Source organism: Armigeres subalbatus, chromosome 3 (genome assembly GCF_024139115.2).
Source record: "Armigeres subalbatus isolate Guangzhou_Male chromosome 3, GZ_Asu_2, whole genome shotgun sequence".
Classification (NCBI taxonomy): domain Eukaryota; kingdom Metazoa; phylum Arthropoda; class Insecta; order Diptera; family Culicidae; genus Armigeres; species Armigeres subalbatus.
Genome location: NC_085141.1, coordinates 422,774,867 through 422,829,594, shown reverse-complemented (window position 1 = coordinate 422,829,594; position 54,728 = coordinate 422,774,867). Strand labels below are relative to the sequence as shown.

The window sequence follows — 54,728 nt, the reverse complement described above, 5'->3', positions numbered from 1 at the left end:
CATCGCTAAGTTATAAATTATCATTATAGCCTTCAATCGTATGTTATCCAATACTACTAGATCACTGACTGAAATGTTAGTGTCCGAGAAGACTGGACAAGCTTTTGCGTATGTAGATAATCATCATTAAATTGCAACAGTTAGAAAGCAGTCAGTCAGGTCCAAGCTAGTAAAAGTTTTACCTTTCTAATAGGCTCGAATAAACCTTTTGCACGTTCACGTCGCGTCGGTCGATCTCACTCGGGTCTGCATTTAATTTCATGTAACTACACCCGGTTCTTTTTTTACACGGGTGGGCTTTTGTTGATTACGACCTTCAGCGTTGATGAAACTATGAGTTAATCCCATGAAAAAATTCACAAAAAATCAAAGAAAATTCAGGTGGTATTTAAAAAGCTGTGAAAAATCAGGCTAACCGGGAAATTAAAGAATACCAACCGTGTAAAAAAAATATTGGGTGTACTGAGTTGTAGTATTGTGAAAATTGAAGTTTAAGGAGAATATAACTCATTTCCAATCGTATAAGTCGCGTTTAAACTAAAGTGCGTTATCCGACAAATAGAATCAGTGCAATTAAGTTTGTAAATAACAAAATAACACATGCCGGGTACATTCGAGGTGCTCGAGGAATACGAAGGCGCATCATCTGTAGATGTTGGACCTACCACATGTAAATATCATGCACAAAATGGTCAGAAAACCGGTGATCCTCTACGGACATGAAAAATGGACCATGCTCTAGAAGGACTTGCAAGCACTCGGGGTATTGAGAGGACACGTGCTTATGACCAACCACCTTTGACAGTGTGCTAGAGAACGGTTTGTGCCGTTGTTGAAGGATCAACCACTAACTTGCCCAACTCTTCGGCGAGGTCGGTTTGCAGAAGGTGGCAAAAGCTGGAATGATACGAGTGTGGAGCTTAGAGAGCAAGGTAGATGGAACAGGTACAAAATGTATTGGTGGGTGTGAGGTGCAACCGAGAAATCTCTCCATTCTCGTGGCCTCGAACTTTGTATTTTGGCGTTATATTGTTAATTTAGGGTTATCTGCTTAAATGTAAGCTGAATAAATGAAATGAAATGCTGCAAAACAAGAGACGAGTATATTTTCTCCCAAGATACTTGTAGTTTGATATATTCTTTCCTCACGCAAAGAAAGCAAGTGCTATGCTATTTTTACCGCAAGGATCACACGGATAAGGAAGGCCCAATCTATTTCATCTTGTATTTTCTGTGTTATCGTGACACAAATTCGTATGAATCATTAAATGATTTTTACAAAAGTATAAACAGATGCTCTGAAGTTTGGGCTATGACTCACTTTCGTGATTCCAATGTGAAGTGAGATATTATTTATGCTCAAAAATTCTTTGCGAATAAAAACATTATTTGAAACAAATCAAGATGAAAAACTGCATGAGCTCAAATTCAGTCTCTCAGTGGGTAGAATGAATTATGGTTGACCAATCGATTACAAATTTTATGTTGGAATTTGTACAAATACAATAGGAATAGGAAGCATTCATACTTATTTCACTGAGAAGATGAATTATAGTGAAATTGTAATAATGAAGAGAGATAGTGGAAAAATTTTAGTTTCGGTTGTTTTTATCTTCAATATCTGTAACTGCATCTTAAATTCAAAAGATTCTAAAATAATTATGAAATTATACACCTGAAGTAACGAGTGGAATAGTCGGTGCTAACGGTCGATTCAGCTCTGTACTAGCCGGCCGGCTCACATTTTATCACGAATTACCTTTTCGAATCATTCGCATTTCAAGCTTGCTTGGAAACAGACTTGCCCCAACGCTGCGTCTTGTCGCGGTCGCGTATTTTGTGGACAAAGAAAAAACTGGGAAGTGAATCTCAAGTGTATTTATTTGACGATACCCACCGACGATAGTTGCTATAAAGAACAAGATGTCACCTAAGGCACCGACTGTCAAGCTAAACAATGGCCTAGAAATGCCAGTACTAGGCCTTGGTACATGGTTGGTAAGTACCCGCGATAATCGATTTAGTTTATACAAGCTTTACAGGGAGCAATAAATTCTATATCATCAAGCTTGGCTTCCCTCGTCTCTTCGCACACACTCGCTGCTCGTGGAATCTAAATACAGGGTGCTGCTTTCCACAAATACACAGTTTGCGAGAGCAGTGTTAGTGGGTGCGTTTAGTGAGTTGAAGCATAAGTACTTAGGTATCTACTGTTTAGTGCAATACTCGTAAGCATGATTTTTATTCTCATTTTCTGATTAACAGTCCAAGGAAGGAGAAGGTGTTGAAGCTATCAAGGCAGCAATCGACGCGGGCTTTCGTCACATCGATACGGCCTACTTTTACCAAAATGAGAACGAAGTTGGTGAAGCGATTCGCGCGAAAATCGAAGAAGGCGTCGTACGCCGAGAGGATTTATTCGTGACGACAAAGGTAACGACTGTATCTATTCGGTTCCTTCAATGCTTGGTAATTTCATGTTTGTACTTTTTAGCTGTGGAACACCTATCATCACCCGGAGCACGTTGAACAAGCGTTCCAAAAATCTTTGGAGAACCTGGACATTGAGTATGTAGACTTGTATTTAATGCATTTGCCAATTGGTTACAAGTTCATTGATTGGGATACAAAGAACTTGATGCCGTACGATGCTGATGGGAAACTGCAATTCTCCGACGTCGATTACATTGACACGTGGAAGGCCATGGAAAAGCTGTTGAAAACTGGGAAGGTTAAAAGCATTGGTGTTTCCAACTTCAACAGCGAACAGATCACTCGATTGCTTGCGGAATGCGAAATCAAACCTGTGACCAATCAGGTCGAGTGCAACCCAAGCCTCAACCAGCGCAAACTGACCGAATTCTGTAAGGATTTGGATATCACTTTGACCGCCTACAGTCCACTGGGCCGTCCAAACTATTACGAGAAGGATCCGGATAGCATGCCGAAGCCAGCCTTGGATGATCCTAAGGTTGTCGAAATCGGTGAAAAGTATGGAAAAACTTCCGGCCAGGTTATACTCCGGTATCTGGTTGACATTGGCACTATTCCAATCCCGAAATCATCCAACGTCGAACGCATTAAGCAGAACATCGACATTTTTGATTTCAAACTGACGGAAGACGAAATAAAAATCATGGATGGATTCAACACCGGACAGCGCACGGTACCGTTCAATCTCTGTACCAGCCACAAGTATTTCCCTTTTAATGCCGAATTTTAAAATTAAATTATCTGTACATTTTAACCAGATGAAATAAAATCTAACATATTAGAATGTCATTAGAATTTGGGTGGATTTAATGAGAAAAGATATCCATTTAAAATGCAAGTCACCGAACGATAGAGATAGTCTGCTTATCGCGTATATTTGTCCGACTTGTTCAAACAGAAAATGAAACGAGTTTGCTATCTATGGACCCTGTTTGTAGTTATCACGAAGTCTTTTTCGAAACTTCCACTCGAAGTAAATATTGTGGTCTGCTTAGTTCCCACGCTGATGTCTATATGTCGAATGTATCGTTGTATTAAATGGGGAGTGTTATTATCGCTCCAGAACATGATTCGGAAGCTTTTAATGCATATGCGTTTCTTATGTTACGCTTGGCTGTTAGGGGTGACTACTGACCACTAATTATTATGCATTCTTGTCTTGTTGTGCTTGATGTAAAGCGAAGGGACGGGATATTTTTTTCTTATGTTTCTATAAATATATCATGCGAATATCATCATAAACGAACATTTAATGAAACTTTATGCCGCCTTAGTGACGTATGACGTACCAGTTTTCCATTTCTATGTAGTTATATACCTTGCAGTCTGGACCGGACGGCACACAACATTTGTAAAAAAAACGGGTTACTTCACTTCGCCAGATTGAGACAGTGTGGTAGCTATTTTTTCTAATAACTTGTTATTCTATATGGATAATTAAGCCATTTTTGAATTTTGAGAGAGTGAAAGTTTGTTTCTTATCCAGTCGTGTTTCTTCAGTAAGCGGATCAACCGGTCAACGAAATTTGGTTTTGCTTTTTGATTTCCAATATATTTCCTTCCCAACTAACATACTATTCCTTTCCAGTGCGCTCATGGAGATGCAGAGAATTCATCGGTCTCTTGTAGCCCTCTTATTCGGCTCTATTTGATGCCCTGATGCTCTGGACAAAATTTCAGCCAAATCGGTCAATGTTTGGGCGGTGCTAAACTCGTTGGAAGTTTATATGGAAAAATGTATGCAGAAACATCCAAAAACAGTGATTTGCACCTGTCATAAGACGAGTTTATACAATCCCATTGAATTTCACCACTTAATTGTATCTTGACAGATACGTATTTCGACCTCAACAGTAAGGCCGTCTTCAGTGTCTCGTACTTGACTCGACTACGAGTACGAGACACTGAAGCCGGCCTTACTGTTGAGGTCGAAATACGTATCTGTCAAGATACAATTAAGTGGTGGAATTCAATGGGATTGTATAAACTCGTCTTATGACAGGTGAAAACATTCCACTAAAAAGCTCAAAATAATTTTCTTATCAAAGTGATTTGCAGTTGGACACACAATTTATGATCAAGAAGCATGAATCTCATTCAGATCTTGAAGAATTTATTACAGAATGTTATGCAGAAAACCGCGAGAAGATTAGAGTTTGCCCGGCTAAGTTATTAGCATTTCTCTGAAGTGGGGTTTGAGCAAATTTCGTTTCTTTTACCTTTGAAAAGAAATAAATTCACCCCTAAAAATAAATAAAATACTAATATCTTTGTCTAATAAACTCTAATTTTCTCGCGGTTTTCAGCATAACATTCTGTATTTAATTCTACAAGAACTGAATGAGTATCGCTAAGTATTGCTAAGTCGAGTCAAGTACGAGACACTGAAGACGACCACACAGTTGTGGTCGAAATACGTATCTGCAAAGATATCGAAACAATTGGTGGAGTTAAATGGAGAGTACTAAACTCGTCTTAGACGGCCATATTTGATAGTTATTGATGTTGAATTACATCAATCTAATTTTTGTTAGCAAATTTATTGGTTTATCTATTAGCTGAGATACTAAAGCTGTAAATTTCCCATAATTATCAATTTTTTAAAATATTTCCTTTAGTATCTACTGATACCTCCACTATTGGTGCCATTACCCTATCGTTTTAATGTTAAGATAAATTGGTACGTAGTGGTATGATATTGATCTCTCAAAAAACATTATAGATTGCAGCAATAATATAAACATTTTATTTCGTCCTTTTAATCCAACTTTCAGCCAAATTACAACCCTTTTTTAAGCTGCCTCTCAGATGCGCTTTATAATTATGATTTCCCAAACCACAACCCATTTTTCATGTGTTCGCGTTTTCCAGATGCGCTTTGTTACAATACAAACCTTGTGTTTTTTAACCATCAAATATTTTAACACATTAGCACATTAACCACTTTATTCATAGAATTCAACTCACCTTTTAAAATTAGCGTTAGGATCCAAAACATAACCCGGCAGGATCGAAAAAATGTGAAGCCCTAAAACGGCCGTAGCGAAATGTGATGACAGCAGCTTTCCGCCGAGCCATGGCTTGCTGCTCACCGATTGACACTCACTCAAACCCCACAGTTTGAATCAGGCATTGCAATATCATCTGAGCACAGGATATTATCTTTGCTTGTGCAAAGATATTATCCCTTATCGAAGAGCACTCTGGAAAGATATTATTATTTGAGCGTTCGATGATGATCCGGATAGCCAGCGCGATTCGGGGTTTGTTTGCGTTGCGAAGGTGTTGCTACAACAAAAGCTGTGAAACAATGTTTCGCCATGACGAACATTGCACTTTTTTACTGAGGGGATAGATAGCTAAGATCGATATCCCATTATTTCATCAGAATCTTTGCTCGAAAGATCGAATGATGGGATGGTTTGCAATGCCTGGTTTGAATGATCGTTAAACGAATAAATTTCTTCAATAATGAGCATTTCTAGATTGCTTTGAGAATAGGTCGTATGTGCAAACGAGAGATTCTCTTTGATCACGCTCTCTTTCGCTAATATATCGGCTAGTTTTGCATGTTTTGCTACATTTCCACTTCAGCATAATATACAAAGCTATTGTCTTTGGATGTCTGCCAAGAAATTCGAAGTAAACTTATGTATATTTTTGTAATAATCGAAAGAGAATAGATTCAAAGAGAGACTCTCTTTTGCACATACGACCTATTTTCAAAGCACTCTAGATTTGTGGTTTTGAGGGAAAGTTGTCAGGTACATAATCCAATTTTCTACTCTTTCACTTTTATCCGACGATGGTAAAACAGACCCAAATAATAATAAAAAAACGGTGGAGATTGTCAAAAATGCTTTCTACAGACGTTTAAACAATCTTCGTTTTTTCAATCCTTCCCCCAGCGTGGACAATAGGGTGGCTCAAATTAGTATGGGAAAAACTTTATTTTTTTTATGGGCCGCCGTCTAATTCGGTTCTATTTGATGCCCTGATGCTCTGGACAAAATTTCAGCCAAATCGGTCAACGTTTGGGCGGTGCTAAACTCGTTGGAAATTTATATGGAAAAATGTATGCAGAAACATCCAAAAACAGTAAATTGTAGCTGGACTACACAACTTACGATGAAGAACTATGATCACCGACGAACCGACGTGTCACCCCATGGAAAATAATTCAAATTTGCTGCCCACGACGCCATGATGAAAAATCATCGAACACTACCGCCACCCGTAAAATGGCTCGCGAAGTTTTCGTAGCTCAGCCGCCAACCTACGTGTATTAACATTGCAGCGGAGTTGTGTCTTAGCTCATTTGACAGGAGCGATCGCCCGAAAAAGCGAATGACCGTTAAAAAGTGTGAGACAATCAGAGAGCGCCAGTGACACGTCGGTTCGTCGGTGCTATGATACTCATTCAGATCTTGGATAATTTAACACAGAATGTTATGCAGAAAACCGCGAGAAGATTCGAGTTTGCCCGGCTAAGTTATTAACATTTCTCTGCAGTGGGGTTTGAGCAAATTTCGTTTCTTTTACCTTTGAAAAGAAATAAATTCACCCCTACAACACTCCAGTAAAATGCTAATATCTTTGCGTAATAAACTCTAACCTTCTCGCGGTTTTCAGCATAACATTCTGTATTTTATTTTACAAGAACTGAATGAGTATCATAATTCTTGATCGTAAATTGTGCCGTCCAACTGCAAATCACTGTTTTTGGATGTTTCTGCATACATTTTTCCAAATAAACTTCCAACGAGTTAAGCACTGCCCAAACGTTGACCGATTTGGCTGAAATTTAGTCCAGAGCATCAGGGCATCAAATAGAACCGAATAAGAGGGCGGCCCATCAAAAAATTTGAAAAAGTGTTTTTTGAGCCACCCTAGTGGACAACCTCTCATATACATTTAAAAAAAATGAGGACATTTGCCATACACCCCTTCCCTCCTAAACTGTCCACGTAGTATGTGGACCTGGACAGCCCCTTACGAGATCTATAACTTGATATAAACGACAACTTTAACATCAAGATACTCAGTGTCATAAAACAAGTTTAGCACAATTCCATTTAATTCCACCACCTCGCGAGATGGTGGAGTTAAATGGAATTGTGCTAAACTCGTCTTATGACAGTGAAAACACTCCACTGAAAAAGAGCTAAATAATTTTTCTTGATCAAGATACTTCTCATCATAGTTTTATCCTGATAAAGCTTGTAGTCGGGATAGGCTCTCAAAATAGTGTTAGCTACATTCTCAATATTTTTAATACATGTACAGTGATTTTTTTTTCGAGATTTTGGTACACGTGTAGTATAAAAAGTAAACTATTTTAAGTTTCTATTCATTCAAAAAGGGATGGATTCAGACTTCTGATTGATTATCTGTATACAATTTAACTTCAAATAAGATTTTTTTTAACTAATTTTATTTGCTAATTTTCTAACACATGCATTCATCTCTTAGACTAGGTGTTCTGTATTTTCTTAACACTATAATCCTTATTTGCTATTTAAATTTTTAGTTATCATTAATACACTTCAATCGCCTCTGGCAGTTAGGATTTTTCCTCTGGTTAAATTGAACCATGTAGGAATTACAATGTTCTCAATTTAAACTAAACTCAACCTAATTTATACTAAGGGTACAAGGAGCTAATCGTTGCAATAGAAGATTGCAACGACTTTTGTCTAAAATTGGAAATTATTTTGTTGGACATTTGTTGCAATGTTAGAATAAGATTATTTTTAATTCTTTGCAATGAAAGTGCGATAGCATAATTCCGTAAATGAATATGTGATGACCCGATTTTTAGCATGTTCAAATTTTGTCTGCTCCTGATTTCGATTTCGATTATATGACAGTTTTGATATGATACAATTTTATACACGATACAATTTTGCCACATTTTTTGTACAGAAATTTATACTCTGAAAAAATACTGAAAATAACAAATGATTTTCATCGCCTGTTGCTTATAATGAATTATTTCGAGAGTTATTTCAGACTTACATGAGGAAGAATGAGAATTATTCCAAATGTTTAGGAAGTCTATATGACGGTCAAAAACCATTAATTGCAATACATTTGTGCAATTTTGACCTCTCTAAAGTACTTTTCTCGATACATTTTATAATTAGCGAGAAAGGCATCATCAACGCTAGGTGGATTAATCTGTTTTTTTTTTTACTATTTTACTATTAGTTTTACAAATTTATGAATATGCTGAATCATCTGTACTTATAAAAAAGGACAACATTGCTTTTCGATTTCCATCGAAATACCTTTTAACGTCTCTCCAGCCGTAAAAACTGACTTTATTTCGGTTCTATAGTCGCATAAAAACTTAAACAACAGTGCTAATAAGATCTAAATTATATTTTAGTGCTGCTCAAAAGCCGCTTTTGGCGAATTATTTGGCTGATATAGTGCTTGCCCCTACCAATTTTTCCACGCCTATGCCAAAATGTCAAAATTTTTAGACGAGTTGGAACGGGACGAAAAAAAAGAAATGAAAAATAATTGTTTGTGTTCTTTCTTTTTTCTTCCCATTGGGATTCGATGATTTTTTTGTTTATTATATTTAATTGCGGGATTGAACTATTGAACTGTGTTTGATCGTTTTGGTTCAGGTTTGCTGCTTTACCATCTGATCCATCACAGATTTGAATGGGTGTATTGCTGGGAAGGGATAAAAACACAAGGATTTTATCTGCCTTCGAATCAAAGGGCGAGAAACTTGGCGAGAAAGCATTGAACGAGGCATTGGAAATGGAAAATGAATCATATGTAATTAATTGGACAGGACTTTTTATTGTATTTAAGAATCCTATCTAAAGGTATCTTTTAGGTAAAGATTAATAAAAATATCGCCGTAGAACACATCCACAGCTCATACAGCATTTATCCGGCATGGTCCATGTAATGTGTTGTAGACTATGATTTACAAAAAAATGTTTCTAATGTGAGTGAAAAATTCTAATTCTAGGTGTGATTGTTATTGATTCTACCAAAACGTCATAGATAGTAGCTATTGGTAATAATAATTCCCTTATTCGGCTTGAATCCACAGGGATTATATCGAAGTATTATATACCGATATACGGCTTCTTTTAATGCTTGAAGTTTATACGGCTAATTAGCACTTGAAAATCATATATACAGCTTATAGGCACTGAAATGTTGTTATATGGTTTATATAAGGCTTATTAGAGTGCTTAATGGTTACCTGGGCAGATTAATCCACCTAGCGGTGATGGTGCCTTTCTCGGCCTTCGTAAAATGTGTGTGCTTGAAAATAGATGAGCTAGTAGTTAGGAGTAAAAAAGAGAAATTTCTTTGTCCGTTCTAAGAAAATCGGATTATTTCAAGCAAAGATATTGTAGATCTAGTTGAAAACGCGAGATCTCGGTTCGGTTTTCAACTTGATCTACAATATGCTATTTTCGACATTTTTTTTCCTTTTCCAATCTTTTTGACGTACATACCCCTGTTTTATTTTACCCAGTCATATATTTTAAGGATATTAGTTTTGGATGTTTGTTAAACTGAAGCTCCGACTACACAAAAAGAAAATGAAATGTCATTCCCATCAATCGAGCGGAGGGCAATATTTGTTATGATATAAATCTCATGCCAAACTCCCGTATGAAGAGGGAGGGAAGTATATCAGTTTGGAAGCATCCGATAGTTCGTTTTCGGAGAGAAATTATAGCCTTTCGGTACAACTTTGTAGCACAAGAAAGGCAAAAAGTATTTTGCCCATAATTTCTAAGGTAATAGTCCAAGCTGGCCAATTTTCAATAGAAAATAATAGAACACGCCACGTCCAATGCAATTTGTTGTGATTAAATCGATTGAGGGTAAGTGCATTAAAAGTGAGCTAAATTTTTCGCACTTTTGGTGTGCGTACACACTCAAAGACATCATCTCAGTTCGTCGAGCTGAGTCGATTGGTATATAACCCTATGGGTCTCCAGGCCTTCTGTAAAAGTTTGGTTTTGGAGCGAACATATAGCCTTTTCGTATACTTTGTAGGCAAAAGGCAAAAATGGTGTTTCGGACATGACTTCCGATCCCATATTTCGATCTGGCCAATGTTCTATTGGACACATTGGGACAGGATTCTGCGTCGAATGCAACTTGTTGCGTGTAAATCGATCAAGGTTAGGTGTCCTAAAAATAGGTGACATTTTTTTGTAATTATTCTATAAAAAACCCTGGTTAATCCACCTAGCGGTGATGGTGCCTTTCTCGTGCATTATAAAAATAGTATTTTGGCCATTACAATTGAGCCCATAGTCCAATCTGGCCAATTTTCAATAGGAAACAATGGTAGAGTATCCTGCGTCGAATGCAAATTATTGTGAGTAAATCGGTTAAGGATAAGTGCCTGAAAAATGAGTGACATATTTCACTCAATTTTTCTATAAAAAAGTGGTATTTTGGCCATAACTTCCGATCCCATAGTCCGATCTGATCAATTTTCAATAGTAAACAATGGTAGAGTATCCTGCGTCGAATGCAACTTATTGTGAGTAAATCGGTTAAGGATAAGTGCCTGAAAAATGAGTGACATTTGTTTTGGGTGGGTGCGCACAGACACACATACACACAGACATCACCTCAATTCGTCGAGCTGAGTCGATTGGTATATATCACTATGGGTCTCCGAGCCTTCTATAAAAAGTTTGGTTTTTGGAGCGATCATATAGCCTTTACGTATACTTAGTATACGAGAATGGCAAAAACGTTTGTGGACAAATGTTTGCAGCAATTTCCAGATATTTCAGTACATGTAAACATAAATTTTATGCTTACCAGAGAATCTGGGACGAAACCGTTTGGAATTTATAATTTTTAAACGGGATATACAGTCGCCTCTTCACATCTCGATATTGAAGGGACCATCGAGATAGGGAGAGATCGAGGAATGGAAGGAAAATTGAAATGGGCACTAGATCCAAAAAAGCTCGTTGCTATGAAAAACGACAACAAAACAAATGTCGTTTCCTATTGTTGATGTGTTTGTTATTGTCCAAAGATGGTCTAGTAGCCTAAAAATTTGACCATATCGACATAAGGAGAATGAATCTTGAACAAAATATGATCAGAACCCATCGAGATAGAGAGATTTCGAGATGGGGAGGTTATCGAGATGTAGAAAGCTCAAATGTATGTAGAATCATAGATTGATGGGACTGAGGAAACCATCGACATAGGGAAAGATATCGAGATACAGAACATCGAGATGTAGAGAGTCGACTGTACTTATTAGAAATAAGAAAATGGTGTGACGCATTCGCGAAACGTTTGAAGCTCGTGAAAAAGTTCCCAAAACGGATTTCAAAAGAAATGTTGTAAATGTTCCATGTACAATGAAAGCAAAACATAAAATGGACCCAGAAAAATAAATATTTCAAATCAACTTAGAGTGTTCATTAATTAACTGCAACTGTAACAGCTTATTATAGAAATTATATATTCCGAAACCTACTTGGTACAGCAATAAAATTTGATTTAAAAATGGATGAAGCTGTATTATTTACTAATAATATGCAATGGGAAAGTGTCTGGGATCGATCCCTTGATCTCCTGCTTATGCGGCAGAAGTAGTGACACAAGGCCACCAAAACCCTAATCAATCTTTCCCGTCAATGACATCAGAGTATTATCATGTACGGTCGTGTACAGTAGCTTTCTACCGACCATCATCGTCATGCGTCATAACTCGCCATTGCTGCATTATCAATTCAATTGTTTAACATCACATCTTTTTTTTCCGCCGGCATTACACCACATTTGGAAATTGCTCCTGCACTGTGCATTGATGTTTAGTATTTTTGCAGAACTTCATCTGCTAAATTTCTCAGATGAAAACTGAACTGACATCCGATTCGAATCGACCTGATCATGTAAACTATCAAACAAGAATGCTGTCGAATCAGGATGCACAGTGCGGCAAAGAATTTGAACCCGGTTCTTGCCATCACGATCCGTTTTGTAGTTAGTTGTGCATATTACCGCTGTAGTCTGGAAACCATCTCTTCTATAATCAGTTAATGAATTGCCTTTATGTATGCTTATCACCTTTTATATTAAACTTAGAGTCGGTGCATTCGTTTATCAGTCTGGATCTGATCGTTTGTTGTTTAATATCTAGCGGCAAAAATGGCTCCGGTTGCGCCCAAAGTGAAATTGAATAATGGTTATGAAATTCCAGTGCTGGGTCTTGGAACGTGGTTGGTATGTCCTTGAACATAATTTGTATGTCATTGTGAAGTACATGTAATGTATTCTTTTTTAAGTCCCGCGAAGGAGAAGGCATATCAGCGGTCAAAGCTGCCATCGATGCGGGTTACCGTCATATCGATACGGCCTTCTTGTACCGTAATGAGAAGGAAGTTGGACAAGCGATCCGCGAGAAAATTGCCGAAGGTGTGATCAAACGTGAAGATATTTTTGTTACTACCAAGGTATGTATAAATAAAAGTAGATCAAGGTATGTACGTACAATTGAACCTTTTTCAGCTGTGGAATGGATTCCATGATCCGGCTCACGTTGAGGAAGCGTTCAACCGTTCGTTCTCGAACCTGGACATTGGTTACGTCGATCTGTACTTGATGCATACGCCAATGAGTTATCAGTTTGTTGCGTGGGAGCCTGAAGACCCAGATGTACCTAGCGTACCTGAGTTTACTGAAGTGGACTATTTGGATACATGGCGTGCCATGGAGAAGCTCCTGGAAACTGGCAAAGTAAAGAGCCTCGGCGTGTCAAATTTCAATAGCGAACAAATTGCGCGCCTCGTGAAGGAATGCAAAGTGAAACCAGTGACCAATCAAGTTGAGTGCAATCCTGGGCTTAATCAACGCAAACTAACCGAGTTTTGCAATAATCACGATATCACACTGACGGCGTACAGTCCGCTTGGTCGTCCCAACTATTACGAAAAGGATCCGATCAATACTCCGAAACCTGCATTGGACGATCCTCGTGTTCTGGCAATAGGCAGCAAATACAATAAAACACCGGGGCAAGTTATTCTGCGCTACCTCGTTGACATTGGTACGATTCCGGTGCCAAAATCATCGAACCCAGAGCGCCTTCGCCAAAACATTGAAATCTTCGACTTCAAACTAACCGACGATGAAATCAAAATTTTGGACGACTTCAACACTGGTAAACGCACTGTTCCATTTGCACTGAGCACCAGTCACAAGTACTATCCATTCAATATTGAATTCTAAGCCAATAAACTGCTTATAGTGTGGCCTCAATAACTTTATAATTGCTATAAAAATCAATTTCGCGCTGACAATATCCCTGACACCATTTCTAAAGTAGCCTTATCTGATTCGCGTATCGAACATCCGAAAAACGAGCATACCAAAATCGATCTTCTTGCTTCTTAGAAAGCTACTTATTCGTCGGTACATAATCTACCGTGAAACTAAATTTTAACAGATTTACACCTTCTATTCATCCGAACAATGATTATGCATTCACTCTGCGCCCCAGCTGCCGATTTGCGACCCATCCATCGGTAAAAGCTAATACAATGCACCCACACCGTGCACTGCCGAAAGGACCATCTTCCGTAATTCGGCATGACCGTCCGTGATAATGTCTGCGAACCCTCATCAAGGAAGTGCAACAAAAAGAACAGAGCGGACCGTGGAAAATCGAATGATTAGCGTGACGCCATGTGCCGAGTTATAAGAAGCAGCAAGAATGAAGTAAGGACAAAATTTTCATGGGATCGATACAGCGCGTATAGAAAATGTTGTTTTATAATTTGCTTTGTCTTTTCGTTTGCTACTTGGCTTGATGGGATCCACTTGATTTAGTTTCATAAGGAATGCAAATATGTAATTAATCATTGTGTATAACAGCAATTTTTGATATTGAAAGTCACTGCTTTTTATATGCAATTAGCGAGGTCTGAGGTTTTTCTGGTCTTTTTAGTGCTAATAATTATTCAATTTAAAATTCAGAAAATAGGACGATTTGGTGAAGTAATCATAAAAAGAAAAAAATGCAAGGCTTCCATTATGTTGTACTTCTGTGATCTAGATACATGTAGAATAATAATGAACAACAGTTTCTTACTTTATAGTATCATAATACACTTGGCAGAATCTTCTAAGTGACCATATCTGATATACCGAGAAACGAGCATGTGCAAATGGATCTTTTTGCTTTCTTCAGGTATCAACTTATTGATCATAATAGAATCCACCGTGAAGCGAAGATTGTCACAGATTCACTTTAACTTTTGATTTGCTAGGCAGCTGTTGTTTTTTTCTCTAACTCTCCTTAATGCAGCGTGACCTGATGTGAGCAAACCGCAGGAAAAAGGTCTCGTTAAGGAACGAAAAGGACGAGGCGTGGAAAATTGCTTGATTGGCGTGACACAGAGTGTGCTTGGATTCAGGATGACGAGCAAAGACCTATGACAATAAATTAGAGTATTGATTGGTATAGTTTGAAGCTTCCCAGGTTTGAAGGAAGCGTAGGAAAGAATCACAAGACGGATGAGAAATTCCTTTTTGTTGCTATCTTTGGACATTTTTTGTAAAATTAATGCTCTTTGACTAGTACCGAATCTATTAAGCCAAGATTCTGTTTGATATGTACACTGGGGTCGCTGCTTACGTGGATCGATTTATTTAATCGATCTTAAGCGGATCAGTCCATTTGAGTTTCCACAACCTGATTTTTCTGGTAAAGCCTTAGTTGCAAAACTAGAGGAAGGACGCATTTTTTCCTTGCGTCAAAACTTAGAAAATTTCCAAAGGTTTAAAATTATATTCTAGATCACTCAAATACATATCCGCCGCTAAGGTGAAATTCCATGCATACGATGGACCATCCTGACAAAAAGATCGGATCGTAGCTGGATAGCATTTTCGCACAAAGGCGGCAAATTCATCTTCCATATGGCCGGGGCTCAGCGAAACCGCCTCAAGCGTCTTTTTGACTGATTTTAATTATTTTGTTCATAGAATGAAAACCAAAAGTAATTCAATCAACTCATTCAAATATATTATATTAACAATATGGTTCACTTCGAGTTTTCCCATATGAGGTGAACCGGTCTAGGGCCGAAAACCTCGTTAATAAAGACAATAAAAAAAAAAAAAAAGAGTTTTCCCATACAACGAAATGGCGAACAATTTGCCGGTGATAACAACATCATCTAGCGAGCAAAGAGGAATCTAAACATGTTTTTTTTCTAGCTTGTGCTGGAAAACCCTCCTGCCATCTTCCGGTGAGTAGTCATACAGTTGTTCGATAACATTTTACAGTGTGGGGATGTCCATACATTTTTCAATAAATCGATTACCGGAATATCGACTTTGTTAAATGCAAACACTACTGTAAATATTTCGATGAAGCAGTGCAAAGCAGATAAACTACACCTTTGCTTCAATCGTTTAAACTGTGAAAGCCGTTCCGCAAACATTAAAATGATTGTTCCACTGTGAACATTTCTATCATTTTCTTCAGCAAGAAATTGATTAATTGTTTCTGCATACTATCGATATTATTCCATTCTTCTTCCTCTTCGGTGTCCTAAATTCCTACTGGAACTTAACACCTGCATTTCAACTTATTATGAATTGAAAACTTTTTGCTGCCCACCATTGATTGAATGAATATGTATCTTGAGTGGAAAGCCATGAAGATGACACTCATCCGATTGCGTTTTGTTATGTTGCGCTTATCATAATGGGTATGATTATTTTGTTACATTTAGACATGGAAAGTGAATTGAACAAGTCGCTTGGATTAAACGCGTCCAAACACCTTCGCTTAACTCACTTGAACGGACAGTAAGTTGAACATGTTCAACTCTATTGCAAGTAAATTACAATCAACTAAGTTGTTCAATTCACTTGCCCTTTCAAAACGTAGAATTACGGTGAGATATTTCGGTTAAACTTAATCACGCCTATTTTATTGTGCTTTCTCGATTTCGTATCCAATATCAGATATTTTTTGGGATTTAATAGATTATTTTTCGATACTTTCGTAAGAAAAACTAGTTGAACGTACCCGACCTTGCTCGGGATTATACTACAGTCGCTCTCCACATCTCGATATTGAAGGGACCATCGAGATAGGGAGAGATCGAGGAATGGAAGGAAAATTTAAATGGGTACTAGATCCAAAACAGCTTGTTGCTATGAAAAACGACAACAAAACAGTTTTGGAGACGAGCCAGCCTAGGGCTGAAAGTCTCCTTAACAAAGACAAAAAAAAAACAACAAAACAAATATCATTACTTATTGTTGATCTGTATTGTTATCGTCCAAATATGGTCTAGTAGCCTAAAAATTTGAACATATCGACATAAGGAGAGTGAATCCAGAACAAAATACGATTACAACACATCGGGATAGAAAGATTTCGAGATAGGGAAGTTATCGAGATGTAGAAAGCCAAAATGTATGTAGATTGAAGGGACCGAGGAAACCATCGACATAGGGAGAGATATCGAGATATAGAACATCGAGATTTATAGAGTCGCCTATATTTTGCATTCTTACTGTCAATTGTTGAGTTCATTCAGCGCCGCATTCCAGATCATTTTTAGCACGATCGTATTGGGTTTCCTTACAACTATTTTCACAATTTCTCAACTTTCTCCTCAAAATTTAGTGATATTTTATAGCACAGCAGTCCTCAAGACGAATCGATTAATGAGAAACCCGTACAAATCGATCAACCCGTTCGTGAGTTATATTGCCTCAAAGGAAATGCAAACTCATTTTTATATAGAGAGATTGTACCACAAACGTTATTATGTTTGAATTGTATTTATATCAGACGCTCATATCGGGCAGTTTGTTCACAAAATTTCGTTTCTCTCTGTCAAATCATATTCAAAAATTGATAACAATTTGGGAATTCTCAAAAATGGGATTATGCATGCGAGCTTATTATTAGCATCGCTAATACTTTCACTACGTGAAAATATAGCTCTTATGGGCCAAACAAAATGAATACGTTTGCGTGCGTTTTGACAGTTTTCCCATGGGAAAACTGTCAAAACGAACGCAAACGTATCCATTGTGTTTGACCCTTTAAGCTTTCTTTTCATGGCTATTTGAAAAAAATCTACCCAGGGGTCCCAAACAACTTTTTTTCTCCCTTAAACGGAACCTTTCAGTTGTAAAACAGTCAATTATTTACCACGTTACTACTAAATGAGTTTCCTTGATTTTTTTCTTCCAATCATCATATAAAAAATTTAGGAGGAATCGATTATTACCAAGTTATAGTCTAAATAACTTGTTTATTGAAGCTCAAACGTTAAAGAGCATAACGAAGCCAAACTTGATAATTGTATGTAATCCTCTGAAAATAGCTGAGAAACGCTTGGATGGAGATTATGCACTGGTTCGATATCTTTTTTACACATATACCCAATTCTTTCTCAACACCTGCCAAAATTGAAACTTGTTATGCGAATGAATAAGTTTAACTGGTGTCATAAAATTATTCAAAACGATTGATCATGCTAAACAATAATCTACCATAGTAATATAAAAGCCTTCCTTAGCCATACAAGTTTTATTCCGTTCTAGGGATGGTTTTCAAGATCAATTTATAAGATCTAATAATAAAACCCAATATTACACGACATTAGGGGCCCTCCTTAGCCGTGCTGTAAGACGCGGCTACAAAGCAAGACCATGCTGAGGGTGGCTGGGTTCCATTCCCGGTGCCGGTCTAGACAATTTTCGGATTGGAAATTGACTCGACTTACCTGGGCATAAAAGTATCATCGTGTTAGCCTCATGATATACGAATGCAAAAATGGTAACTTGGCTTAGAAACCTCGCAGTTAATAACTGTGGAAGTGCTTAATGAATACTAAGCTGTGAGGCGGCTCTGTCCCAGTGTGGGGATGTAATGCCAATAAGAAGAAGAAATTACACGACAACTTCCCGATGACCACTATAAGTGTAAAATATGGCCAAGTGGCCCTCTCTAGATGACCACTATAAACCTATTTGTAAGAGTATTTAGGGAAAAAAAAGGGAATTTGGCTGCCGTAGCTGTGTAAAGTGTAAAGTGTAACAAAACATAAGTAAATTGATCAGGGTCACTTCCTTGCTGTTAAAAAATACCAGTGAGTTTAACCATTGCCTAGCGGTAATGTTTGCTAGTCAAATGTTGAATTCAATAAATTCGGCTCCGTAAGTGTGTGTGTATAACGATCGTCATATGTTGGGTAGTTTAATTATAACGTGTATCGAACTTTTTGGACGCGAGTTGGCGCCACATGTGGGGTCGCAGAATTTCGTGAGAGTGAATCATATTGTTAATATATTATGCATCTCGAGATAAAATAGAATACTGCGGCTTCCTGCTGGTTGCTTCTCAGGTAATCGCAACGGTCACTAAACACAACAGTGTCGATGAAAATCTCACCCACTGTATGCACTTGCCATGATAAATACTCTCCATGTACTCAGTGACTCCGGTTGCCTCTCACTAAAACAATCGAACACTGCTGTCATTTCGCGAAAAGCACGTGGTTTTGTTTTGAGCGAGAAAATTTTGCCTATCTTTTAACACGGCGGCTATCTTGACGTTTACCTTCGCAGTCGAGCCTGCGAGTGTAAGACCGCCGCAGCATTCTAGAAAAAGATTTGCGCGACAATAGTATATTTGATAAAAGTGTTGCAGTCAAATGAGCAAACAGCAACATGGTTTGCGAAACAGAGAGCGAGTAGGTACAATGCTAGAAGAATGTTAACTTCCACAGCAACCTCGTATAGCTCTCCAACTGCTTCAGCGTGCGTCAATTTCGATATGGTGCACCAGAATGGTCCCGCCGGATACAGTTCAACGAGCTATATCAAATTTATTATACATTTCCACAAACATATGCCTACCACACTTCTGCTACAACATTTGATTTTCCGTTTGCATTCGATTAAACATAATCGATTAAGTTTGCAAAAAAAACATCAAGCATCCCTATTTTTTTCATGATGACATTTTGAAGTGTGTGTAAAACGATAGTCATATTTTGGGTAGTTCGATTTACGTGTGTATCGATCCTTTTGGACGCGAGTTGGCGCCACATGTGGTGTCGCCAAAATTTCGTGAGAGTGAATCATATTGTTAATATAGTATATTTGACTCATTCGTACATTAAATTTGTTGTTGGGTATCCTCAATTATAGGGTAGAAGGATCGATACGATTTGTGATCAATTGGATCTGTTACACGAAAATTTGTACTAGAAAATGGGTATTTTTTCATTGACGCTTGGTGCGATTTGGCTGAACCCCGACCATATTTTGGTCCTATCAAAAACTGAAGCTCCAAGTGCAGTCTTACCGGTGTCAATGTCCTCGTCATCTGACTGCGCTGATTTTTCAAAGGAAGGATCTATTTTAACTTCCTTTACATTCCGCGCATATTGTATTCCTGTCTTACTTACTACAACCACTTTTGCACCTTCTCTAGACACAAATCTGAAGCACTACGGCAAAAAAATTGAATCCTTTTTGGAACGTTTCTGGCGAGGTATATGTTATGGTCACTCCTGATGGAATCCATGTTTCAAAGTGCTCGCGTTTTCGGGGGCACACCACTCGATACGGAAGCAACGCACAACTGCCATTTTTATTATTTCACGCATGCTGCGACGCAGCAAAGCTAAATCAACAAAAATGACAGTTGTGCGCCGCCTCCGTATCGAGTGGTGTGCCCCCGAAAACGCGAGCACTTTGAAACTTGGATTCCATCAGGAGTGACCTTAAAGTCCCTGGATAATGCACTGATAAAACACTGGAGCAGATCAAATAGATATGCAGATCAACCGCTTAACAACTTTTTACATCCGAAAAGTGCGTAAGCTTTTAATGGAATGTTCATTAAAGTCTAATTCTTTTTTGGAAGCAACCATTTATGTGAACTTACCGTAAATACTTAAATTAAATATTAAGAAAAATTTAACTTTTTTTTTAGCAAACTTCGCTATATTCAAATGAAAACAAGTCACGGTTGCGTGAGGATACGTGATAAGTTTTTTTGTGGGGCTTATTAAGGAAACTTCAATATTTCCAACTCTGACAATTTTGTTGCTTGATCGTGTTCGGAACCTAATCAAAAGTTTTATTTTGTAAATCATATTATTATAAAAAGGTAGAAAAAAGCTACCAATTAATATCATCATTAAGGATCACCTGAAAACAATTTTAGATCGAATCATGCTTGAAAACGTTTTACATACCCTCATTAATGGTACCTATGTTGACTTTCATCTTGAAAATCATTAAAAAACCAGAAAAACACGATAAAACGTAAACATTTTTTTTGGTTAAATATCTTGGCTGTGCATATGCACAGCATATGTTTCGAAATGGACAATTTGATATGAAATTTGCGAAAAAGAATCCACGTGTCTTGGAGGGACTCGAACCCTCAACCTCCTACTCTCTAGATAGGCGTGTTAACCCCTACACAACAAGACCACTTAAAGGTCACGTTTGCGGAAAAGCCATCAGAATCCGAGTACCAACCTCCACCGCGGTTAGCTCTCTTTTTTGCAAATTGAATATCTTTCGGATGCTTGATTTGCCCAATCTCCACATGTGCTTTACTGTTGTATATCCACAGTCAAGCGAGTGCACATTGTTTATTAAACAAGAGGATCGCACTCCATGCCCCCCAGTAACGAACTGGGCAGGACGGTATAGAATGCGAATTCAATCGCACTCTGTTGTGCCAAAGGCTTGCTTGGCTAAAGCATTTGATGAGTTTGATTGCCTTTACGTAAGCGGTCGCGTGTACTCAGACGACTAATGACGGTGAAAGACCGACACTTGATTACAATTAATTGCATATTATTCGGCAACTCGGCCGTACGAAAACCATTTTTTTGTTAAATATCTTGGCTGTGCATATGCACAGCATATGTTTCGAAATGGACAAATTGATATGAAATTTGCGAAAAAGAAGACACGTGGATGGTGGAGGTTGGTACTCGGATTCTGATGGCTTTTCCGCAAACGTGACCTTTAAGTGGTCTTGTTGTGTAGGGGTTATCACGCCTATCTAGAGAGTAGGAGGTTGAGGGTTCGAGTCCCTCCAAGACACGTGGATTCTTTTTCGCAAATTTCATATCAATTTGTCCATTTCGAAACATATGCTGTGCATATGCACAGCCAAGATATTTAACAAAAAAATGGTTTTCGTACGGCCTAGTTGCCGAATAATATGCAATTAATTTTTTTTTGGACAATTGCGATAAAATTAGCATGTGAATTATGGTGAAGTTTTAGCAACCACCATTGCTTACAATTAATCTAGATTGTTCCAAAATTTCCATGGCAAGTTAGTATTACTATTTGAGAGTACAAAAACAAAAAATAATATGGGAATATCTAAAAAATTGTTTTTGACTTTTGGCCAGGATTGTGCTGAAATACTCCTCAGTGCGGCGGCGGCGTGGATGGAAGTCCAAATTTGTTATTGTGTTCGATTGTTTGATTGTTTTTCAGGAGTTGATTTTTTTCAGGAAAACCTTTTCTAGTTCTAGTTTTTTTTCTTAATTTCCACGGAAATATTTTCGGAATCTCCAACGAAAATTATTCAAAATTTCCGCGAGTAATTCTTTGGACATTAACAGGAAATTCTAAGGAATGTTCGTGAAAAATTCTTCGTTATTTTTACCGGAAATACTTCGGAAGTTTAACGGCAATTTCTTCGGGATTGCTAATGGAATTTCTTTGGAATTATCAATGGAAAACCTTCGGAATTCCTGAAGAAACTGTTGGAAGTTTCTTCGGGAAATTATTCGAATTTCCCATATTCTTCGAGTCTCCATAAAAAAATCCTCGCAATTTCCGTTTGTAGTTTTCATAAAAATTTATCCGAAATTTTCACTGAAAATTATTTAGATTCATCACGGAAAATTATTCGCAAATTTTTGAAAATGTCCGTAGGAACCTCTTTGTATTTTCCATAGAAAAATGCTTTAAATTTGTAAGTTTTTTTTTCAAAATTTCGGAAAAAATCTACGATAGTATACTAAGGAAAAGAGGGTTTGAAAATGTGAAAATTTGGTCTACGTGGTTCGTCTACGGTCTACTGGGGCGATTTGACCAATGACACAAATTTTACACAATCTTACTCGGTCACTAAGTAAATGGAAGCCAGACAGGATCGCCAAAATGTGTCACTCCAAATAGTAGAAGCATAAGTAATAGAACGTTAATGGTGCTGTAGTCATTTATAATGTTTTCCCAAATTAGATTTCAATAAGCTGAATTTGGCTATGTATTATGCATAATGTTGTAGGGAATGTTTTGTTTGTAGATGCGTACCCGAACGCCACAGAGATCTGGCAAGAAGGGGGTCGAGTCATGGCTTGCGATTCATCGATTTTCTCGCTGATGTGTGAACCTATAAAAACACGTTGGGGGAAACTGACTTAAACCCCACAGTAATCAGGAATAAATAAAATTATTTCTACAGAATTGTACCATCCGTTACATACTTTTTCTCCTTCCTGGCATTGCATCCCCCACTGGGACATTTCCGCCTCACATGTATTGAATAATATCCTGACTTTTCAGTCAGTCAGAGTTGTTTATTGTTCATTGCTTGTGTCCGTTTCAGGAGGAAGTGTCCAGGGTTTCAGTAAGGGTCCCTCCGATCCCCGAGTAACGGTTTACACCTATGATAATAGCCTCATGCTAATTTGAAAAAGGTCTCTACTGTTATTGTAATCAAACGTGGATACTTCGTTGAGCAAATTGAAACATTTTTCCAATGGATTTGTCCAAATACAGTGCGATGTCGATTTATATAGTATACGGAAAGTTGACAGGAACGACGTGCAGGGACATAAATAGAAATTCGACGACATTGAAATTCCTAAATGTGAAATTAAATTCAACTCCATTATTATTGACGACGATCTTCAGCTTGTCCCGTCTTAAAAATGTGAGGCGAAGGCAATACCAAAGAACTCGCGATCCCGTCTTGAAAGTTATTTGGCGTGATTTGCAAAATGAAATTCGCTATTCTACGAAATATCAACTTTGAGAATAATGTCTCAAAATTGGATCCCAGTTCGAAACCCTTTTGGAAATTAACGAAAATTCCTAAAAAACCTCAAAAGCCAATTACTGCGCTTAAAGAGGGAAATAAAATGTTATTAACAAATGGCGAAAAGGCCTAAAAATCTTGCTCATCAGTTCGAGAGTGCCCATAATTTTAGTCTAGGTCTCACTAGTCCAGTTGAAGATCAGGTCACACGGAGCTTCGAAGATATTCTCAATCAAGAGAATGTTTTTGACCCTTCGTTGGGAACTAATTTGGATGAAGTGAGATTTATCACTAGAAAATTAAAAAATATGAAAGCACCGGGTGATGATGATATTTCCTACATACTTATCAAAAAACTTCCTGAGAGCTCTTTATCCTTTTTGGTTAATTTATTTAACAAATGTTTTCAATTGGCATACTTCCCAGATAAATGGAAAAACGCCAAAGTTGTTCCAATTTTAAAGCCGGACAAAAATCCAGCTGAGGCTTTTAGTTATCGCCCAATCAGTTTGCTTTCCTCGATAAACAAACTGTTTGAAAAGATTATTTTAAATAGAATGATGGTTCATATTAATGACAATTCTATTTTTGCTGATGAGCAATTCGGTTTTCGCCATGGGCATTCAACCACTCATCAGTTATTAAGAGTTACGAAATTCATTCGGCTCAACAAATCTGAAGGATATTCGACTGGAGTTGCTCTTCTTGATATAGAGAAAGCATTTGACAGTGTTTGGCATGAAGGTTTGATTGTAAAATTGATGAATTTTAATTTTCCTCTGTACATTATTAAGCTGATCCAAAATTATTTATCAGATCGCTCAGATCAGGTAAACTATCCGAATTCTAAATCTGATAGATTACCTGTAAGAGCTGGTGTTCCCCAAGGCAGCATACTGGGGCCCATATTGTATAACATTTTTACTTCTGATTTACCTGATTTACCACCAGGGTGTCAAAAATCTTTGTTTGCAGATGACACTGGTCTCTCAGCCAAAGGGCGAAGCCTTCGTGTCATTTGTAGTAGATTGCAAAAAAGTTTGGATATTTTCTCCACTTATTTGCAAAAATGGAAAATTTCCCCGAATGCTTCCAAAACTCAGCTTATGATTTTCCCACATAAGCCGAGAGCTTCTTATTTGAAACCTTCTATCAGACATATTGTCACTATGAATGGGGTTCCAATTAATTGGTAAAGCTAAATATTTAGGTCTTCTGCTAGATCAAAAATAAACTTTTAAAAATCACATTGAAGGCATTCAAGCCATATGTAACAAATATATGAACCGGTGCCACCGTAAGTGGTACATGTTACATTGAGTAAATTTTACAGGAGACACATTTTTCCATAACTTTGAAAATAAAATTCAAATTAGCAATTTTGTGCATCTCAACTGTACCAACGTGTTATGACTGATGTGCCTAAAGGTAGTAAAGATAAATATACGAGCTTTCTTGACAAATTTAAATTTTTTGGAACAAAATGCACATGTACCACTATTAATGGGAACAAAATTCAACAGGAACCAAAAATCGTCTCCAGTAAAAGTGGTACATGAACATTTATAAAATTATTTCAAACGGCAGTAAACCATATTGAAATTCAAAATAGGGCGAAAATATCCACGTTGTCAAATTTTCTTATCAATACGCTGATTTTAGTGAGTAGAACTGTACTTGAACCACTTTTCCTGGCAACGAAATTGCCATTGTGATATATACCAGAAATTAAAAATTGCATATCTCCAGATTTAGTTGTCAAAAATCACTTTTTCTTGATTTACACTTACTAGATCTTTGCTAACAGAAGCCGTTGGTGTAAAAAACGCAAAATCGACAAAAATGGTTTATGTACCACTTTCGCTGGCACCGGTTCAATATTAAGTGTCTATATCCACTTATAAACAGAACATCAAAACTTTGTCTTAAGATTTACAAACAAATTTTTAGACCTGCCATGTTGTATGCCGTGCCAATATGGACTAGTTGCTGCAATACCAGAATGAAGGCACTCCAGAGGATTCAAAATAAAATTTTGAAAATGATTCTGAAGTTGCCTCCGTGGTATAGTACCAATGAACTTCATAGATTTTCTAATATTGAGACAATGCAACAAATGTCCAACAAAATAAATTCCAATTTTAGCCAAAAATCGTTGCAATCTTCTATTGCAACGATTAACTCCTTGTACCCTTAGTATAAAAATGTTAAGTTTAGTTTAAGTTGAAAACATTGTAATTGAAAAACATTGACCAGAAAATCCCTAAAAAATGATAAATTTATGTTCAAAAATAATAATTCCTATAACTCCAGCGCAGCCTTAAAATAAAATGGCCGAGAAATGAATGAATTCCAACCGCGTAAAAAAGCTGGGTGTATACAAACACCCAGCTTTTTTTACGCGGTTGTAATTCATTCATATTTTGGTTAATCTGAACGTTTATAGCTATTTAAATACCACCTTAATTTTCTTTGAAAATCTTAAAATATTGTTTTATTGGCGCTAAAGTAAATCATAAATAAACATCGATTAGGCGACGTAAAAACGAAGGCTCGACATTGCCATTGACGCGTTTCAGAGCACCTTGCTGTGAATTTAAAATGCCTCTGTTTCACCTCCGATTCCAATCTCTGGAGTTTTAACAACTCTAGTGCTTGGTATAACTATACGCATAATGAATTTGATGTGACTGTTGATGATCAATTTGAAGAAACTAATTAAAAATGTGTTGACATAAAGATCTTTTTTGATTCCAAAACCTAACACTATGAGAATGTGAACAAGATAATATACCATATGTAACCCAAAAAAAATAGTAAGAACTTGAAGAAAGTTCAAAAAGTTCCAGTAATTATAAGCAAACCAGGTTTGCTTATAATTACTGGAACAGTTGTTTGAAATATAAATAGTTGAAATTGAACATAAATTGAACTAAGTTCACGATAGTTTCACGGAGCCGATTTAGTAAAGACAACAGTAAAGATGTCTCTGATGATCTATCGATGATGAGACAAATGATCGTGCTCGTGAGATTAAATTAACAAGCCAAAATTTGACAACAAAATATAACAATGTTATGAAGAAAATTTGTCGAGTAGTATGGAATTTTAAGCCGATTGAAAATTGATTTGACTATTGCTTGTTGTGCAAATAAATCATCTTTTGCCGGCTAGACTTGAATGCCCAACAAACACAAGAATCCCCATTTTTTATAACTTTAGCCCAGTTAGCGAACTGTTGCTGTATAGCATCATCAATAGTAGTCAGAAGCTTCTTTTCTCCCCAACAATATTCACAAGGACACCTGGAGGTCACCTAATTCTATATACATAAAAATGAATTACTGTCTGTCTGAGCCTTATAGACTCGGAAACTACTGAACTGGCGTGAAAATTTGTATGTATAGAGGTTTTGGGGCCGGGGAAGGTTTTTAAGATGGTCTGAGACCCCTCCCCGCTTTGAAAAGGGGGGCTCCCATACAAATGAAACACCAATTTCTTCATAACTCGAGATCTAATCAGAGAATAAATCAATTTTAGGCGAAACGAAGTTCGGCGGGTCTGCTAGTAAGAAATAAAAAACAAATCGACACAAAACGCGTCGAGGCCAAACACTGCGGTTCAATATCGAGCGTGTGGGGTTTGAGTAAGATTGAGCGTGTGTTCATAGATTCACACCTCAGCGTGTCAATCCGCGAGCAGCAAGCCATGACTCTTCTTGACAGATCTCCGTGGCGTATAGGTACACGCATCCACGGAGAGCCACTGCCATATTATTTCGTTCCGGCCATTTTGGGTCACACTGGACTGGGTCACTCCAAGATGACTGACTACGCGCAAAGCTGGAAGTGGCACTCCCGACAGGAGAGCAGCTAGCCACGGCTTCTTTTGAAGATGGCTGGAGAGATATTCGATCTGCCATTGGTTGGCACCGTAGCTACTGCACTAGGCACGGCGGCCTCAGATCAGAGAAACGTTAGCAAATGGTAACAATTAGAGGTACTTAAAATCGAAGAAAATGTGTAATTCCTGAAATTTTGGGTAAATATTGTATTTCATTGTAAGACACAAGTACTCTTTGTGCTATGAAAGTGCTCGCTTGTCAATTCTCCTGTGCCTCAGGAATATGAACATTAGAATGTTATAAATAAGCACTATATTTTAACTTGTCTATCTCAGAATATTCACATTCATGATTTAGAAAGATATGTTTTCGAATTTTGGCCATTTATTTTTTTTTACAATTAATTTTATGCTTAAAAACATGCCAATAAAATTTCGGAAAATATTTAGTTCTTTTTTACATGATACTTTAGACATATGTAATAAGTTGATAAGAACTGTTTGTATGTATATTTATTTTGATGCTGTATCGATCCTCTTGTTTAGTTATTCCTCCTTTTCGAATGGATGATGTGGATGTCCGAATGCACCAAACTCCGGACAGATCCGTTCATTACGTTCCAGCGCAGCTAGATTTTTAATATCGTCCCCGTCCAGTGTGAAGTTGAACACCTCAAAGTTCGAGGCGATCCTAGACTTGGTAACCGATTTAGGAATCACTACGTGACCAAGCTCAATCTGGTAGCGTATAAGAATCTGGGCCGGCTCTTTGCCATGCTTATCGGCAATTTTTTTCAGGGTTGGATCATCCAGCAGTACGATGTCATCCTTTTTCACCCACGGTCTAGCCGGGGATCCTAAGGGACTGTAGGCTGTTACAATAATTTCTTTTTCAGTACAGAATGTTGTTAACTTGGACTGGTGCAGATATGCATGGACCTCAATCTGATTACACGCTGGTTTGATGCGAGCAACATCCAATACCCGTTGAATCTGCTTTGAGTTGAAATTCGATAAGCCAATATTTTTTACCAGCCCTGCGTCGACCAACTTTTCCATTTCTTTCCAAGTATCCACATAGTCGGCATCGGAAAAGATAAAAGTTTTGCCATCAGGTCCCAATGGGAACAGACTATCGCCTTCCTTGTACGCTACAGGCCAATGGATCAGATATAGATCCAGATAAGCAAGTTTAAGGTTCTTTAAAGTGACCTTCAAGGCACCTTCCACCAAATCTGGACGATGGAATGTATTCCACAGTTTGCTTGTAACAAATACGTCCTCGCTGAAAATAGCATTTAGTTAACATTCACCTTATCTGAGCATGAACTTCGGTACCGTTTGATTGTTCCATCCTTAATTTTGGCAGCTATTCCATCCCCAACTTCGTCTTCATTTTGATACACATGAGCACAATCAATATGCCGGTAGCCGATATCAATTGCATCTTTGACTGCTTGCGCTACCACACCAGGAGGAGACTGTCGAATCAAATTTTGATAAATTTATGAGTTGTTAAATCGCATTATATTATTGTCAGTCAATTTAGAAACATACATTCCATGTCCCGAGGCCAATCATCGGAATGCTGTTTCCATTGCTGAAAATTGCATTGGGAACTTTGGCTGCCATGTTGACTAGTTGACTAGAATGAACGAAAGAAATTGCAAAAAAATAATCAAAAGTACGAGTTTACAAGAAAACAAGTTCAGTTTCAACCGCTGCCCAAAATAAACTGATCGGGATACGGTGAAGGGTGCTTCAGATGTGTTAGAAATTAATCTCTTTGCACATGTAACAAGAGTGTACGTACATACGCATCTAGTATATACACAAGTCTACTAATGTAGTAATCTAACCAGACTGTGAGATAATGAACAGTTGTTGAGCACACATTTGATTTCTACAATGCAACGATTGGTAGTGACAAATAAAGCAATTTTTTCAATAGGTGCTTTTTCGGATTCGTGACAGGTGACAATTTTATAACTGAAAAGCTAAATGAAGAATTTATTGATGTGAATAATAGAAAACCTCCAAATTTAGAAACATCGCTTTTTGCGTGAAAAAAGATTAGGGTAACCGGTCCCTTAGTGGAGGTAGTGGGGTTTGAATGAGATTTATCATAATTATACACTTTACGATGGTTTCATTTGATGCGACATGCTTTAAATATCCAGTCAAATACAACTTTTCCTAAGGTTTCGCTTGAAAAACTATTCAAAACAATGATTTTTCTTAATAAAATTAACTCCCTTGCACCTATAATGGTGCAACTGTACCAATAGTGGCAAGTCTCATAAGAAATCAATGGATAGCGCCACTATGGGAACCAAAACTAATTTTTACCGCCACTAAAGGAACAGTGTACCCATTAGTGGTGCAATCAATATTTAATAGCTGTTGATGTTAAATGACATCAATCTCATTTTGTTTAGCAAATTTATTAGTAGTTTATCTATTGAATAAGATATTAAAGTTGTAAATTTCCCATAATTATCAATTTTTAAAAAAATATTTTCTTTTGTGGATCTACCAATACCTCCAATATTGGTAACGTTGCCCTATTATTAGTAAAATTTCATAAACCAATTATTAATTCTATAAAACAAATATATAAAATATATGTGAAAGGATCTTTGGGGTTGATAAATGCAAAGTTCGTACACAAAATGATTTAATGATTGAGAAAATTTATTTTCTAAGAAAAATTTTAAAATTCCAAATCAAATGGATAGTATTTGTGTTTCTTCAACGGTGGAAATGGTAATGTTCGTTCCGACTGAAAAGTATCCATGTATTGCATTTCCTCATCATTCAAACTGAAATCGAACACGTCAATATTCTGCCGGATTCGTTCCACCTTGGTCGAGTAAGGAATTGGAATCGTGCCTAATTGAACCTAGAATGATAGAAAAACGTAATAAAATCCGCTAGCATCACATTTTGTTTCCTACTTCTCTCTACTCACCAGATATCGCAAAATTACTTGTCCGTCGGTTTTACCATACTTTTGTCCAATTTCCAACACTCTTGGATCTCCCAAAGCCGTTTTGTTCCCGTAGGTGGTTCGGTGCGGTCTTCCCATTGGGCCAAATGCCGTCACAGTTATGTCACGGCTCTTGCAGAACTCGATCAACTTTTTCTGATTCCAGCCAGGGTTCACCTCAATTTGATTGTTGACCGGTTTGATCTCGGCAACGTCCAGGATTCGCTGGATTTGTTCGCTGTTAAAATTCGACAGGCCAATACTACGAACCTTTCCGTCTTTCACTAACTTTTCCAGCGCTTTCCATGTTTCAACATAATCGACATCGGAGAAGAGCGCATTGCCAGCAGCATCCTTTGGCTGCATATTCGAGTATTCGTATCCTTGAAAGGCAAGTCCCATCGGTGAGTGCATCAAATACAAGTCGATGTACTCGATGTTGAGCATATCAAATGACCGTTGGAAAGCATCTGCCACGTGGTCCGGGTGGTGGAATGTGTTCCATAACTACACAGCATCAAACAGTTGTTACATTCTTCGACACAGTTTTTGTTTCTGTACTTCAATAACTAACCTTAGAGGTGACAAAAACATCTTCACGCTTGATTACCCCTTCGGCTATTTTTGCACGGATCGCTTCTCCGACTTCCACTTCGTTTTCATACAGAAACGCTGTGTCGATATGTCGGTACCCTGCATCGATTGCCTTTTTCACAAGGTCAACCCCTTGTCCTTCTTTTGCCTGGTGGAAATTATGGTAATCAATCGTTATTAGTTTTGAATTATTAAAGACAATTGGGTAGCTTACCAAATATGTCCCATATCCTAGTCCGGGAATGGAGTATCCATTCCCGAGACTTACATTGGGAACTGTTGGGGACATTTTTTAAAAAGAATTATTACCACCGCCAAAGTGGACGAACATGAATTCGCTCGAGTGTCAATGAGAGACAATATAAACATCGCTTCGTGATGCATCTTTTAAATGTAAATGTACCACATTCAGCGGTAAAACGAATACAACCGCAAACCGCGATTACTGATAAGCGTGGAAGCAGCTTTTGGTGTGGTTTGTTTGGCATCAACCCTATGTGGGCCGCGGACCGGTAAGGAACTAATAGGTTTCCATGATGGTTTAAGCTACAGAAGGTCATATACAAACTGGATCAAATAGAATTTCCAGACCAAAGGTCGGATATCAAGGTCAAGAAGCACAGGACTCTGGTTACGTACGTTGAACGACAGAGCGATATCAACTCGTTAAGTCTATGTCAAATGAATGAAAAAACGATCAGAAACAAACTTTCTGGCTGAACTTGCAGTCTTGAAAGATAAAGTATCCTTCTCCACTGGACACTGGACTTGACTAAATTGCTTTTATTTCATCAGGTCCTCACCACCATTTACACGGCATCATCTTCCGGGTTCTCTATTGAGTAAATATTACCTCTGCTCAGAGCCGTAGCGTGGACTCCCAGCGCCCTTGGCGAATCCGTTATTGAGCGCCCCTTACTTTTATGCATGGGATATTTTTGAAATTTTTGAACGTTTTTTGCGTGGTGCATTTGCTAAATATTTGCTTTATGAATTCCTTAAGACGCATATATTCCAATAATAAGGAAGTAAGGATTATTAAAGACTAAATAAACCTACGCAAATAAAAAAAATAGATCCAATAGTGCGTGTGTCGCCGACATAAAAATCAAGACTTATTGTGAATTCATGCATTAGTGGATCAAGCTGGGCCAATTAACCTCCATCGCTTAAGTTGCCGGTCAGTGGATGGGTCACTATCGGACGTAGTCGCATCAAGAAGAACCCTACTTTGGAGTGCATTGAATAACCTTCGGAATCACCATTAGAGCATGAATCGTCATTATTGATGAAGAAAACACCAAATCTAGAGTGACTTGGTCGGTGGTGGTTTGAAAGGCCTTTAAATGAAATTCAACTTTGGCAGAAGGTAGGAATAGTGATTGGACCAAGTAGTATCAAGAAAACGCCAGACTTATTCGGATAAAGATATATTAATTCCTGGGCTATCGGTAACTTGGTACATTGGTTGACGTGGTAAGGTCAATAAATTTCAACTTTGAAGTTGATCAGTTGCTATCAATACTGAAATACCTTGATGCAGATTCTCATATACAGTTTGTCTTTAGATAAGTGCCTCGTTTGAAGCTTTACCAGATATTATAGACCTAAAAAATGAATTCCAAATTTCATCGAATTTTCAACGGCTTTTCTTGTTTGTTGTTTTGTATGTCACTGGATCACATGCCATCGTTAAGGTCCGTGTTTGAACCTCAAATAGTTTGCCTGCATACAATGAGATAATGTTTCTCAAATTCATACAAACTCCCTATCACTACTTCGTAGTATCTAGTATTGAAAACGGCTTAGATTTCCTAGTCACCAACAAAAAATATACGCGTTTTTTACAGTCTGCTCTGTGTTTCGTCGATCCCTCCCCAGGCCATCTGCGAGTTGTAAGGCTTGCCTAGGATGTGGTGGGGTTTGACAGTGGGCCCTGTTAAACCTCTACAAAAAGCTGCATGTATCCGCAAGTAGGCCCCACCAAAGCGACCGTGTGCCGCTCAAAGCGCACAAGCCCAAGTCCTGGTGTTAGGTGGGACACTAAACAGCCCTGACACGACGGCCCTCCGACGAGACAGGAGGTTTGCGCAGGCCCAATAAGCCGCCTAGAAAACCAATCATTACGAACAATATAAGAGATAATGCGACTCGATACAATCGGCAACGACCTGAGCGACGAATACAGGATCACGATTGGAAGCTTGGAACATGGAATTGCAAGTCGCTAGGTTTCGCAGGTTGCGACAGGATGATCTACGATGAATTACATCCCCGCAACTTCGACGTCGTGGCGCTGCAGGAGATTTGCTGGACAGGACAGAAAGTGTGGAAAAGCGGGCATCGAGCGGCTACCTTCTACCAAAGCTGTGGCACCACCAACGAGCTGGGAACCGGCCTCATAGTGCTGGGTAAGATGCGCCAACGCGTGATTGGGTGGCAGCCAATCAACGCAAGGATGTGCAAGCTGAGGATTAAAGGCCGTTTCTTCAACTATAGCATCATCAACGTGCACTGCCCACACGAAGGGAGACCCGACGACGAGAAAGAAGCGTTCTACGCACAGCTGGAGCAGACATACGATGGATGCCCACTGCGGGACGTTAAAATCGTCATCGGTGACATGAACGCACAGGTAGGAAGGGAGGAAATGTATAGACCGGTCATCGGACCGGATAGTCTGCACACCGTATCGAATGACAACGGCCAACGATGCATAAACTTCGCAGCCTCCCGCGGAATGGTAGTCCGAAGCACCTTCTTTCCCCGCAAAAATATCCACAAAGCCACATGGAAATCACCTAACCAAGAAACGGAAAACCAAATCGACCACGTTCTAATCGACGGTAAATTCTTCTCCGACATCACGAACGTCCGCACTTACCGCAGTGCGAATATTGAATCCGACCACTACCTCGTTGCAGTATGCCTGCGCTCAAAACTCTCGACGGTGTACAACACGCGTCGAAGTCGGACGCCGCGGCTTAATATCGGGCGGCTACGAGACGGTAGACTAGCCCAAGAATACGCGCAGCAGCTGGAAGTGGCACTCCCAACGGAAGAGCAGCTAGGCGCAGCGTCTCTTGAAGATGGCTGGAGAGATATTCGATCCGCCATTGGTAGCACCGCAACCGCTGCACTTGGCACGGTGCCCCCGGATCAGAGAAACGACTGGTATGACGGCGAATGTGAGCAGTTAGTTGAGGAGAAGAATGCAGCATGGGCGAGATTGCTGCAACACCGCACGAGGGTGAACGAGGCACGATACAAACGGGCGCGGAACAGACAAAACTCGATTTTCCGGAGGAAAAAGCGCCAGCAGGAAGATCGAGACCGTGAAGAGACGGAGCAACTGTACCGCGCTAATAACGCACGAAAGTTCTATGAGAAGTTGAACCGCTCACGTAAGGGCCACGTGCCACAGCCCGATATGTGTAAGGACATAAACGGGAACCTTCTTACAAACGAGCGTGAGGTGATCCAAAGGTGGCGGCAGCACTACGAAGAGCACCTGAATGGCGATATGGCAGACAACGGTGGCGGTATGGTGATGAACCTAGGAGCACGCGCGCAGGACATGCGACTTCCGGCTCCGAATCTCCAGGAAATCCAGGAGGAGATCGGCCGGCTGAAAAACAACAAAGCCCCTGGAGTTGACCAACTACCAGGAGAGCTATTTAAACACGGTGGTGAGGCACTGGCTAGAGCGCTGCACTGGGTGATTACCAAGGTTTGGGAGGATGAGGTTCTGGATGGAAGGTGTCGTGTGTCCCATCTACAAAAAGGGCGATAAGCTGGATTGTAGCAACTACCGCGCAATCACATTGCTGAACGCCGCCTACAAGGTACTCTCCCAAATTTTATGTCGCCGACTAACACCAATTGCAAGAGAGTTCGTGGGGCAGTACCAGGCGGGATTTATGGGCGAACGCTCTACCACAGACCAGGTGTTCGCCATACGTCAGGTATTGCAGAAATTCCGCGAATACAACGTGCCCACTAGAGTATTTCAAATTTTGACTTTTTCGCTCCCCTATGCTTAAACGATGACATTTGATGTTTTATTAATCCTCCTAAATTTTTAGCTAATTTGGATGTAACTAGACTGAGCACGCGCAGTTTCAAGTTTGTATAAAAATTATTATGAAAACAGTCACTTTTGTGGAAAACCGTTCCGCAACGTTGCTCATTAGGCTCTAAAAACGTATAAATGTGTTGCCAACATAGATAATTTTGCAATGAAACTGATCGTCTTTGTTGCGAAACGATTCTATGCTTGCAAGATAAGTTATTAGAGAAATACTGATTCGTGGTAAAATCAATTTAACACGTAAAAGAATAACATCAATATCAATAATGAGCATTTTTGTTTCATTAATAACTTTGCTTACAAACGTGAAATAGCTTCGCAACAACAACTGGCCTCTCGCTTAGGAAGTATTCTATGAAAGCATCGTGTCGATTGCATTTGAATAGTTAATGGATCGCAACACGGAACAGTTTTTCACTTATGTGGCAATCAGACCGCATCGTGCTTTCGTGCTGTGCGGTTCTTTCTCTCTTTGCGAAAGGAAGTTTTTTATACTACCCGAAGCTATTTTAATTTCAACGGTGCTTCTTAGCGCTATTTGTACCCACTGATCCCGTTACGATCATTGCAAGGACCCGTGCCTTCGTTTTACGTTGGACCCGTTTGCGGAAGTAAAATTCCGACAAGCGGTGGTAATCCTGCAGGGACACCGTTCTGGGAAAAAACCTCTTAGAAGGTCACGTCTCCACGCTCAGCAATGAGTATTAACAAAAACAAGAGGAAGAGTCTCTGAATTCTCCACTTCCTTCAAAGAAACAAGGTTTCAAGACCTTCTTGCCCAAGCGCGGAAAAATAGAAGGAAACTGGAGAATTCAGATATTCCTTCTAACTCTAATATCGGAAATAATTCTTCTCCAATCGAACTGAGCAATCAGTTCGATTTGATTAATGATGAAATTGAGCAAATCGAATCTACCTCTAGCCCAGGTGATTCGATTCATGCGAAAAAAGCAAAGGATTCCGCCAATTGTGGTATCTGTTGCCGAGTTTTCTGGCTTCCGGAATGAGATTTTGAGTAACCTTCAGGGGATCAAGGTTTCATTTCAGATTGCTAGGAAGGGTGACTGCCGCGTTTTGCCGGGATCCTTTGACGATCGCAAACGTCTTCTTCAGTATTTAACTGAGAAGCGCCATAAATTCTTCACATACGACGACAAAACTGAGCGATTGTTCAAAGTCGTCTTGAAAGGTCTCCCAGTGATGACAAATCACTGGATGAGATTAAATTGAAATTTCTCAATTACTTGGATTTTCACCAGTCCAAGTAATTAAGATGAAAAAGAAATCCCATTCTGGTACTTCCCAGAGGGCATTTCTCAAGAATTTTATTTAGTTCATTTTAACAAAAGTGAACTAAATAATATGAAAAAGTTGGAAAAGGCCTGTATTATGTCTCATGTCCGTGTTACATGGGAACATTTCCGCAGGCCTGGGGAAATTTCAAAACCCTACCCAGTGCCGTAAGTGCCAAAAGTGGGGTCATGGAACCAAACATTGTCACATGGATGCTAAATGCATGATTTGTGGTGGAACCTCTCACGCCAAGGACGCATGTCCTGTGAGAGAAGATTCCAATAAATTTAAGTGCGCAAACTGTGGGGGCAATCATAAATCCAATTTCTGGGAAAAAGTTTTGAATTCCGGTGCAAAATTGATGACGGGAAATTCCAATCGGATCCCAGATTCGACGGGTAGAAATTTTTCAAACGCTCAAACTTCGAAACCAGTTACCGGTCGAGCAATTCATACCCACCACAATTCACAAACAAATTTTGCCGCTCGTCAACGGGTAGCAAGCACTTCAGTAAATTCCAATTTTTCCAATGTACCTACGTATGCAAACATCGCTGCTGGTAGACCAAATTTCCCTTCTCAAAATGAGGTTTATACCCATGTCCCAACGGAAAATAACGGTCATGTTGCCGATTCAGGTAGCATGACTGCTTCCGATTTTGATTTTTTAACTGAACAATTGCATCACATGATTGATGCAATGTTCAAAGCAAATACCATTCCTGAAGCTGTTCAGGTTGGTATAAAGTACACACAAAAATTGTTATCGGACTCCGTTTCAATGGATCCAAATAATTGTGTGAAAGTTCTAAATTGGAATGCCCGCTCTCTAAAGGGTAAGGAAGATGAATTATTCAACTTCCTTTCAGTTCATAATGTGCATATTGCCATTATAACTGAAACGTATTTAAAACCAGGACTCTCCATTAAAAGAGATCCAAACTATTTTATCTACAGAAATGATCGTCTTGACAGCGCCTGTGGTGGGGTCGCCATTGTCATCAATAGACGTATCAAACATAAATTATTTTCTTCGTTTGAAACCAAAGTTTTTGAAACCTTGGGAGTTTCTGTTGAAACAAATTTTGGTCAATTTTCCTTCATTGCAGCCTATTTACCTTTTCAATGCAATGGGCAGCAAAAGAATTTGTTGAAAGCTGATCTTCAAATTCTGACTCGCAACAAATCAAAATTTTTCGTAATTGGTGACTTCAATGCCAAACACCGTTCATGGAATAATGCTCAAAGCAATTCCAATGGCAAAATTTTATTTGAAGATTGTTCTGCGGGATATTATACTATTCAATATCCCAATGGCCCTACTTGTTTTTCTTCCAGTCGAAATCCTTCTACAATTGATTTAGTTTTAACGGATTCAAGTCAGCTGTGTGGCCAATTGGTAACTCATGCTGACTTTGACTCTGATCACCTTCCTGTGACATTTGAAATCTCACAAGAAGCCATTTATAATCCAATCAGCTCTACTTTTAATTATCATAGAGCTGATTGGGATTCTCTCAAAACGTATATCGATAGGAATTTGGATGTTGATATTCCACTCGATACCAAAAGTGATATTGATAATGCTCTCGTATCTTTGACAAAATTAATTGTCGAAGCCAGAGGCATTGCAATTCCTAAATGTGAAATTAAATTCAACTCCATTATTATTGACGACGATCTTCAGCTACTGATCCGTCTTAAAAATGTGAGAAGAAGGCAATACCAAAGAACTCGCGATCCCGCGTTGAAAGTTATTTGGCGAGATTTGCAAAATGAAATTAAAAAACGTTTCGCTATTCTGAGAAATACCAACTTTGAGAATAATGTCTCGAAGTTGGATCCCAGTTCGAAACCCTTTTGGAAATTAACAAAAATTCTTAAAAAACCTCAAAAGCCAATTCCAGCACTTAAAGAGGGAAATAAAATATTGTTAACAAATGGCGAAAAGGCTCAAAAACTTGCTCAGCAGTTCGAGAGTGCCCATAATTTTAGTCTAGGTCTCACTAGTCCAATTGAGGATCAGGTTACACGGAGCTTCGAAGACATTCTCAATCAAGAGAATGTTTTTGACCCTTCGTTGGGAGCCAATTTGGATGAAGTGAGATCTATTACTAGAAAATTTAAAAATATGAAAGCCCCGGGTGATGATGGTATTTTCTACATACTTATCAAAAAACTTCCTGAGAGCTCTTTAGCCTTTTTGGTTAATTTATTTGACAAATGTTTTCAATTGGCATAATTTCCAGATAAATGGAAAGATGCCAAAGTTGTTCCAATTGTAAAGGCGGATAAAAAGCCAGCTAAGGCTTCTAGTTATCCTTAATCAGTTTGCTTTCTTCAATAAGCAAACTGTTTGAAAAGGTTATTTTAAATAGAATGATGGTTCATATTAATGACAATTCTATTTTTTGCTGATGAGCAATTTGGTTTTCGCCATGGGCATTCAACCACTCATCAGTTATTAAGAGTTACGAACTTAATTCGGCTCAACAAATCTGAAGGATATTCGACTGGAGTTGCTCTTCTTGATATAGAGAAAGCATTTGACAGTGTTTGGCATGAAGGTTTGATTGTAAAATTGATGAATTTTAATTTTCCTCTGTACATCATTAAACTGATCCAAAATTATTTATCAGATCGCTCGCTGCAGGTAAACTATCAGAATACTAAATCTGATAGATTACCTGTAAACTAGTGTCCCCAAGGCAGCATACTGGGGCCCATATTGTATAGCATTTTTACTTCTGACTTACCTGATTTACCACCAGGCTGTCAAAAATCTTTATTTTGCAGATGACACGGGCCTTTCCGCCAAAGGACGAAACCGTCATAGTAAGATTGCAGAAAGTTTGGATATTTTCTCCACTTACTTGCAAAAATGGAAAATTTCTCCGAATGCTTCCAAAACTCAGCTTATAATTTTCCCACATAAGCCGAGAGCTTCTTATTTGAAACCATCTAGCAGACATATTGTCACTATGAATGGGGTCCCAATTAATTGGTCTAGCGAAGCTAAATATTTAGGACTTCTGCTAGATCAAAAATTAACTTTTAAAAATCACATTGAAGGCCTTCAAGCCAAATGTAACAAATATATTAAGTGTCTATATCCACTTATAAACAGAAAATCAAAACTCTGTCTTAAGAACAATCAGCAGAGAAATTCGGAGGCGCATATTGGCTGGAAATCGTACGTACTTTGGACTCCGTAAGACGCTCCGATCGAATAGAGTTCGCCGCCGTACCAAACTGACTATCTACAAAACGTTTATCAGACCGGTAGTTCTCTACGGGCACAAGACCTGGACGATGCTCGTGGAGGACCAACGCGCACTGGGAGTTTTTGAAAGGAAAGTGTTGCGTACCATCTATGGTGGGGTGCAGATGGCGGACGGTACGTGGAGGAGGCGAATGAACCACGAGTTGCATCAGCTGTTGGGAGAACCATCCATCGTTCACACCGCGAAAATCGGTAGACTGCGGTGGGCCGGGCACGTAGCCAGAATGTCGGACAGTAACCCGGTGAAAATGGTTCTCGACAACGATCCAACGTGTACAAGAAGGCGAGGTGCGCAGCGGGCAAGGTGGATCGATCAGGCGGAGGACGATTTGCGGACCCTCCGCAGACTGTGTGGTTGGCGAAGTGCAGCCATGGACCGAGCTGAATGGAGAAGACTTTTATGTGCAGCACAGGCCACTCCGGCCTTAGTCTGATAATAAATAAAATAAAATATGTCCAAACCTGATGTTATAAGTTCTCCAAATCATTCTGGAGTTCAGACGAAATGATCTACCAAGGATACTGGGCTCGATATGAAGCCAATAACAACCCATACAGGCCCTTTGAGGCCTTGTGCATGATTTACGATCTAGATATGTTCAAACCAGATGTTCTTAGTTCTCCAAATCATTCTGGAGTTCAGACGAAATGATCTACCAAGATTACTGGGCTCGATATCAAGCCAATAACAACCCATACAGGCCCTTAGAAGCCTTGTGCATGATTCACGATCTAGATATGTCCAAATCGGATGTTCTAAGTTCTTCTTATTTTTATATAAAGAAGAAAAAGAAGAAGATAGAAGATTCTATTATGTTATAATATATTATATCCATTTCACACATTTTGGTCAAATATGTTACCTAAGCAGTTTCTCAAACAAACGGTTCAAATACACTGTTATGCTCTGAGCTTTGCTAATAGGGGTCTCCAAATAGCCTTACGAGTGAAGGCGTCGTACGATCCGGTCTAGGATGTTTTCGGGTGGGAAATATTCTCGACACCCTGGGCACAATGTATCCATAGTACTTACCATACAAGATGTATGCAACTCATGCAATGGCGGACATAGAATGTTTTCAATTTATAACTGAGGAAATGCTGGTCAGTCACATTTGGAGAATTAAACTGAAACCATACTAAAAAGTGACTAAACCCTGCTGGCAGAGCAAGATTATTTTTGACAGATTTTGGATCATTTTTAATTTCAATTCTCCAAATAAGCAAGCCAGGTTCCAGTTGGAATGTAGAGCCATAGAAGAAAGAAAGAAAGAAGATTAGAGCCAACGTAAAAGATCTCCATCCTGGGCAGCTTCTTCACATTAGCTTTGACCTGAACCCAGGTCATATTCCTGTCGACTTCCATTATTACTTTATTAACCTTCCGGGACTCGCATGGTCCTGGATAATTCACGCAGTTCCACCTGTGTTGTGAACGAGAAGCGAGCTTTTACAACGGTGCAAGTCCCGGAAGGCTAAGGCTACGTCGCCACGAGCCTCTTTGTTTGCCTCTGCGTACAGTCTGCCTTGCCTACAGATCTTCTGCCTGATGCCAGTCCAGCGCTTGCTTGCAGATTTCTTCTCCGCTCTTTCCCCTTGGCCGACGCACCACCTCTCGAATTTCTTAACCTAGAACTTATAGCAATAGATTCTAATAAGATAGCATAGACTTCTTGCAGGCAAATGGAAAGCTTTTTCAAATTTTTCAAGCTTTTTCATTATTTTATGTAGCTATAAAAATGTTTTATATTTTATTCCGAGACCTTATATGATGTAAATGTTGTCACAAGAGGTTAATTTACAAAATGGAAAGTTTGTAAAAGGTGAAGTGAAGGTTAATATACACTAACTACCCTTCACAGAAGAAGATTATGGAGAAGTTCTAGGGCAGCATCCTCTATTTTTGTCATCGATCTTTACTTATTCACATTTCTACCAAACAGACTTTACAGTTAAAAGCAATTTAGTTAAAATGCGGCTAAGTAATAAATGTTGAGGACTAGAATAGATTATATAACCCAAATAGATCATTGTCGGATTTCTCTTTTTTTTAAATAAATAGTTTAACACACAAATTAGCCACATTAGTATTTCACTATTTTTTTATTGTTCTTTTTTTGATTTCTTTTCGTTTAATTTTTACGCACATCCGTCTTCGCACATCCGTCTTCAACATCGTCCGTCACAAAACTGAGCTGTCCCGCTCGATGCTCACATTCGTGGTTTTCCGTGAGCGACACTTTTTGATTTACGCTCAATTACATCCCTCCACTCTCGCGTGGCTCGTTGCAACTCAATATCTCTCGATGATACTCTAATAATTTGTCTGACAAAACAGACAAATAGCATGATATGTTTTTTTAAACGACTAAATCAGTAATCTAATATTATCGATATCATCCTTCTTTCCGAATGCAATGGTATATATAATTTATTTTCTATATTATTCTATTAATCTCTACATCCTCCTCTACCCCTACTCTATTATAAACAAGCAGGATGTGATAGCTGTAGTAGAATACTTCTGAAAAGAAATATGTAATTATTATAAAAATAGTTAAACAAGTTATAAAAACGATACTTACTAACATCTTCCTTTTAACTGATTTACAAAATTAAAATATGGATATATTCCCAGTCTTACACCAAAATTTAAAAAAAAATCGCCTTCGTTGCACATCGTTGTTCATATGTCCTAATTCTACCCGATACTCAAACACTGATTTCGTTTATGCAGTCATGGATAGAGCCTACCCGGATCAACAAAATCAGAAAAAAAAATCATTCGCCTTCTTTGCATATCGTCGTTTACATTTTTAAATTTTACCCGCTACTCAAACATTGATCTTGTTTATGCAGTCATGGATAGAGCTTATCAGGCTCAGGAATGTCAGTCTTGCATCGAATTCAGAAAACTTTCATTTGCCTTCTTTGCACATCGTCGTTTACATTTTCTAACTCTACCCGCTACTTAGACACTGATCTTGTTTATGCAGTCATGGAATGTCAATCTTGCAACAAAATCCGAAAAAAAAATCATTCGCCTTCATGACATATCGTCGTTTACATTTTCTAATTCTACCCGCTACTCAAACACTAATTTTGTTTATGCAGTCATGAAATGTCAATCTTGCAACAAAATCAGAAAAAAATCATTCGCCTTCATTGCATATCGTCGTTTACATTTTCTAATTCTATCCGCTACACAAAAACTGATCTTGTTTATGCAGTCATGGATAGAGCTTATCAGGCTCTGGAATGTCAGTCTTGCATCAAAATCAGAAAACTTTCATTTGCCTTCTTTGCACATCGTCGTTTACATTTTCTAATTCTACCCGCTACTCAAACACTGATTTTGTTTATGCAGTCATGGAATGTCAATCTTGCAACAAAATCCGAAAAAAATCATTCGCCTTCATTGCATATCGTCGTTTACATTTTCTAATTCTACCCGCTACTCAAACACTGATCTTGTTTATGCAGTCATGAATAGAGCTTATCAGGCTCTGGAATGTCAGTCTTGCATCAAAATCAGAAAACTTTCATTTGACTCTTCTTTGCACATCGTCGTTTACATTTTCTAATTCTACCCGCTACTCAAACACTGATTTTGTTTATGCAGTCATGGATAGAGTTTATCAGACTCTGGAATATCAGTCTTGCAACAAAATCAGAAAAAAAATCATACGCCTTCTTTGCATATACTCGTTTACATTTTCTAATTCTGCCCGCTACTCAAACACTGATCTTATTTATGCAGTCGTGGATAGAGCTTATCAAGCTCTGGAATGTCAGTCTTGCATCAAAATCAGAAAACTTTCATTTGACTGTTCTTTGCACATCGTCGTTTACATTTTCTAATTCATTTGACTCTTCTTTGCACATCGTCGTTTACATTTTCTAATTCTACCCGCTACTCAAACACTGATTTTGTTTATGCAGTCATGGAATGTCAATCTTTCAACAAAATCAGAAAAAATCATTCGCCTTCATTGCATATCGTCGTTTTTATTTTCTAATTCTGCCCGCTACTCAAACACTGATCTTATTTATGCAGTCATGGATAGAGCTTATCAGGCTCTGGAATGTCAGTCTTGCATCAAAATCAGAAAACTTTCATTTGACTCTTCTTTGCACATCGTCGTTTACATTTTCTAATTCTACCCGCTACTCAAACACTGATCTTGTTTATGCAGTCATGAATAGAGCTTATCAGGCTCCGGAATGTCTGTCTTGTATCAAAATCAGAACACCCTCATTTGCCTTCTTTGGACATCGTCGTTTACACTTTCTAATTCTACCCGCTACTCAAACTACTACGACTACTCGGATGTAGAAGACATCGAAGACGTACCAACCTGCTCAAAGATTGGATTTACTTTCAACTGATCCACCAGGATCGAACATTTACTCGCATGTACTTTCAACTGATCCACACGGATCGAACGTCTACTCGCATGTAGAAGGCATCGAAGACGTACCAACCTGCTCAAAGATTGGATTTACTTTCAACTGATCCACCAGGATCGAACATTTACTCGCATGTACTTTCAACTGATCCACCCGGATCGAACGTCTACTCGCATGTAGAAGACATCGAAGACGTACCAACCTGCTCGAAGATTGGATTTACTTTCAACTGATCCACCCGGATCGAACGTCTACTCACATGTAGAAGACATCGAAGACGTACCAACCTGCTCGAAGATTGGATTTACTTTCAACTGATCCACCAGGATCGAACATTTACTCGCATGTACTTTCAACTGATCCACCCGGATCGAACGTCCACTCGCATGTAGAAGGCATCGAAGACGTACCAACCTGCTCGAAGATTGGATTTACTTTCAACTGATCCACCAGGATCGAGTATTTACTCGCATGTAGTTTCAATTGACCCACCCGGATCGAACGTCTACTCGCATGTAGAAGACATCGAAGACGTACCAACCTGTTCGGAGATTGGATTTACTTTCAACTTATCCACCAGGATCGAACATTTACTCGCATGTACTTTCAACTGATCCACCAGGATCGAACATTTACTCGCATGTACTTTCAACTGATCCACCCGGATCGAACGTCTACTCGCATGTAGAAGACATCGAAGACGTACCAACCTGCTCGAAGATTGGATTTACTTTCAACTGATCCACCCGGATCGAACGTCTACTCACATGTAGAAGACATCGAAGACGTTCCAACCTGCTCGAAGATTGGATTTACTTTCAACTGATCCACCCGGATCGAACGTCTACTCACATGTAGAAGACATCGAAGACGTACCAACCTGCTCGAAGATTGGATTTACTTTCAACTGATCCACCAGGATCGAACATTTACTCGCATGTACTTTCAACTGATCCACCCGGATCGAACGTCCACTCGCATGTAGAAGGCATCGAAGACGTACCAACCTGCTCGAAGATCGGATTTACTTTCAACTGATCCACCAGGATCGAACATTTACTCGAACACCAGCTTTATGAAGTTCTGCACCATATTATGTCGAAAATATGGGAAGACGAGGAAATGCCTGCTAGCTGGTTAGACGGCCTCATTTGCCCTCTCTTTAAGAAAGGGCACAGACTGGAGTGCGCCAATTACCGAGGAATAACCCTCCTTAATTCGGCGTACAAAATTATGTCCCGTATTCTGTTCAACAGATTGAGACCGCTAGAAAGAGTCCTTCGTCGGCGAATACCAAGCAGGTTTTCGTGAGGGCCGATCAACGACGGATCAAATGTTTACCCTGAGACAAATCCTTGATAAATTCCGGGAGTACAACTTGCAGACACATCACCTGTTTATTGATTTCAAGGCGGCGTACGATTCAGTGAAACGGAATGAATTATGGCAAATTATGCTTGAACATGGTTTTCCGGCGAAACTGATACGGCTGATTCGTATAACGTTGGACGGATCGAAATCAAGTGTAAGGGTTGCGGATGAAATATCGACGTCATTTGTTACCTTAGATGGATTAAAGCAGGGTGATGCACTCTCGAACCTACTGTTCAATATAGCGCTCGAGGGAGCGATTAGGAGAGCTGGTGTGCAAAGAAGCGGTACCATTATCACAAAATCGCATATGCTCCTGGGATTTGCGGATGATATCGATATTATCGGAATTGATCGCCGTGCCGTGGAAGAGGCTTTTGCGCCTTTTAAGAGGGAGACAGCGAGGATTGGACTCACGATAAATACCAGCAAAACGAAGTACATGGTCGCTGGCAATCAACGTGGGTTCATTAGTGGTGGTGGTAGCGAAATAGTGCTGGATGGTGAAAAATTTGAAGTGGTAGAAGAATTTGTGTATCTTGGAACATTAGTGACGTGCGATAATGATGTTACCCGCGAGGTGAAAAGGCGTATTGCAGCTGCAAATAGGGCTTATTACGGACTTCGTAACCAGCTTAAGTCCCGTAGTCTGCAAACGAAAACTAAACTCGCGCTGTATACTACTCTGATTCTTCCGGTGGCTTTATACGGCCATGAAACATGGACGTTAAAGGAGGCTGATCGGAGAGCTCTCGGAGTGTTTGAGCGTAAGGTGCTGCGGACAATACTCGGCGGTAAACAGGAGAACGGTATCTGGCGGCGTCGCATGAATCACGAATTGTACCAGGTATATAAAGGGCTGGATATTATTAAGCTTATACAACACGGCAGACTACGGTGGGCTGGTCACGTTGTTCGTATGCCGGAAGAACGTCAAGCGAAGATAATATTTAGTAGAGAAGAGGCCGCAGGCTTCGTGGAAGGCCGCGTACACGATGACTTTTTGCAGTTGAAGAGGACCTGAGGGCGCTCAATGTTCAGGGCGACTGGAAGCGATTGGCCCAGGATCGAGTCCAGTGGAGAAGGATACTCCATTCGGCGTAGGTTCATCGAAGAGCTGTAGCCCATCAAGTATCAAGTAAGATCCACCAGGATCGAACATTTACTCTCATGTACTTTCAACTGATCCACCCGGATCGAACGTCTACTCGCATTTACTCGGATATACTTTCAACTGATCCACCAGGATCGAGTATTTACTCGCATGTAGTTTCAATTCCGGGTGGATCAGGATCGAACGTCTACTCGCATGTAGAAGACATCGAAGACGTACCAACCTGCTCGGAGATTGGATTTACTTTCAACTTATCCACCAGGATCGAACATTTACTCGCATGTACTTTCAACTGATCCACCAGGATCGAACATTTACTCGCATGTACTTTCAACTGATCCACCCGGATCGAACGTCTACTCGCATGCAGAAGACATCGAAGATGTACTAACCTGCTCGAAGATCGGATTTACTTGCAACTGATCCTCCCGGATCGAACGTCTACTCGCATGTATAAGACATCGAAGACGTACCAACCTGCTCGAAGATTGGATTTATTTTCAACTGATCCACCTGGATCGAACGTATACTCGCATGTAGAAGACATCGAAGACGTACCAACCTGCTCGAAGATTGGATTTACTTTAAACTGATCCACCCGGATCGAACGTCTACTCGCATGTAGAGGACATCGAAGACGTACCAACCTGCTCGAAGATTGGATTTACTTTCAACTGATCCACCAGGATCGAACATTTACTCTCATGTACTTTCAACTGATCCTTCCGGATCGAACGTCTACTCGCATTTACTCGGATATACTTTCAACTGATCCACCAGGATCGAGTATTTACTCGCATGTAGTTTCAATTGATCCACCCGGATCGAACGTCTACTCGCATGTAGAAGACATCGAAGACGTACCAACCTGCTCGGAGATTGGATTTACTTTCAACTTATCCACCAGGATCGAACATTTACTCGCATGTACTTTCAACTGATCCACCAGGATCGAACATTTACTCGCATGTACTTTCAACTGATCCATCCAAATCGAACGTCTACTCACATATAGAAGACATCGAAGACGTACCAACCTGCTCGAAGATTGGATTTACTTGCAACTGACCCTCCCGGATCGAACGTCCACTCGCATGTAGAAGACATCGAAGACGTACCAACCTGCTCGAAGATTGGATTTACTTGCAACTGGTCCACCCGGACCGAACTTTTACTCGCATGCAGAAGACATCGAAGATGTACTAACCTGCTCGAAGACCGGATTTACTTGCAACTGATCCTCCCGGATCGAACATTTACTCTCATGTACTTTCAACTGATCCACCAGGATCGAACATTTACTCGCATGTACTTTCAACTGATCCACCAGGATCGAACATTTACTCGCATGTACTTTCAACTGATCCACCCGGATCGAATGTCCACTCGCATGTAGAAGGCATCGAAGACGTACCAACCTGCTCGAAGATTGGATTTACTTTCAACTGATCCACCAGTATCGAACATTTACTCTCATGTACTTTCAATTGATCCACCCGGATCGAACGTCTACTCGCATTTACTCGCATGTACTTTCAACTGATCCACCCGGATCGAACGTCTACTCGCATGCAGAAGACATCGGAGACGTACCAACCTGCTCGAAGATTGGATTTACTTCCAACGGATCCATCCGGATCGAACGTCTACTCGCATGTAGAAGACGTACCAACCTGCTCGAAGATTGGATTTACTTTCAACTGATCCACCCGGATCGAACGTCTACTCGCATGTAGAAGACATCGAAGACGTACCAACCCACTCGAAGATTGGATTTACTTTCAACTGATCCACCAGGATCGAACATTTACTCGCATGTACTTTCAACTGATCCACCAGGATCGAACATTTACTCGCATGTACTTTCAACTGATCCACCCGGATCGAACGTCTACTCGCATGTAGAAGACATCGAAGACGTACCAACCTGCTCGAAGATTGGATTTACTTTCAACTGATCCACCCGGATCGAACGTCTACTCACATGTAGAAGACATCGAAGACGTACCAACCTGCTCGAAGATTGGATTTACTTTCAACTGATCCACCCGGATCGAACGTCTACTCACATGTAGAAGACATCGAAGACGTACCAACCTGCTCGAAGATTGGATTTACTTTCAACTGATCCACCAGGATCGAACATTTACTCTCATGTACTTTCAACTGATCCTTCCGGATCGAACGTCTACTCGCATTTACTCGGATATACTTTCAACTGATCCACCAGGATCGAGTATTTACTCGCATGTAGTTTCAATTGATCCACCCGGATCGAACGTCTACTCGCATGTAGAAGACATCGAAGATGTACCAACCTGCTCGAAGATTGGATTTACTTTCAACTGATCCACCCTGATCGAACGTCTACTCACATGTAGAAGACATCGAAGACGTACCAACCTGCTCGGAGATTGGATTTACTTTCAACTTATCCACCAGGATCGAACATTTACTCGCATGTACTTTCAACTGATCCACCCGGATCGAACGTCCACTCGCATGTAGAAGGCATCGAAGATGTACCAACCTGCTCGTAGATTGGATTTACTTTCAACTGATCCACCAGGATCGAACATTTACTCGCATGCACTTTCAATTGATCCACCCGGATCGATCGTCTACTCGCATGTAGAAGGCATCGAAGACGTACATTGGTTACACAAATCAACTTTCAAAATCTCTCAAACCTTTAAATTCTCTTACCCAAATGGTGTTTTATATACACTAGCGCTGTCAAGTGGCTGAATTCAAAACCGATCTAATCTTTATTACTACGTTTTTCATTTTACGAACAACTTCGTTACAAATATCAACTTTCAAAATCTCGAAATATGTTACCCAAATAGTGTTTTCATATACACTAGCACGAACAAATTACTGAATTCCAAATCGATCTAATCTCCATTACTACGGATTCCTCCTTCCGAACAACTACGTTACAGATATTAACCTTCAAAATCTCACAAACCTTGAAATGTTTTACCCAACTGTTGTTTGAATATACATTAGCGCTGTCAAGTGGCTAAATTTCAAATCGATCTAATCTCCATTACTACGTTTTCCACCTTACGAACAACTACGTTACAGATATCAACTTTTAAAATCTTATGAATGTCGAAATATCTTACCCAAATGGTGTTTTCATAAACACTAGCGCTGTGAAGTGGCAGAATTCCAAACCGAACTAATCTCCTATACTACGTTATCCATCTTTTGAACAACTTGGTTACATATATCAACTTCCAAAATCTCTCAAACCTTTAAATTCCCTCACCCAAATGGTGTTTTCATATACACTAGCGCTGTCAAGTGTCTAATTACTACGGTTTCCTCAACTACGTTACAGATATCAACTTTCAAAATCTCATGAACTTTGAAATTTCTCACCCAACTGGTGTTTTCATATACATTAGCGCTGTCAAGTGGCTGAATTCCAAACCGATCTTATCTCCATTACTACGTTTCTACCTTCCAAACAACTTCGTTACAGATATCAACTTTTGAAATCTCATAAATCTCGGAATTTCTTACCCAAATGGTGTTTTTATAAACACTAGAGTTGTCAAGTGGCTGAATTCCAGACCGATCTCATCACTTATACATACTACATTTTCCAATACAGAAAAATAACCATCTTCCTTTTTCTTGTGATCAAAAAAATCTAAATGACACCCAGTATAGTAAAAAAATACGTAAGTCCTACGTCAATATCACAACACTATTAAAGCAAGAAAGAATTATAACGGTCTGAAACAGCCCTTTGATGTTGTCATATCAACAAAAATCATAACCAGCCCTGTAATGCACTTATAATTACCAATATTTTCACAATATTACGCGTTAACAAATTGAAACAAGGACATTAAACGCCACTCACTTCGTTGAGCAAAACTAAACAAAAATTAAAGAACTTACGTGTATGCAATGCATGATCCAACAAGATAGATCCCGCCGTTTGAAGCGGCATCGGCCAGGAAAAATCACCTTTCATACACTCCATTAATCTTCTTCACCAACTCTCGCGCACTGAATCGAGTAAAAATATTAATTTCCCGGGAGCATAATCGTTACCGACCATGCCATTGTCGGATTTCTCTTTTTTTTTAAATAAATAGTTTAACACACAAATTAGCCACATTAGTATTTCACTATTTTTTTTATTGTTCTTTTTTTGATTTCTTTTCGTTTAATTTTTACGCACATCCGTCTTCGCACATCCGTCTTCAACATCGTCCGTCACAAAACTGAGCTGTCCCGCTCGATGCTCACATTCGTGGTTTTTCGTGAGCGACACTTTTTGATTTACGCTCAATTACATCCCTCCACTCTCGCGTGGCTCGTTGCAACTCAATATCTCTCGATGATACTCTAATAATAGACACTAAATTTTGCAAATGATCACTACAATAAGTATTACATCCATAAATTTTTAAGAATTTTTCAATTAGTTTTTAATGAGAATCGGAAATATGACGGATGAAAATGAAAAACACTTCCGTTCGCGTACAAGGCACACTACGATCATCTCAGAAATTTTACGAAGGTATTCCTGAAGAAATGTTTGACTTTATACCTGAAAGAATTTCTGAATGACTAACCGAATTAATCCCTGGGGTTATTTTTTTACGAAAAAAATGTTTGGAGGACTTTTGGATAAATTCATGAAACATTATATAGAAGAATACACCAAAAAAAATCTGGAGAATATTTCGAAGCAATTATTGAACTAAATTCCCAAGGAATACGAGAAGAAGTATGATGATGATTGACTGTGACTGATTACAATCCCGATATGTTCAGGTATTTTTGGCATGTTGTCTTAACTCCAGATTCAAAATAGAGTTTTGTTTTACTACTATCCGGAATTTACTGAAGGACTTTTTGCAGGACTTTCTGATGTAATTCTCGAAGGAATTCCTGTAGAAATCTCGAAATGAGTATGAAAATTTCAACAGATATTTGTTTGGCTATTCTTTTGTGGATTCTTTCAATTATTGTTTAGGAAATTCCTTCAATAAATCTTTCAGAAATCCGTCTAAATTTTTATTTTCGATAATCTTTCCAGGTTGCTCTTTGGAAATTCCTTCAAGAATTCATTCGAAAATTCCTCCTGAAATACATTTGGAAATTTGTCCACGATTTTTTTTCTCAATTATCTCCAGAAAATCTACCAATCTTTCGAAAACTCCTCCTTTGAACATGCATCCAGGGTTTCTTTCGGAAACCCCCCAGAAAAAAACCTCCACAAATTCCTTTAGTAAAACAATATAAAATTCTATCAATATCTGATCTTGTTCAATGAATTTTAGGAGAATTTGCTGTAGATAATGCTACCTTAACATTTTCTTTTTACTTTTCATTTTACTTTACCTTTCCTGCAGAAATAATTCTGAAAATTTTGTTGAGAGAATTCTTTGGCAAAATAATTCTAGACCAATGAAATTTTCGGAGGAGTTTCAAAGAAGCTTCTAAAGGAATTATCGAAGGAATTTCCAAAGATCGCTTAAAGAGTTTTTAAATGGGAGAACTAAAGAAATTTCTGGAAGAGTTGCTATAATATATTCAAAAAAATCAGCAAACCAATTTCCGAAGAAACTCAAGGAATTTTCAAAGATATTCCTAAAGAAATTATCTTAAAGGAATCTCCGAAGGTGTTCCTAAATAATTTCCTTAGGTAAAACTACCTAATGAAGAAATTTCTGATGGATTTTCTAAAAGAATTTCTATAGAATTCGTTAGGCAATTTCTGAATTAATTTTTAAAGAAATAAATTGAGGAATTTTCGACGGAATTTTTGGATATATGTCCGAAGTATTTTCCGGCGGGTTTACTGAAAAAAATATATCTAGAGGAAATTCCAAAAGATTTCTTGGAAGAATATCCAAAGAATTTCTTGCAGAAATTTGAGAATGTCGGAAATTCCTTTAGGGTTCGAAAATTCCTTTTGGAGAAATCCTTCGGAGTTTTCTTTAGGCTCCTTTGGAAAGTTAATTTTTTTCCTGAATTATTTTCGAAATTCCTTGAAAATTTATTTATAAATTCCTTTAGTAAACTCTTTTAGAATTCCTTAGTAAGTTTCTTTGGAAATTTGCTTTGTGCTTCTACGGAAATTGTTTAAGGAAAACCTTCCGAAATTCCTTTAGGGGATTTCCTTTTGTGAATTTCTTTATGAATTCTTTCGGAAACTAGAAATTCCTGTGGAAATTGAATTAGGAACTCTTTCATATTCTTTTAAGGGATTGCTTTCAGGATTTTTGCTCAAAGAAGTTCATTAAGCTATTCCTAAAGATAACCCTTCCAAAACTCTAGGAAATTTCTCTCTGGAATTCCTTCAGAACTCTATCCAGGAATAATTCCTTTAGGAATTCCTTCAGACATTCCTCCGTAAATATAAAAAGAAATTCCTTAAAACCTTCGTATACTCCCATAGAAATTACAGTGATTATGAAAATTGACGGAAAAGCTTTTTTTTGTCAGAATCAGAACAGTGTTGGCGTGTATAATTGAAATTCAGGGGAAATATTCGATTTGGTCACATGCCCATCGTGCCCCAGCTTAACTCCGCCCCTGGTGGTCAATACCGCTTCTTATGTTGGCTACTTCATAAGTTTTTGCGAGAGCATTGAGGTTTTGGACAAGAGGCGATCTTGTTTCTACTACACCAAGCTGACATTTTTTTGAAGGCTTATTGTATTGATTATAATTAAGTAACCACGAAATTCTAAGAAATATTGATTTTTATCTGAATAAAGTTCTAACAAATATTTCAAGTGATATTTAAGGTGCCAAAATGTGTTTGTTCTTTTTCCAATTGTATTACTCTTTCCCAGGTATAGTCAATCATTCCTTATTAGTAACGTGACAATTATGTTTACTGATGTCTCAATTTTTGGGTTTTTTAATTTGGAAAAACATGTTAATTTTTTTATTTATACGAAAGAACACCTTTTTCTGAGCCACGACATATTTTATTCACACTCATAGATCCTAGACAGCTAGCACACAGGTTGATAGCTTGGCACATAATAAAATTAAGTTTGGAGTATTCGATACGCGAAATTATTAGGTTTATCGAAATTGTTTTAAAATAGTGGATCAAAATAATGAAATTTTGGGTTTTGGCTCAGTTTTTATTATAGATTCAAGATATGTAATACCGTCGTTGGGGGTGACAATGGGTCAAATGGGGGTGAGAATGGGTCACTGTTTCGACCACTTAGAATACTTGTAGAATAGATTGAATGTATCTGAGGGCAAGAAGACTAAAATATAAGAGACCTTTTTGAACGATTTTGCTCTACGACCTCCAGACTGCTGGTGTGAGCGATGACCCATTCTCACCCCCCAGACCCATTGTCACCCCCAATGGCGGTAATCTCAATTGTTGGTTCCATATCACGACCTTGTTTCACTTACCTCTACTTGCGTTTTTCATTTAAAAATTCATCTCGATTTTTTCATTTATAGGCATTGTATCCCCTGCCGGGACACTTTCATACAAAGAGCATTTAGAGCAAAGTAGGGATACTGCTCCTGGACTTCATCTCATTGCTCTGATATTCATCCCACCCCCACAAAAATACAGCAATGTAAAGGATTTTGATTCATTTTGTAATTTTTTCCAGCAGTGAGGAATCGATTAGTTAGAAAATCTTGCAAATCGATCCATCCGTGCGTTAATTTTATAGCCTCAAATGATATGCAAACTCATTTTTATATATAGAAAGAAGAAGAAGATAGAAGATTATATTACATATATTATATTATATTATATTATATTACATTATATTATAATATATTACATCCATTCCACATAATTTCGAGAAAACAACAAAAAACTGTTTTTGAACAAAATGGCACTGAATCTTTCGATTTCTTCGATGCAGATCAATAGTTTTTGACAAAACTCAGCATTCTGGGGCACTTCCAGTGCGAAAATTGTAAGCAGTACTCCATAATTACTCTTCAAAGTGCGTGCACGAGAAAGAGAAAAAAATCATACATTCATGAACAAATTTTTTTTTCGTATTTTGTTTGCTAGAACACGTATTTTTGGACTAGGATTCAGAATATATATAAATTTCATTTTGGTCAAAAATGTTACTTAAGCAGTTTCTCAAACAAACGGTTCAAATACACTCTTGTGCTTTGAGC

The 54,728-nt window shown here is 38.7% G+C and overlaps 4 protein-coding genes across 4 annotated transcripts; 2 read left to right on the top strand and 2 right to left on the bottom strand.

Annotated features, from left to right (window-relative positions):
* The first annotated feature begins 1,757 nt into the window (after positions 1-1,757).
* Positions 1,758-3,282, top strand: LOC134227364 (1,5-anhydro-D-fructose reductase-like). The gene is made up of 3 exons (XM_062708777.1): positions 1,758-1,998; positions 2,266-2,433; positions 2,495-3,282. Exons 1-3 carry the CDS (start codon positions 1,924-1,926, stop codon positions 3,221-3,223), a joined length of 972 nt encoding a protein of 323 aa, XP_062564761.1. The 5' UTR covers positions 1,758-1,923; the 3' UTR covers positions 3,224-3,282.
* A 9,297-nt stretch (positions 3,283-12,579) lies between these two features.
* Positions 12,580-14,495, top strand: LOC134227365 (1,5-anhydro-D-fructose reductase-like). The gene is made up of 3 exons (XM_062708778.1): positions 12,580-12,744; positions 12,807-12,974; positions 13,030-14,495. The coding sequence occupies exons 1-3, from the start codon at positions 12,670-12,672 to the stop codon at positions 13,747-13,749; spliced, it is 963 nt and encodes a 320-aa protein (XP_062564762.1). The 5' UTR covers positions 12,580-12,669; the 3' UTR covers positions 13,750-14,495.
* Positions 14,496-27,794: 13,299 nt separating this feature from the next.
* On the bottom strand, positions 27,795-29,171 carry LOC134227368 (aldo-keto reductase family 1 member B1-like). The gene is made up of 3 exons (XM_062708782.1): positions 28,985-29,171; positions 28,766-28,908; positions 27,795-28,712 (listed from the first exon to the last, which is right to left on the bottom strand). The coding sequence occupies exons 1-3, from the start codon at positions 29,057-29,059 to the stop codon at positions 27,974-27,976; spliced, it is 957 nt and encodes a 318-aa protein (XP_062564766.1). The 5' UTR covers positions 29,060-29,171; the 3' UTR covers positions 27,795-27,973.
* Positions 29,172-30,103: 932 nt separating this feature from the next.
* On the bottom strand, positions 30,104-31,381 carry LOC134227367 (1,5-anhydro-D-fructose reductase-like). Its single transcript, XM_062708781.1, has 4 exons — positions 31,225-31,381; positions 30,991-31,158; positions 30,399-30,923; positions 30,104-30,329 (listed from the first exon to the last, which is right to left on the bottom strand). The coding sequence occupies exons 1-4, from the start codon at positions 31,297-31,299 to the stop codon at positions 30,141-30,143; spliced, it is 957 nt and encodes a 318-aa protein (XP_062564765.1). The 5' UTR covers positions 31,300-31,381; the 3' UTR covers positions 30,104-30,140.
* Positions 31,382-54,728: the final 23,347 nt, after the last annotated feature.

Excerpts from the sequence above, each read along its gene's own strand:
- LOC134227364 (XM_062708777.1), top strand. The coding sequence starts at position 1,924 with ATGTCACCTAAGGCACCGACTGTCAAGCTAAACAATGGCCTAGAAATG. Across the intron at positions 1,999-2,265 it reads TAGGCCTTGGTACATGGTTG|TCCAAGGAAGGAGAAGGTGT; the intron begins GTAAGTACCCGC and ends TCTGATTAACAG. Across the intron at positions 2,434-2,494 it reads ATTTATTCGTGACGACAAAG|CTGTGGAACACCTATCATCA; the intron begins GTAACGACTGTA and ends TGTACTTTTTAG.
- LOC134227365 (XM_062708778.1), top strand. The coding sequence starts at position 12,670 with ATGGCTCCGGTTGCGCCCAAAGTGAAATTGAATAATGGTTATGAAATT. Across the intron at positions 12,745-12,806 it reads TGGGTCTTGGAACGTGGTTG|TCCCGCGAAGGAGAAGGCAT; the intron begins GTATGTCCTTGA and ends TTCTTTTTTAAG. Across the intron at positions 12,975-13,029 it reads ATATTTTTGTTACTACCAAG|CTGTGGAATGGATTCCATGA; the intron begins GTATGTATAAAT and ends AACCTTTTTCAG.
- LOC134227368 (XM_062708782.1), bottom strand. The coding sequence starts at position 29,059 with ATGGCAGCCAAAGTTCCCAATGCAATTTTCAGCAATGGAAACAGCATT. Across the intron at positions 28,909-28,984 it reads TTGGCCTCGGGACATGGAAT|TCTCCTCCTGGTGTGGTAGC; the intron begins GTATGTTTCTAA and ends TTGATTCGACAG. Across the intron at positions 28,713-28,765 it reads AAGGATGGAACAATCAAACG|CGAGGACGTATTTGTTACAA; the intron begins GTACCGAAGTTC and ends TGCTATTTTCAG.
- LOC134227367 (XM_062708781.1), bottom strand. The coding sequence starts at position 31,299 with ATGTCCCCAACAGTTCCCAATGTAAGTCTCGGGAATGGATACTCCATT. Across the intron at positions 31,159-31,224 it reads TAGGATATGGGACATATTTG|GCAAAAGAAGGACAAGGGGT; the intron begins GTAAGCTACCCA and ends AATTTCCACCAG. Across the intron at positions 30,924-30,990 it reads ATGTTTTTGTCACCTCTAAG|TTATGGAACACATTCCACCA; the intron begins GTTAGTTATTGA and ends GATGCTGTGTAG.